We start from the raw sequence: 72089 nt of genomic DNA, 5'->3' as shown, positions 1-72089 counted from the left end.
CAACATTCTGATAAGCCCCCGATGTATCCTAAAAGATGAGAAAAAGAGGTTAGATTATACTCACCCAGGGGCGTTCCCGCTGGCGGCGGCGGTGAGTGCAGAGGTGCAGAGGGGTGGGACAAGCACAATCGGTGCCATCTCCCCTCCACTCACAGCACCTAGCTGCAAGTCTGAAAAACACATATTGGGCTGTGGGCAAAGTGGTTTACAGCTCCTTAAGCCTCCACTCATTGTCTGAATTAACCCCTGGGTCCCAGAGATAGTATATAAGGCCTGGGAGAGAGACAGGCTAATACACTCCCTGCTGCATAATTAACCCCCGCATGGCCCTTACATCTCAGGAAAAATCAATCTGCTTTGGAGGCTGATTTAACCCTTGGGAAGCAGTATACAACATAAGGTCTGGGAGACAGGCTAAATCACTCTCTGCTATATAATTAACCCTCTCATAGTCCCCCCCATCACAGGATAAACTAATCTGCTTCAGAGGACATCGTGAAGCCTGGAAGAAAGGCTAAAGGTACCTTCACACTAAATGACTTTGCAGCGATAACAATAGCGATCCGTGACGTTGCAGCGTCCTGGATAGCGATATCGTTGTGTTTGACACGCAGCAGCGATCTGGATCCTGCTGTGATATCGCTGGTCATTGCTGAAAGTCCAGAACTTTATTTGGTCGTCAGATCGGCGTGTATCTTCGTGTTTGACAGCAAAAGCAACGATGCCAGCAATGTTTTACAATGGTAACCAGGGTAAATATCGGGTTACTAAGCGCAGGGCCGCGCATAGTAACCCGATATTTACCCTGGTTACCATTGTAAATGTAAAAAAAAAACAGTACATACTCACCTTCTGATGTCCGTCAGGTCCCTGGCCGTCTGCTTCCCACACTGACTGTCAGTGCCGGCCGTAAAGCACAGCACAGCGGTGACGTCACCGCTGTGCTCTGCTTTTACTTTACGGCCGGCCAGCGCTCACAGTCAGTGCGGGAAGCAGACGGCCAGGGACCTGACGGACATCAGAAGGTGAGTATGTACTGTTTTTTTTTTACATTTACAATGGTAACCAGGGTAAACATTGGGTTACTAAGCGCGGCCCTGCACTTAGTAACCCAATGTTTACCCTGGTTACCCGGGGACCGGCATCGTTGGTCGCTGGAGAGCTGTCTGTGTGACAGCTCTCCAGCGACCACACAGCGACGCTGCAGTGATCGGCATCGTTGTCGATATCGCTGCAGCGTCGCTTAATGTGACGGTACCTTTACTCACTTTTTGCTATATAATTAACCCCCTGTGGTCCGATTGTCATAGGACATCATAGGGATCTGCTTTAAAGGACACAAGCAACTGTAAATACTACTCTGGGCCTGTATAATTCTTCTCCTAAAGATCAAAGTTGCTTCTGAAGTCTGTTTAACTCCTGTGAGTCGGAGTCAGCAGTGAATGCTTGCTACTCCACCTGCTCTTTATGTGAGCTACTTACTATATCGCAGTTTCTGATGTAAACGGTACTGAAATACGACATCACCACCTTTTTGTTACATTATTAGGCTGGAGTCACACTCAGCGTAAGACAATACGGTCTGTTTTTTTACGGCTGTAATACGGAGAAATGTTCCCAAAATAGTGATCCGTATGTCCTCCGTAGTCAGGGTGTGTCAGCGTATTTTGCGCATGGCATCCTCCGTATGTAATCCGTATGGCATCCGTACTGCGATATTTTCTCGCAGGCTTGCAAAACCGACATCTAATGGATTTATGTGCTCAAATGTCCGTTAAAACATATATACAGTATATATATATATATATATATATATATATATATATATATATATGTCATTGAGACACATATATATATATTCTGTATATATATTTAATTCAGCTCGATATATGTGAAAAGCCGGTAATTCAATTGCCGGCTTCTCATTTCTCCTTCCCAAACCCGACAGGATATGAGACATGGTTTACATACAGTAAACCATCTCATATCCCCCTTTTTTTTGCATATTACATACTACTAATGTTAGTAGTGTGTATGTGCAAAATTTGGTTGCTGTAGCTGCTAAAATAAAGGGTTAAATGGCTGAAAAAATTAGCGTGGGCTCCCGCGCAATTTTCTCCGCCAGAATGGTAAAGCCAGTAACTGAGCGCAGATATTAATAGCCTAGAGAGGGTCCATGGTTATTGGCCCCCCCTGGCTACAAACATCTGCCCCCAGCCACCCCAGAAAAGGCACATCTGGAAGATGCGCCTATTCTGGCACTTGGCCACTCTCTTCCCACTCCCGTGTAGCGGTGGGATATGGGGTAATGAAGGGTTAATGCCACCTTGCTATTGTAAGGTGACATTAAGCCAGGTTAATAATGGAGAGGCGTCAATTATGACACCTATCCATTATTAATCCAATTGTATGAAAGGGTTAAAAAACACACACACATTATTAAAAATTATTTTAATGAAATAAACACACAGGTTGCTTTAGTATTTTATTGCTCTCTCAATCCACCTGAAGACCCTCACTTGGCAAAATAATAAACCCACAAAATACATACCATCCGAGGATCTGTCAGGTCCCACGATGTAAATCCTTCTGAAGGGGTTAAATCAATTTACAGGCAGGAGCTGTGCTAAAGCACTCGCTCGTGCCTGTAATCCCCGGGTGCTGAAAGGAAAGCTGGGTGATCTGTATTTACCTTGAGTTGCAGTGAGGCGCCATCTGGTGGATGTTCTCATGAACTGGAGCCTTGGAAAAGTTCCCACGCTTGAGTTCATATGAGTTCATCCACCAGAGGGCGCCTCACCGCAACTCAATGTAAGTACAGATCACCCAGCTTCATTACCCCATATCCCACTGCTACACGGGAGTGGGAAGAGAGTGGCCAAGTGCCAGAATAGGCGCATCTTCCAGATGTGCCTTTTCTGGGGTGGCTGGGGGCAGATGTTTGTAGCCAGGGGGGGCCAATAACCATGGACCCTCTCCTGGCTATTAATATCTGCCCTCAGTCACTGGCTTTACCATTCTGGCGGAGAAAATTGCGCGGGAGCCCACGCCAATTTTTTCCGCCATTTAACCCTTTATTTTAGCAGCAACAGCAACCAAATTTTGCAAATACACACTACTAACATTAGTAGTGTGGAATATGCAAAAAAAATGGGGATATGAGATGGTTTACTGTATGTAAACCATGTCTCATATCATGTCGGGTTTGGGAAGGAGAAATGAAAAGCCGGCAATTGAATTACCGACTTTTCACTAACACCGCTGCGTATTTCTCGCAAGTCACACTGCTGGTCCGTGTGGAATCCATATTTTTCTCGCCCCCATAGACTTTCATTGGCGTATTATTTGTGCAAAACGCTGACAAACGCAGCACGCTGCGATTTTCTACGGCCGTACAAGACCGTATGTTACGGATGCGTAATATACGGCTGATAGGAGCAGCCCCATTGAGAATAATTGTGCCGTTTGTTTGGCGAGTTTTACGGACGTATTTTCTGCGCTCTTACGTCCATAAAACTCGCTAGTGTGACTCCAGCCTTAATGTCACTGGTCAAATTCGTGGACAAGCAAACTAAAGGAGGCCGAACCTCATCTCGAAACCAACAGGGTTCCTCTTCACCTAAATCTGTCTCTGATACTGGTAGCGAGACCTCACGTTCAATAGCTGAAGCCATAATGGAGCACCTCATGCCTGAAATAGACTCCAAATTTGCTATCTTTCAGACCTCAATAGACTCTATAATGTCACAAATAAACAATCAGGGCACCCGCCTGGCTGAGGCTGAGCAACGTATTTCAGATCTGGAGGATGCCAGCAAGGAGATGGGGGATCTTCTAGAGGAAAGGGAGAGGGTGATCTAAGAGCTCCAAACCAAAGTGGATAATTTGGCAAATCGATCTAGACTCAACAATCTGAAATTGGTGGGGCTGCCGGAATGGATTCACCCCTCTGAGCTGCTAAAGTTGACATCTGAGTGGCTGCCTGGGGACATCCACTCTTCATTGGGATCGATTGCTGTTGAAAGGGCACACAGAATAGGCCCACCGAGAGGAGGGGAAAACGATAAACCTCGATCGGTCTTATTTAAGATCCTCGACTATCAGGACAAAATTTGTCTACTTACTGCCTACAGGAAGAAATTACAACTCTCCTATGAGGGCCACAAGGCTCTGATGTTCTAGGACTATTCGCCCTTGGTAGTGGCCAAATGCCGGGCCTTCAACCCGGTGTGTAAGAGTTTGGCAGATAAGAACATTAGATTTGGCCTAAAATACCCTGCGGTGCTGCGCTTCAACATATTGGGGAAAAGCTGCGTCTTTGATGACAAAGTTAAGGCCCTGAAATTTGTCCAAGAGGCCACTCAACCGCCGTGAGCTGTATCTGGTGTGGCTTACCTAGTGACACTATTATAATCCGCATAAGGTGATGTCGACTGACAATAGTTCTTTATGTTGTTGATATTTGTTGCTTTCCAAATTCTGTATCATATATTGCGATGCAGGTTAAAGGGAGAGCCCAAGTTATGTTTGCAGTTAAAAATGTTATGGCAGAAAGTAGAAAAAATGTGATGTTCCAGCTCCTTAAAATTAGTGATTCTTTATTTATCCTTTTAAAAATTTCTTCATCTTAATGAATCCTTGCACAAACAGGAATGCATGCTAGTGGAAAAGAAATGTTAATGTGACGCATTTCGATCTGGTACGATCTTAGTCATTGCATAGCTCTGTGTTAGCCAAGATTGCTCTTTTCTAATCTTCACTGGCCACTCACAAGAGCTGTAATGGTCACCTGACTCTCCCGAAAGGTCCTGATCGGGATTTCTCCCTAAGGGTACCGTCACACAGTGCCATCATTTTCATCGCTACAACGGCACGATCCGTGACGTCGCAGCGTCGTATGATTATCGCTCCAGCGTCGTAGACTGCGGTCACACTTTGCAATCACGGCGCTGGAGCGATGCCGAAGTCCCCGGGTAACCAGGGTAAACATCGGGTTACTAAGCGCAGGGCCGCGCTTAGTAACCCGATGTTTACCCTGGTTACCAGCGTAAACGTAAAAAAAACAAACAGTGCATACTCACCCTTAAGTGGGAATACTGTCCTACATGCAAAAAGTAGTCACTCCAAGCATACGAATAAATCTATACCGGTAGGGGAATATACAAGTTTAAAGAGAAATTGCAGTAGGGAGGCAGAAAGAAATGAAGAATTTGGGGATCTAAATAAAAAATTAAAAAAAACGTGATTATCCAAATTGGACTCTAAAAAGAGCACAGAAAATAGTGGATAATAAACTAAGAGAGAAACTTTTGGTGTCAGACACAGTAAACAAACGGGAAAAAGAAAAGAGAAAGAAAAAGTCATACATATGCTTTCAATTTAGTTCCCAGTTTAAAGATATAAAAAACATAATTCAAAAGAGATTGCCCATATTATATGAGGATGATGCGCTTTCAAAAATATTAAAAGATGGTTTAAATGTGGTGGCTAGGAGAGCGTCAACCATTGGGAGTATGATATCCCCAGGTTTATTTGCAACCAAGTCTATATCAAAAACGTGGCTGGAATGTAAGGGAAACATTTTTTAAATGTGGAGTTTCTGCTTGTAGCACTTGTTGATCTCATAAGAGTCGCAAAATCTTTAAAAATGCAGAGTTTATCAATTGCCATACTAAAAATGTAGTGTATAAGATTGATTGTACAGCATGCCATGTCTCATATATAGGATGCACAACAAGAAAATTAAAAACTAGAGTATCGGAACATTTAAGAGACATAGGCATTAGTAATGCAACTAGGCGCAATGTCTCGGCGGTAGCCACACACTTTTCAACATATCATGAATAGTGTTGAGCATTCCGATACCGCAAGTATCGGGTATCGGCCGATACTTGCGGGTATCGGAATTCCGATACCGAGATCCCATACTTTTGTGGTATCGGGAATCGGTATCGGGATTAATATCAATGTGTAAAATAAAGAATTAAAATAAAAAATAGGGATATACTCACCTCTCCGGCGGCTCCTGGACTTTACCGCCGTAACCGGGAGCCGTTGTACCTAAGAATGCGCGCTTGAAGGGCCTTAGATGAGGTCACTGCGCTCTGATTGGTCCGTAGCGGTCGCGTGACCGCTACGCGACGAATCACAAAGCAGTGACGTCACCTAAGGTCTTTCAAGCGCTTGAAATACCTTAGAAGACGTCACTGCTTTGTGATTGGTCGCGTAGCGGTCACGCGACCGCTACGGACCAATCAGAGCTCAGTGACCTCATCTAAGGCCCTTCAAGCGCGCATTCTTAGGTACAACGGCTCCTGGTTACGGCGGTAAAGTCCAGGCTGCGTCGGAGGGTGAGTATATCCCTATTTTTTATTTTAATTCTTTCTTTTACACATTGATATGGATCCCAGGGCCTGAAGGAGAGTTTCCTCTCCTTCAGACCCTGGGAACCATACAGGATACCGTCCGATACTTGGTGTCCCATTGACTTGTATTGGTATTGGGATCGGATTAGATCCTACTTTGCCGGTATCGGCCGATACTTTCCGATACCGATACTTTCAAGTATCGGACGGTATCGCTCAACACTAATCATGAAGGTAATATCTCCTCGATGTCAATTCAAGGCATAGAGCAGGTAAAAACTCCTCAGCGGGGAGGAGATATACAAAGACACCTCCTTACCAGAGAAGCTTTCTGGATTTATAATCTATAAACCAGACATCCATGTGGCCTCAATAAGAAGAACAAAATAATGTATCATTATTGCTAATTCATCATTATTGTTAAAGTTCTCTTGTTTTTGTTCTGTTCTTTTTTAATAGTGTTGTTAATATGTTTATCACTGTGTGTTTTTATAATTATATTATATGTCACCTGAGTAATCTTAGGGAGAAATCCCGATCAGGACCTTTCGGGAGAGTCAGGTGACCATTACAGCTCTTGTGAGTGGCCAGTGAAGATTAGAAAAGAGCAATTTTGGCTAACACAGAGCTATGCAATGACTAAGATCGTACCAGATCGAAACGCGTCACATTAACACTTCTTTTCCACTAGCATGCATTCCTGTTTGTGCAAGGATTTATTAAGATGAAGAAATTTTTAAATGGATAAATAAAGAATCACTAATTTTAAGGAGCTGTAACGTCACATTTTTTCTACTTTCTGCTATTACTCGTCTTGGTCATAGACGGAGTTCCGTGCACCTGCGGTGATCGGTGAGCTGGCTGTGGCTCTAGTAGCCATGTACTTATTTCATTGCATTTAAAAATGTTATGGTTACGGAGGGTATTAGGGGGGAGGGTCTCCGGATTCAACCTCAGGTAATTAACAACTCAGAGATTCTCGGGCCTACTTGCTGGGATAGCCAGGGATCCCAATTTCATGTTTTGGTTAAAATCAATATAATTTCACATACTGGAGTGGGTTAATGGCAGATATCACTGAGCAAGAGAAGTCCGCTGTGACGTCTCTTTTGTGGTGTTCATGGAACGTTAATGGTCTTAATTCCTCAGTAAATTATTTGCATCATGAGAATTTCCATATTGTTCTCCAGGAAATCCATTGGGTGAAGGGTAACCATCCGATTTTTTTCTAGTAAAAAATTTACGTTATGTGCAAAGGCTTCCTTCACGAGGAAAGAGAGAGGTGTCACCATCTTGGTTACTAGAACATTGGACATGAAGTAATTGATGTGATTGAATATCCCTCAGGGAGATTTACAGTGTAAGTAACATTTATACACCAAACTCGCCAGAGCCACATTTCCAAGCTAAAGTATTGAAACAGGTTGTGGGCTGGGACACATCCCACATGATTATGGGCAGAGATTTTAATGAGGTACATTACATTGATATGGATAAATCCAATCCTCGGTCTCCACACATATCCACACAGGGGAAACTTATACAATCTCTCTTGGATCACTTGCAGCTGCTAGATGTTTGGAGAGTACAGCATCCTATTGAGAAAGATTTTTCTCACATGCGCACGATTCTCATGCTAGAATTGACTACTGGTTGTTGGGTTCTTCACTTATGGCACAGATCTTGCAAACTATTATCTAGCACCGATAACTTTTAAACTCAGATTAACTAGTCCAATTCATTTTCATAGGAAATTGAGGTTTCCTTCATATCTATACCACTTAGAAGATTTCAGAAAATTCCTACAATTTTCATGGGAAACCTACAAATTAGATAACCAAATACATAGCGAAACACCACATCTTTTCTGGGACACCTCTAAAGCAGTGTTGAGAGGGCAGATAATCTCATATGTGAGCCACAAAAATAAAAAGTTACTAGAGCGGACCCTTGGAGGAGCAGAAATCTCTGACATTAGCATATAAAACTTTTAAATCAAATAATACACCCCTTACTAAAAAACAATACCTTGACGAAAAAGAGTTAGCAGCTGCCTTAGCTCACGAACGGGCCACTTACAATATCAAAAGCAAAAATTTGTTAAATGGGGCAACAAACCAGGTAAGTTACTCACATCTCTTGCTAGACGATATAGAAAGGCAACAAGGGTCCACAAAATTCAGGGTGGGAATGGCGTAGTCTTGACTGGAAATGAGGAAAGCATAGAGAAGTTTAGGTCCTTTTTTGGCTCCCTTTACAAAGCAGAGACAAGGGAAGGGGATGATGTTTCAAGTTTTTTACAATTGGATGTAGCACTTCTACTGACAGATGAGCATGGGGAAATTCTTACCACCCCTATAACTCCTTCGGTGGTCATCCAAACCTTTAGCACCTTGAAGTTCTCTAAGTCTCCAGTCCCCGATGGGCATTGTAATGAGTATTACAGAATTTTGGGGGGGATTGGTGGGTCCACATCTTTGTGAAGTTTTCAATAAACTGGTTCAAACTGGGTAACTCCTGGATCGCTTCAATGAAGCAGATATAATAGAACTCCCCAAGCCAGGCAAAGACTCTTCACGGGTGGAAGGTTATAGGTCAATTTCACTCTTGAACTCAGACTTTCAAATTTTCACTAAGATACTTGCAAATAGAGTTCAACAAATAATTCCCAAGCTGATACTACCTCAGCAGATTTGCTTTATTCACGGTAAATCTACAACATAAAATATACGGACGGCTCTGGGTGCTATTTCTAATAGAGAAACTCATGGGCGCCTGGGATCTATTGTGGTTAGTCTTGACGCCGACAAAGCATTTGATAGGGTGGCCTGGGACTATCTTTTTGATGTCCTGGCATTCAGGAAATTCGGCTTATGGTTTTGTGAGGTGATCAAAACGATACATAAAAACCCGGTGTCCAGGCTGGCCATAAATGGCATACTCTCCCACATTCGACATCCAAAAGTGCACCCGTCAGGGTTGCCCTTTATCAACCCTACTTTTTTACATAGCCCTGAAACCACTGCTTAGAACATTTCAAAATTTACCAATGTATAGAGGCATACAGATTGGGCCCACCCCACTTAAAATTACAGCATTTGCCGATGAGATCTTGTAATTTATTTCAAATCCAACTACGGCCATACAAGTTATCATGAGTGTCCTAAGCTATTTTGGCAATTGTTTGGGCTTTAAAATAAATTATAATAAATCTGAAGCTCTGGCACTATTTAAACAAGGGAAATGAACAATCCTAGACTCCCTTTCCAATGGAGCACATCTTCCATCAAATATTTAGGTATTCACCTTCCGTCAGATTTGTCATCACTATACCACATTAATATTAAACCCTTGATTACTTCAATGCTTAACCTTTTAAACTTGTAGGAGTCAGGGGCCAGGGCAACAGCCATAGCCGACAGCAATCCCTGTATCGCTCCCGGGACCCCTTCCCGCATAGGATCACGACTCTTTGTAGCAGTACCTTGTAGCTGGCTCTCTGCGCCATCTGGACTTGCCCGATACGGGGATGTATTCCTCACACACAGTTCCACAATGAAGGAGACACACTTCGGCTTAACTTCAATGTTAACTCTTTTACTCAGCACAGCTTGTTCAAATACAGGCACTTCAAGTATCACAGTTGATTTCTTCCTTTCTGTCCCTTCTCTGTCCTTTCCTTCACTATGCTCAGCCCCAGGTCGCACCGAATCTTCTGGTCCCTCAGAGTCTACTCCCTCCAGAATTCTTGCCTCACATGGGAGAGTCCCACAACGCTTCACCCCGGTTTTAAGAATTGCTGCCCAGGCAAAGATCTGCCACATCTTGCTTGTGCTGCCTGACTGAATAATCTTCTTTCTCTCTCTATGGGGACAGATTCCTTTAGCTGCGTCCGCAGTGCTGTCATTCTTCTTTCCTACTGGAGGAATTCTTCGTGCTATGTATGCTATGCTGGGCCCCTTTCTTTAATGGTGTGGGGGCACTGTGACTCCTGCCCAAGCAGCCCAGTGAGCTGCACGAGCGCCCTGACCCCGACTGACTAAAACCAGGAAGCTTACCTATTCTTACTCCACTGTGTCCCCTCCTACTCTAGCTATAAACTAGGGTTGAGCGACTTTTATTTTTATAGGATCGGGTCGGGTTTCACGAAACCCGACTTTCTCAAAAGTCGGGTCGAGTGAAATCGGCAAATCCTATAAAAAAGTCGGGGTCGGGGTCGGCCGAAACGCGAAACCCAATGCAGTGCAATGGGATACTATGGTTCCCAGGGTCTGAAGGAGAGGAAACTCTCCTTCAGGCCCTGGGATCCATATTTAAGTGTAAAATAAAGAATTAAAATAAAAAATATTGATATACTCACCCTCTGACGCGCCCTGGTAGTAATTGGCATCTTCCGTTCCTAAGAATGGCGCTTGAAAGACCTTTCGATGACGTCACGGCTTGTGATTGGTCGCCGCGGCCCATGTGACCGCTGAGCGACCAATCACAACAAGCCGTGACGTAATTCTCAGGTCCTAAATTCCTCATTCTAGGAATTTAGGCCATGAGAATTACGTCACGGCTTGTGATTGGTCGCTGAGCGGTCACGTGGGCCGCCGCGACCAATCACAAGCCGTGACGTCATCGAAAGGTTCTTCACGCGCTCATTCTTAAGAAGGAAGGCTGCCGGAAAGAAGCCGAGGGTGAGTATATTCCTATTAGGTATATACTCACCCTCGGACGCACCCTGCTTCTTTCCGGCAGCCTTCCTTCTTAAGAATCAGCGCGTGAAGGACCTTTCGATGACGTCACGGCTTGTGATTGGTCGCGGCGGCCCACGTGACCGCTCAGCGACCAATCACAAGCCGTGACGTAATTCTCATGGCCTAAGTTCCTAGAATGAGGAATTTAGGACCTGAGAATTACGTCACGGCTTGTTGTGATTGGTCGCTCAGCGGTCACGTGGGCCGCCGCGACCAATCACAAGCCGTGACGTCATCGAAAGGTCTTTCAAGCGCCATTCTTAGGAACGGAAGATGCCGGTTACCAGCGGCGATGTCCAGGCTGCGTCGGAGAGGTGAGTATATCAATATTTTTTATTTTAATTCTTTATTTTACACTTAAATGTGGATTCCGATACCGAGTTCCGATATCGCAAACATATCGGAACTCGGTATCGGAATTCCGATACCAGATTCAGAAGGTCGCCGACTTCATGGCCGACCCCACACAGGGGTCGGGTCGGGTTTCATGAAACCCGACTTTGCCAAAAGTTGGCGACTTCTGAAAATGGCCGACCCGTTTCGCTCAACCCTACTATAAACTATAGCGTCCCCTCTAATGGCCAACTATGGACACTACACCCCTAATCCTATTCCTATCCACAGTGTGCAAATTGTGCCAAACATGTAGAACATATATATATATATATATATATATATATATATATATATATATATATATATATATATATATAATCAGAGCAGGACCGGACTGGGACTAAAATTCAGCCCTGGCATTTGAAGTTACACAGGCCCACTTGTCACATGGTGACTGTATAATATCTTTGTACAATTGTAGGATACAAAAAGTGAGGGGAGTGTAACACAACTATATAACATATAATCACAGCTGTATCCAGTAGGGTTGAGCGAAACGGGTCGATCATTTTCAAAAGTCGCCGACTTTTGGCTAAGTCGGCGTCTCATGAAACCCGATCCGACCCCTGTGCTTGTCGGCCATGCGGTACGCGACTTTCGCGCCAAAGTCGCGTTTCAATGACGCGAAAAGCGCCATTTCTCAGCCAATGAAGGTGAACGCAGAGTGTGGGCAGCGTGATGACATAGATCCTGGTCCCCACCATCTTAGAGAAGGGCATTGCAGTGATTGGCTTGCTGTCTGCGGCGTCACAGGGGCTATAAAGGGGCGTTCCCGCCGACCGCCATCTTACTGCTGCTGATCTGAGCTTAGGGACAGGTTGCTGCCGCTTCATCAGAAGCAGGGAGAGCGTTAGGCAGGGTCCACTAACCACCAAACCGCTTGTGCTGCAGCGATTTCCACTGTCCAACACCACCTTCGGTGTGCAGGAACAGTGGAAGCTATTTTTTTTTTTTTTTCCCCTCAGCGCTGTAGCTCATTGGGCTGCCCTAGAAGGCTCCGTGATAGCTGTATTGCTGTGTGTACGCCACTGTGGAAACCAACTGCTTTTTTCAAAGCACATATCCTCTTGTTCCTTCCTTTCTGCACAGCTATCTTTTTTGTTTGTCCACACTTTTTATTTAATTTGTGCATCAGTCCACTCCTATTGCTGCCTGCCATACCTGGCTTACATTACTGCAGGGAGATAGTAATTGTAGGACAGTTTTTTTTTTTTTTTTGTTTTTTTTTTGTGGGAGATTAAGATTGGCATTTCTGCTACAGTGCCATCCCTGTGTGTGCCATCTCTCACTGAGTGGGCCATAGAAAGCCTATTTATTTTTTCCGTGATTTGTGTTCTAAAATCTACCTCAACACAGAAACACTACATCAATCAGTGGGAGAAAAATATTGGCCTCAGTCAGGGCTTGTGTGCCACTGCTGTGTGTGCGCTATCTCTCATTCAGTGGGCTATAGCAAGCCTATATTTTTTTTTTTTTTTTTTTTTAATATTATTTGGTTTCAAAAGTCTCCCTGAAAAAAAAAAAAAACCTAAAAAAACAGTGGGAGAGTAATATTGCCCTTTCAGCTTGTGTGCCAGTCTTGACTCCTGGGTGTGCCACCTCTCTCCCTCTCATTCAGTGGGCCATAGAAAGCCTATTTATTTTTTTTTTTAAATATTATTGGGTTTCTAAAGTCTCCCTGAAAAAAACAAAAAATACATAAAAAAACAGTGGGAGAGTAATATTGCCCTTTCAGCTTGTGTGCCAGTCTTGACTCCTGGGTGTGCCACCTCTCTCCCTCTCATTCAGTGGGCCATAGAAAGCCTTTTTTTTTTTTGCTTTTTTTAATATTATTTGGTTTCTAAAGTCTCCCTGAAAAAAACAAAAAAAACATAAAAAACAGTGGGAGAGTAATATTGCCCTTTCAGCTTGTGCGCCAGTCTTGACTCCTGGTTGTGCCACCTCTCTCTCTCTAATTGTGGGCCATAGAAAGCCTTTTTTTTTTTTTAAAATATTATTGGGTTTCTAAAGTCTCCCTGAAAAAACAAAAAATACATAAAAAAACAGTGGGAGAGTAATATTGCCCTTTCAGCTTGTGTGCCAGTCTTGACTCCTGGGTGTGCCACCTCTCTCCCTTTCATTCAGTGGGCCATAGAAAGCCTATTTATTTTTTCCGTGATTTGTGTTCTAAATTCTACCTCAACACAAAAACACTACATCAATCAGTGGGAGAAAAATATTGGCCTCAGTCAGGGCTTGTGTGCCACTGCTGTGTGTGCTATCTCTCATTCAGTGGGCTATAGCAAGCCTATTTTTTTTTTTTTTTTTTTTTTTTTAATATTATTTGGTTTCTAAAGTCTCCCTGAAAAAAAAAAAAAACCTAAAAAAACAGTGGGAGAGTAATATTGCCCTTTCAGCTTGTGTGCCAGTCTTGACTCCTGGGTGTGCCACCTCTCTCCCTCTCATTCAGTGGGCCATAGAAAGCCTATTTATTTTTTTTTTTAAATATTATTGGGTTTCTAAAGTCTCCCTGAAAAAACAAAAAATACATAAAAAAACAGTGGGAGAGTAATATTGCCCTTTCAGCTTGTGTGCCAGTCTTGACTCCTGGGTGTGCCACCTCTCTCCCTTTCATTCAGTGGGCCATAGAAAGCCTATTTTTTTTTTTTTTAATATTATTTGGTTTCTAATTCTCCCTGAAAAAAAAAAAAAAAAACCTAAAAAAACAGTGGGAGAGTAATATTGCCCTTTCAGCTTGTGTGCCAGTCTTGACTCCTGGGTGTGCCACCTCTCTCCCTCTCATTCAGTGGGCCATAGAAAGCCTATTTATTTTTTTTTTTAAATATTATTGGGTTTCTAAAGTCTCCCTGAAAAAACAAAAAAAACCTAAAAAAACAGTGGGAGAGTAATATTGCCCTTTCAGCTTGTGTGCCAGTCTTGACTCCTGGGTGTGCCACCTCTCTCCCTCTCATTCAGTGGGCCATAGAAAGCCTATTTATTTTTTTTTTTAAATATTATTGGGTTTCTAAAGTCTCCCTGAAAAAAACAAAAAATACATAAAAAAACAGTGGGAGAGTAATATTGCCCTTTCAGCTTGTGTGCCAGTCTTGACTCCTGGGTGTGCCACCTCTCTCCCTCTCATTCAGTGGGCCATAGAAAGCCTTTTTTTTTTTTGGTTTTTTTAATATTATTTGGTTTCTAAAGTCTCCCTGAAAAAAACAAAAAAAACATAAAAAACAGTGGGAGAGTAATATTGCCCTTTCAGCTTGTGCGCCAGTCTTGACTCCTGGTTGTGCCACCTCTCTCTCTCTAATTGTGGGCCATAGAAAGCCTTTTTTTTTTTTTTAAATATTATTGGGTTTCTAAAGTCTCCCTGAAAAAACAAAAAATACATAAAAAAACAGTGGGAGAGTAATATTGCCCTTTCAGCTTGTGTGCCAGTCTTGACTCCTGGGTGTGCCACCTCTCTCCCTCTCATTCAGTGGGCCATAGAAAGCCTTTTTTTTTTTTGGTTTTTTTAATATTATTTGGTTTCTAAAGTCTCCCTGAAAAAAACAAAAAAAACATAAAAAACAGTGGGAGAGTAATATTGCCCTTTCAGCTTGTGCGCCAGTCTTGACTCCTGGTTGTGCCACCTCTCTCTCTCTAATTGTGGGCCATAGAAAGCCTTTTTTTTTTTTTTTTTTAATATTATTTGGTTTCTAAAGTCTCCCTGAGAAAAAAAAATAAATAAATTAGGTGGGAGATTAATATTGACATTAGTGCTTGAGTGACAGTCCTGCGTGTGTGTCATCTCTGTGATTTTGTGCCACAGAAAACAGAGTGTGTAACATTGTGCCTGATTTTCCTTGTGGTCTCACCAACCTGTTAAGGGATATTGAAATCATACTGAAGTTATAGCTCACCGTGTAAGTTGTTTGATAGCAACAAATAAAGTTACTTTGGTTAAGATTTTAAAACAATGAGGAAGTCTGGTGCAAGAGGTCGTCGTGGGCGTTCATTGTCAGCTGGTAATGATGGTAGTGGTAGTGGAGCATCAGGTGGTCGTGGGGATAAAAATATTCCACCTAAGTCTGGAGCTGTGGAGCCAGTTTCGTCGTCAGGCTACACAAGGCCTCGAACGCTCTCTTTTCTGGGAGTAGGAAAACCGCTTTTAAAGGCGGAGCAGCAACAGCAAGTTTTGGCTTACATTGCAGACTCAGCCTCTAGCTCTTTTGCCTCCTCTTCCGAAACTGGTAAATGTAAAAGCAGCGCGTCGCTTGTGGATGTTCACGGTCAGGGACAAGTCGCTTCCTTGTCCTCCTCAGCAAAAACTACAACAAGAGAGAAGGATGCAGCAGGCGACACAACGGGTCACTCCATGGAGCTCTTTACACATACCGTCCCTGGCTTAGAAAGTGAAACATTTAACAGGCCATGCCCATTACAAGTATATTCTGACATGGAGTGCACTGATGCACAGCCACAGCCAGAGTACTATGCTGCTCCTTTGACTCAGACCACCACATTGCCCTCTCAGGGTACAGATCCACAATCAGACCCTGATGAGACTATGTTGCCCCGCCACGAACGCTATACCACCGACCGACACAGTGACACAGACGAAGTTGCACACGAGCTCGAAGAGGAGGTAATAGATGACCCAGTTATTGACCCCGATTGGCAGCCATTGGGGGAACAGGGTGCAGGCGGCAGTAGTTCAGAAGCGGAGGTGGAGGAGGGGCCGCAGCAGGCATCAACATCGCAACAGGTTCCATCTGCCGGGCCCGTATCTGGACCAAAACGCGTGTCAAAGCCAAAACCTGTTGGAGCACAGCGTTGCCATCCGGTTAAAGCTCAGTCTGCAATCCCTGAAAAGGGATCAGAGTCTAGGAAGAGTGCAGTCTGGCATTTTTTTAAACAACATCCAACTGATCAGCGCAAAGTCATCTGTCAAAAATGTTCAACTAGCTTAAGCAGAGGTCAGAATCTGAAAAGTCTAAATACTAGTTGCATGCATAGACACTTAACCACCATGCATTCTCAAGCCTGGACTAACTACCAAACGTCCCTCAAGGTTGTAGCACCCTCGGCCAATGAAGCTAGTCAGCAACGCAACATCCCTTCCGTCACTGTAAGGCCACCATTTTCCGCACCACCGGCAGTATCTGTGCAGGTTTCTTTGCCAGCCAAAAGCAGTCAGGGTCAGGGAATCACCAGTTTTGTAGGAGGAAATATTGCATGTAGGGCACCGGCGGAAACAATACCGTCTCCAACCGTCTCTCAGTCTGCCATGTCCACCGGCACACCCGAAAGTTCCACGATCTACAGCTCTCCAGTCCAGCTCACCCTACATGAGACTCTGGTTAGAAAAAGGAAGTACTTATCCTCGCATCCGCGTACACAGGGTTTTAACGCCCACATAGCTAGACTAATCTCGTTAGAGATGATGCCCTACCGGTTAGTTGAAAGCGAAGCTTTCAAAGCCCTGATGGAGTACGCTGAACCACGATACGAGCTACCCAGTCGACACTTTTTTTCCAGAAAAGCCATCCCAGCCCTGCACCAGCATGTTAAACAGCGCATCGTCCATGCACTCAGGCAATCTGTGAGTACAAAGGTGCACCTGACTACAGATGCATGGACCAGTAGGCATGGCCAGGGACGTTATGTGTCCATCACGGCACACTGGGTGAATGTGGTGGATGCAGGGTCCACAGGCGACATCAATTTAGGGACAGTTGTGCCTAGCCCACGGTCTAGGAAACAGTTGGCTGTAGGCGTTCGCACCCCCTCCTCCTCCTCCTCGTCCTCCTGCAGAAGCTACAGCTCTTCCACAGAACGCAGTCGGCCAACCACTCCATCGGCAGATGACACTGTTGCACACCAGTTGTCCCATTATGGGCCAGCTACTGCCAAGCGTCAGCAGGCTGTATTGGCTATGAAGTGTTTGGGCGACAACAGACACACCGCGGAAGTTCTGTCCGAGTTCTTGCAACAAGAAACGCAGTCGTGGCTGGGCACAGTAGATCTTGAGGCAGGCAAGGTAGTGAGTGATAACGGAAGGAATTTCATGGCTGCCATCTCCCTTTCCCAACTGAAACACATTCCTTGCCTGGCTCACACCTTAAACCTGGTGGTGCAGTGCTTATTGAAAACTTATCCTGGGTTCTCCGACCTGCTCCTCAAAGTGCGTGCACTTTGCTCACATATCCGACGTTCGCCTGTACACGCCAGCCGTATGCAGACCTATCAGCGGTCTTTGAACCTTCCCCAGCATCGCCTAATCATAGACGTTGCAACAAGGTGGAACTCAACACTGCACATGCTTCAGAGACTGTGCGAACAGAGGCGTGCTGTTATTTATTTGTGGGAGGATACACGGGCAGGCAGTAGGATGGCAGACATGGAGTTGTCAGGTGTGCAGTGGTCGAAGATACAAGACATGTGTCAAGTCCTTCAGTGTTTTGAGGAATGCACACGGCTGGTTAGTGCAGACAACGCCGTAATAAGCATGAGCATCCCCCTAATGCGTCTGCTGATGCAAAGTTTGACGCACATAAAGGAGCAGGCGTCTGCACCAGAGGAAGAGGGAAGCCTTGATGACAGTCAGCCATTGTCTGGTCAGGGCAGTGTACAGGACGAGGTAGCGGGCGAAGAGGAGGTGGAGGACGAGGAGGATGATGGGGATGAGTATATTTTTAATGCGGAAACTTTCACGGGGGCACAGGAAATTGGTTGCGTGTCACGGCCGGGTTCTGGTTTTTTGAGGGACACAAGTGACGTAGATTTGCCTGCAACTGCCCCTCAACCAATCACAACCGGAGATTTGACAAGTGGAACTTTGGCCCACATGGCGGATTATGCCTTACGTATCCTACAAAGGGACACACGCATTACGAAAATGATGAACGATGACGATTACTGGTTGGCCTGCCTCCTTGATCCACGCTATAAAGGCAAATTGCAAAATATTATGCCACATGAGAACTTGGAACTAATATTAGCAACCAAACAATCAACTCTTGTTGACCGTTTGCTTCAGGCATTCCCAGCACACAGCGCACGTGATCGTTCTCACACGAGCTCCAGGGGGCAGCAGACTAGGAGTGTTAGGGGTGCACACATCAGAAGTGGCGTTGGACAGAGGGGTTTTCTGACCAGGTTGTGGAGTGATTTTGCTATGACCGCAGACAGGACAGGTACTGCTGCATCAATTGAAAGTGACAGGAGACAACATTTGTCCAGTATGGTTACTAACTATTTTTCATCCCTTATCGATGTTCTCCCTCAACCGTCATTCCCATTTGATTACTGGGCCTCCAAATTAGACACCTGGCCAGAATTGGCAGAATATGCATTGCAGGAGCTTGCTTGCCCGGCAGCAAGTGTCCTATCAGAAAGAGTATTCAGTGCTGCAGGGTCAATATTAACCGAAAAAAGGACTCGTCTGGCTACCCAAAATGTTGACGATCTAACATTCATTAAAATGAACCACAACTGGATTTCAAAATCTTTTGCCCCACCTTGCCCGGCCGACACCTAGCTTTCCTATGAAAAGCTCTTGCCTGTGAATTACTTTTCTAATGTCTAATTTGCTGCTGCAGATTGTACAGCATACGACATGTTTACACCTCCCTAAATGGCCAAACTCCCCACACGGGGCCGTGGTATCGCGACTTGGCGCAAGCACCCGTGAGACTGCTGTTTGTCTGAAGAGGTGGGTGTGCTCGCTTTTGGTTGACGGCATTGCTACTGGGTCCCTCATAGTACAATGTAGTGTCTCTGGCGGTGGTGGTGCGCACCCAACGTCAGACACACCGTTGTAACATGAGTGGCCCTGGGGCGGTCCCGCCGGCCTCAAGAGAGTTCCCCCCTACCCCAGCTCAAACTGGGCTCTACTACGTGCAAAATTATGTCGCACAGCTCCACCAATCTTTAGTCTATTCGCTGACATCATTCAATGTCTGGCACTGACAATACAAATTTGTAGACATCTATGATGCAACTTAAAGTAGTCTGTGTCTGTGTCCTATATTGGCACCATTAAATAGTTACTGCCAAATTACTATGTCAGAAACACAGCAGATGAGCCCACCCCTGTACCTAAGTATGCCATCTTTTTTTTTGTTTTGGTTGTTTTGCGAGACATTAACATCTATTTATATTTTGGGAGTACTGGGACAGACACTCCTTGCACTACTCCTCCACTCAGCACCAAGCTGCCTGCCCGTGTATCCATGTAACCGCTGTAAAACTGCCATGAGCCTATTGTTTGTTATTTTAGGCCTTTGATAGCCTGTCTGCGGTCCCTACTCCTCCACTGACCACCAAGCTGCCTGCCCGTGTATCCATGTAACCGCTGTAAAACTGCCATGAGCCTATTGTTTGTTATTTTAGGCCTTTGAAGCCTTTCTGCGCTCCCTCCTTCCACTAGTCCTCCACTGACCAGACCACTGCTGCCCGTGTACCCCTGGAACCAATTTTAAAGTGCCTACAGCCAGCCCATTTTATTGTGTTAGGCCTTCGAAGCCTGTCTGCGGTCCCTCCTTCCACTAGGCCTCCACTGACCAGACCACTGCTGCCCGTGTACCCCTGGAACCAATTTTAAAGTGCCTACAGCCAGCCCATTTTATTGTGTTAGGCCTTCGAAGCCTGTCTGCGGTCCATACTTCCACTAGTCCTCCACTGACCAGACCACTGCTGCCCGTGTACCCCTGGAACCAATTTTAAAGTGCCTACAGCCAGCCCATTTTATTGTGTTAGGCCTTCGAAGCCTGTCTGCGGTCCATACTTCCACTAGGCCTCCACTGACCAGACCACTGCTGCCCGTGTACCCCTGGAACCAATTTTAAAGTGCCTACAGCCAGCCCATTTTATTGTGTTAGGCCTTCGAAGCCTGTCTGCGGTCCATACTTCCACTAGGCCTCCACTGACCAGACCACTGCTGCCCGTGTACCCCTGGAACCAATTTTAAAGTGCCTACAGCCAGCCCATTTTATTGTGTTAGGCCTTCGAAGCCTGTCTGCGGTCCATACTTTAAATACTCCTCCACTCAGCACCAAGCTGCCTGCCCGTGTATCCATGTAACCGCTGTAAAACTGCCATGAGCCTATTGTTTGTTATGTTAGGCCTTTGATAGCCTGTCTGCGGTCCCTACTTTAAATACTCCTCCACTCACCACCACCAAGCTGCCTGCCCGTGTATCCATGTAACCGCTGTGAAACTGCCATGAGCCTATTGTTTTTTTATGTTAGGCCTTTGATAGCCTGTCTGCGGTCCCTACTTTAAATACTCCTCCACTCACCACCACCAAGCTGCCTGCCCGTGTATCCATGTAACCGCTGTAAAACTGCCATGAGCCTATTGTTTGTTATGTTAGGCCTTTGAAGCCTTTCTGCGCTCCCTCCTTCCACTAGTCCTCCACTGACCAGACCACTGCTGCCCGTGTACCCCTGGAACCAATTTTAAAGTGCCTACAGCCAGCCCATTTTATTGTGTTAGGCCTTCGAAGCCTGTCTGCGGTCCATACTTCCACTAGTCCTCCACTGACCAGACCACTGCTGCCCGTGTACCCCTGGAACCAATTTTAAAGTGCCTACAGTCAGCCCATTTTATTGTGTTAGGCCTTCGAAGCCTGTCTGCGGTCCATACTTCCACTAGGCCTCCACTGACCAGACCACTGCTGCCCGTGTACCCCTGGAACCAATTTTAAAGTGCCTACAGCCAGCCCATTTTATTGTGTTAGGCCTTCGAAGCCTGTCTGCGGTCCATACTTCCACTAGTCCTCCACTGACCAGACCACTGCTGCCCGTGTACCCCTGGAACCAATTTTAAAGTGCCTACAGTCAGCCCATTTTATTGTGTTAGGCCTTCGAAGCCTGTCTGCGGTCCATACTTCCACTAGGCCTCCACTGACCAGACCACTGCTGCCCGTGTACCCCTGGAACCAATTTTAAAGTGCCTACAGCCAGCCCATTTTATTGTGTTAGGCCTTCGAAGCCTGTCTGCGGTCCATACTTCCACTAGTCCTCCACTGACCAGACCACTGCTGCCCGTGTACCCCTGGAACCAATTTTAAAGTGCCTACAGCCAGCCCATTTTATTGTGTTAGGCCTTCGAAGCCTGTCTGCGGTCCATACTTCCACTAGGCCTCCACTGACCAGACCACTGCTGCCCGTGTACCCCTGGAACCAATTTTAAAGTGCCTACAGCCAGCCCATTTTATTGTGTTAGGCCTTCGAAGCCTGTCTGCGGTCCATACTTCCACTAGGCCTCCACTGACCAGACCACTGCTGCCCGTGTACCCCTGGAACCAATTTTAAAGTGCCTACAGCCAGCCCATTTTATTGTGTTAGGCCTTCGAAGCCTGTCTGCGGTCCATACTTTAAATACTCCTCCACTCAGCACCAAGCTGCCTGCCCGTGTATCCATGTAACCGCTGTAAAACTGCCATGAGCCTATTGTTTGTTATGTTAGGCCTTTGATAGCCTGTCTGCGGTCCCTACTTTAAATACTCCTCCACTCACCACCACCAAGCTGCCTGCCCGTGTATCCATGTAACCGCTGTGAAACTGCCATGAGCCTATTGTTTTTTTATGTTAGGCCTTTGATAGCCTGTCTGCGGTCCCTACTTTAAATACTCCTCCACTCACCACCACCAAGCTGCCTGCCCGTGTATCCATGTAACCGCTGTAAAACTGCCATGAGCCTATTGTTTGTTATGTTAGGCCTTTGAAGCCTTTCTGCGCTCCCTCCTTCCACTAGTCCTCCACTGACCAGACCACTGCTGCCCGTGTACCCCTGGAACCAATTTTAAAGTGCCTACAGCCAGCCCATTTTATTGTGTTAGGCCTTCGAAGCCTGTCTGCGGTCCATACTTCCACTAGTCCTCCACTGACCAGACCACTGCTGCCCGTGTACCCCTGGAACCAATTTTAAAGTGCCTACAGTCAGCCCATTTTATTGTGTTAGGCCTTCGAAGCCTGTCTGCGGTCCATACTTCCACTAGGCCTCCACTGACCAGACCACTGCTGCCCGTGTACCCCTGGAACCAATTTTAAAGTGCCTACAGCCAGCCCATTTTATTGTGTTAGGCCTTCGAAGCCTGTCTGCGGTCCATACTTCCACTAGTCCTCCACTGACCAGACCACTGCTGCCCGTGTACCCCTGGAACCAATTTTAAAGTGCCTACAGTCAGCCCATTTTATTGTGTTAGGCCTTCGAAGCCTGTCTGCGGTCCATACTTCCACTAGGCCTCCACTGACCAGACCACTGCTGCCCGTGTACCCCTGGAACCAATTTTAAAGTGCCTACAGCCAGCCCATTTTATTGTGTTAGGCCTTCGAAGCCTGTCTGCGGTCCATACTTCCACTAGTCCTCCACTGACCAGACCACTGCTGCCCGTGTACCCCTGGAACCAATTTTAAAGTGCCTACAGCCAGCCCATTTTATTGTGTTAGGCCTTCGAAGCCTGTCTGCGGTCCATACTTCCACTAGGCCTCCACTGACCAGACCACTGCTGCCCGTGTACCCCTGGAACCAATTTTAAAGTGCCTACAGCCAGCCCATTTTATTGTGTTAGGCCTTCGAAGCCTGTCTGCGGTCCATACTTCCACTAGGCCTCCACTGACCAGACCACTGCTGCCCGTGTACCCCTGGAACCAATTTTAAAGTGCCTACAGCCAGCCCATTTTATTGTGTTAGGCCTTCGAAGCCTGTCTGCGGTCCATACTTTAAATACTCCTCCACTCACCACCAAGCTGCCTGCCCGTGTATCCATGTAACCGCTGTAAAACTGCCATGAGCCTATTGTTTGTTATGTTAGGCCTTTGATAGCCTGTCTGCGGTCCTTACTTTAAATACTCCTCCACTCACCACCTAGCTGCCTGTGTATCCATGTAACCGATGTAAAACTGCCATGACTGCCTACTGTTTGTTATTTTAGGCCTTTGATAGCCTGTCTGCGGCCCCTACTTGCAATACTCCTCCACTGACCACAATGCTGCCTGGAGTGCCTGCCTGTGTATCCATGTAACCGATGTAAAACTGCCATGACTGCCTACTGTTTGTTATTTTAGGCCTTTGATAGCCTGTCTGCGGCCCCTACTTGCAATACTCCTCCACTGAGCACAATGCTGCCTGGAGTGCCTGCCTGTGTATCCATGTAACCGATGTAAAACTGCCATGACTGCCTACTGTTTGTTATTTTAGGCCTTTGATAGCCTGTCTGCAGCCCCTACTTGCAATACTCCTCCACTGACCACACCAATGCTGCCCGTGTACCCCTGGAACCTATTTAAAAGTTCATAGAGCCTAGTTATATATTTTATTTACTATTAATAAGGCCATGATGGACTACGCTGTACCACGCTACAAGCTAACCAGTCGACACTTCTTTTGCGAGAAAAGCCATCCCAACCCTCCACCAGCATGTAGAAGACCGCATTGTCCATGCACTCTGGCAATCTGTGAGTACAAAGGTGCACCTGACAACAGACGCATGGACCTGTAGGCATGGCCACGGAAGATTACGTGTCCATTACGGCGCAATGGGTTAATGTGGTGGATGCATGGTCCACAGGGGACAGCCTACTAAGTCTGTCTGCAGTCCCTAATTCAAATTGTCCTCCACTGTCTAAATCGGAACTTCCACCTTCTGGCTTTCGGCCTATAGTATCAGAAATTAAACTGCATTTGGCCTTCAACTTTGGTTAGGGCCTACTAACGGCTTCTGCCCCTCCCTGGTGTTGCCCTCAACTAAATAAAGCTGAGCTTCAACCTTCCGGCTCTCATTATGTGGTTTTAAAAAAAAAAATGGTGGTTAGGGCCTACTAACGGCTTCTGCCCCTCCCTGGTGTTGTCCTCAACTAAATAAAGCTGAGCTTCAACCTTCCGGCTCTCATTATATGGTTTAAAAAAAAAAAATGGTGGTTAGGGCCTACTAACGGCTTCTGCCCCTCCCTGGTGTTGTCCTCAACTAAATAAAGCTGAGCTTCAACCTTCCGGCTCTCATTAAGTGGTTTTAAAAAAAAAATGGTGGTTAGGGCCTACTAACGGCTTCTGCCCCTCCCTGGTGTTGTCCTCAACTAAATAAAGCTGAGCTTCAACCTTCCGGCTCTCATTAAGTGGTTTTAAAAAAAAAATGGTGGTTAGGGCCTACTAACGGCTTCTGCCCCTCCCTGGTGTTGTCCTCAACTAAATAAAGCTGAGCTTCAACCTTCCGGCTCTCATTAAGTGGTTTTAAAAAAAAAATGGTGGTTAGGGCCTACTAACGGCTTCTGCCCCTCCCTGGTGTTGTCCTCAACTAAATAAAGCTGAGCTTCAACCTTCCGGCTCTCATTAAGTGGTTTTAAAAAAAAAAAAAATGGTGGTTTGGGCCTACTAACGGCTTCTGCCCCTCCCTGGTGTTGTCCTCAACTAAATAAAGCTGAGCTTCAACCTTCCGGCTCTCATTAAGTGGTTTTAAAAAAAAAAAAATGGTGGTTTGGGCCTACTAACGGCTTCTGCCCCTCCCTGGTGTTGTCCTCAACTAAATAAAGCTGAGCTTCAACCTTCCGGCTCTCATTAAGTGGTTTTAAAAAAAAAATGGTGGTTAGGGCCTACTAACGGCTTCTGCCCCTCCCTGGTGTTGTCCTCAACTAAATAAAGCTGAGCTTCAACCTTCCGGCTCTCATTAAGTGGTTTTAAAAAAAAAATGGTGGTTAGGGCCTACTAACGGCTTCTGCCCCTCCCTGGTGTTGTCCTCAACTAAATAAAGCTGAGCTTCAACCTTCCGGCTCTCATTAAGTGGTTTTAAAAAAAAAATGGTGGTTAGGGCCTACTAACGGCTTCTGCCCCTCCCTGGTGTTGCCCTCAACTAAATAAAGCTGAGCTTCAACCTTCTGCTCCAAATTACCATTTTAAAAAATGCAATAGGCTTTTCCGGCCTACTAAAGGTGTCTGCCCCTCCCTGGTGTTGTCCTCAACTGAACAAAGCTGAGCTTCCACATTCTGGCTTTCGCCCTATACTATCAGATATTAAACTGCATTTGGCCTACTAGTGTGGTTAGGCCCTTGAAACAGTGTCTGCTGCTCTTGGGTTTGCTACTCCACTGAACAAAGCAATGCCGCCTGTTTAGTCCTGTTACCAATTTTGAACTGCATGTAGCCTACTTTATTCTTTGGCCCTATATCTGTTTCCTCCTCATCCTGCCCATTGCCCAGCCACTGCTAAATGAGTCTGCTGGTACATTGACCTAGACCACTACATTCCCCTTGTACTCTACACAGCCAGAATCTGTCCCTGCTGAAAGTAAGGTTCCCCTTCCCGCATGTTATACCACCTTACACAGGGACAAAGAGGAAGGTGCAGATGAAAGTGCAGGTTCCTTCATCAGGTGGGGGGGCATACTCGTTGGCGACGTCACTGGCACAGGGCCCCTCAGAGTACGCAAAAGTGTCGCTGCTGGTGGGAGGCGCCCCCGCCATGCAAACACACCGCCGTACTTTGAGGGGCCCTGTGCCAGTGGCAATGCGAACGAGTGGGCCCCCCCTGCTTGCTCAGGATCACAGCACTTGCAACTTTTAAATACTTACCTTTCCCTGCAACACCGCCGTGACGTAGTCCGCATTTCCTGGGCCCACGAAAAACTTGAGCCAGCCCTACTCCCCCCACAACTTTCCCCCAATTCCCTATGCCCAACTATTATTATACAGTTAATTAAGATTGGCAAGCTTCAGAAACAAGAATGGATGTTTTTGGCATTAAAATGGGCACTGTAGGTGTTTTCCTGGCCTCCACTCACTGCCGACTATGCTTCCCCATTGACTTGCATTGGGTTTCGTGTTTCGGTCGATCCCCGACTTTTAGCGATAATCGGCCGACTGCACTCGACTCGACTCTGGACAAAATCGGGTTTCCCAAAACCCTACTCGATCTTAAAAAAATGAAAGTCGCTCAACCCTAGTATCCAGCATTACAGCTCAGTCCTATTTATTGCTTTTAGTTGCAGTACCAAGAAAAGCCGCTACTTTACCTACTGGATCTCGTAGATAATGAAGGAATGAGACGACCAAAGGCTATGGAACCTCATTCTGATGCTCCATAAACTTTTCCTACAGCCACTTTTGGTTCCTCTGTGCAGCATGAGACCCGGTGACTCTGAAGAGCGGTGACATCAGTAACGTCACCGGTCTTCGGATATTCCGGGTCTTGCGCAGAGCTCGGCGACTGTGAAGAGCGGTATTGTTACTTCCGTCACTGCTCTTCAGAGTCGCTGGGTCTCGCCAGGTCTGGGTTAATCAGAGCAATATACAGTAAGCATTGCAATGCTCTTGTACACAGTGGTAATACACTTTATGTGTAGCAGTACCACTGTGTACAAACACATTAATTACAAACACTTAAAGGGGTTGGGGAGAAAAGGGAACACTAAACATTTTACATCCCCTACAAACTCTTGGAAGCATTTTGCCTTATCCTTTTTGGGACAATGCCATCTAATTAAAATGGTAATATTCCCAAAACTTATGTATGTTTTTCAAACACTACTCCTTTTGTTGTCACAAGCAGATGTTAAAATCCTGAATACAGCTTTTAGGAATTTTATATGGGGAAAAGAAAGACGAACACATATCGGTTTAATTAAACTACAAGCCCCAAAGGAGGAGGGCGGCATAAACTTCCCAGATATAGGGAGGTACAATAAGTCGCCCTGCCAGGGCTGTGGGGTACTCGGTACCGGGTCCGGCGTTCACAGGGGGATGTCACGGTGGCGACCCGGTCTGTGGCCCTGGGCGCCCATGTAAAAGGGAAAGGTCTTCAAAGGGAATGAAGTTATGTTCGTGACGCCACCTGTGGTATTCGGTCAGTGGGGACCGACGCTGCTTTAAGGGGTCCGCTGGGGTGATGTTATGGCAGCTAGATGGTATAACTTCCCACAGGTGAAGTAGGTCCCCAGGGCTCCTGGTGTGTAAATGGAAGATGGTGAAAGGTGCAGTAAAGAATGAGGACACAGGTTTGCAGTTTCTTTATTTACTGTCGACTTCAGGCAGCCACAGTCCAGAGCACCAGATCACAGGGCAGGCAGGGTCCGGCAGGCTTGGAGGCAAGTTAGGAGTCCCCTTATCCAGGTGGAAATCAAAGCCTTCCTCTAGCGCCGTGGTGTTGTAGTCCCTTACTGCCTATGGCTTCAAATAAGGTCCTCACAGGTGTTTTCTCGCTCTCTCTGTCCCCCATATAGGATAGGACACGACCCGTAGGACTGGTGACTTGAGGCGGTTTATAGGGACTCTAGCACGCCCCAGCCTCTAAGGGTGTCACCGTGCCTCCTGGGTACTAAGGCGGACAGGTAACGTGGAGTTCAACTGTCCTGCCGGTCTCTGATGTAAGTCGTGGAGGGCCTTACGATCCTTGGTGTTCTGGCTACCGTTTTCTGTGCCTCAGAAGGAGGCAGCCTGCTCGGGGCTGGTCTCCGCCTGGTATCCTCTCCTGTGCTTTGCTCTCCTGCACGTTCACTGCAATGTGTTCGGCTTTCTGAATGTCTCTTTCCAGGAACTGCTGCACTGTGACTACACAGCTCCATAAACCCTCTTCTGCCTCAGACTGATCCAGTCTGTTTCCTGACAAGAACTGTTCTGACCTTTCCCTCATAAACTACCATATATATGGGGAGTCACCTAGTAAATAGGATCAAAAGCTCCCCTTGGTGACCTGGAGTGTGAATGTGTTGCATGCTTGTGTTACCTGGTTACAGTTATCCCTTCTTGCCTTCAAGCGTAACATCACTCTGCCCATGAGGAAAGCAATGCTACTGTGACGAACAGGACCCTGGGGCGCCACATACAACCTAGCAGCAAATTTAAGATACGTTATTGATTGGATAAGAGGAAATTCACATTTTGCAAATGTTCTTTTAGACCAACAATTAAGTCCCCATATCTCGCTACCAGCATTACTACATTTAGCCAATGACGACCTTCCGACAGATATACAAGATCACCCCACGTTGTGGCACACTATACAAGTTTGGAGGAAATACAGGAGACTCTGTCATCTTAAACCTGATTTCTCTCCCTTTCTACCCATCCTGGGTAACCCTAGCTTTATAAGAGGCAACCCACCCTTGTCTTATACATTACTCGCTAGGCAGGCTGAATTTTGGCAGCTGACCTGCTAGATAACAGATTCTCTATGCTTACATTTGATGTTGCGGCACAACTTTTCCCGACATTCATAAACGAACCCTTTCTTTTTCTTCAGGCAAGGAGCCTAGCCCTAAAAAGCATAGCAGATAAAGGAGAATGGATAGGGAGGAACACTATAGATGGCTTCCTCGGGACTGCCAGGACGCAAATAACCTCAGCAAGCAGCATTTATACAATTTTGAGCAGGAAATACCGTGTTTCCCCGAAAGTAGGACCCCCCCGAAAGTAAGACAGGGTGGGGGTTACGGGGGGGTCCTTCAATGTAAGGCCTCCCCCGAATGTAAGGCAGGGTTGGGGGGCCGCTGTGAAATATAAGGCCCTTACCTTTGGGCCGCCGCTGTCCCCCAAATCCTCTGCCAGGGGATTGAAAATTGCAGCGATGTCCGTTATTCCTTCGGTGGTCGGTGGGCGCGGCCATCTTGCTTTGGCCGCGCGTGCGCAGAAGCGGCGCTCTGCTGGCCGCGGCGCTCTGCTGGCCGCGGCTTCAGGAAAATGGCCGCGGGATGCCGCGCGTGCGCAGATGAATATCGCGGCGGCCATTTTCCTGAAGCCGCGGCCAGCAGAGCGCCGCGGCCAGCAGAGCGCCGCTTCTGCGCACGCGCGGCCAAAGCAAGATGGCCGCGCCCACCGACCACCGAAGGAATAACGGACATCGCTGCAATTTTCAATCCCCTGGCAGAGGATTTGGAACCTTGGACATGCGCACACCACTACGCCACCAACGGAAAACTACGCAAGATCTGGGGGAGGACACCACACGTTGGTAACGTATTTCGGCAGCTAATGTAAGGCCTCCCCCGAAAGTAAGACCGGGTGGGACTTTTTGGGGTAAAATTAATGTAAGACAGGGTCTTACTTTCGGGGAAACACGGTAGTTGTGGGAAGGCAAGAATACAGGACCTACAAGGTGGGTTAATGACATACAGGACATTATGGTCAGGGACATACTAGATGCCACTGTACTACAACGGAAGATTATCCCTTCTAGTAGTTATACAGACATGACCTTGTTACTCCTTCATAGAGCTTATAGTACTCCATACATCAAGTCAGAAAATGTCTCCTTCAGGTACTTTTGTTTGCACTAAGTGTGGTATGGGAAATACTGATATATATCACCATAATAATAATCTTTATTTTTATATAGCGCTAACATATTCCACAGCACTTTACAGTTTGCACACATTACCATCACTGTTCCCTTTGGGGCTCACAATCTACATTCCCTATCAGTATGTTTTTGGAATGTGGGAGGAAACACACGGAGAACATACAAACTCCTTGCAGATGTTGTCCTTGGTGGGATTTGAACCCAGGGCCCCAGCGCTGCAAGGCTGCAGTGCTATCCACTGAGCCACCGTGCACCATATGTGGGATTGTACCAAAGTTAAAAAATTGTGGAAGTCTATTCATGCTGAACTTCAGAATCTCTGTGGGATTATATTTCCACTCACACCACAGTGGGCTATCTTTAATATTTTAGATATTACTCAATATAAATTCTCAAAACACATTACGGCTATGTTGGTAATATGTGCCTCAGCTACCAGAAAAAGTATCCTGCAACATTGGCTGAATCCACTACCACCACCAAAATCACTCATACAATCCAAAATAATATTTCTTTTTTGGATGATTGGCTTGACACCCTAACCAGCAAGCAAAAATTAACTGGGAAATTTTTACGTACATGGTCACTGTTCATACCATCGCTCCCTCAAGACACCAGAGACAAACTCAGGACACAATTCGGTAACAGTCAGTGGTACCTTCTTCAGACAATCACCGGATCCACTCCTATGAAGAGAAGGAATATAAACCAGCTCACCCGTGATGCATAAGCTGAGTTTCGGGAGCATGGACACGCTGTGTCCATGCGTGTAGAATCCAAGAGAAGAAAATGTCCAGCTTCACCGAATCCGTGAAAAAAAGTTTTCTTTTTTCAGAAACTTAAACATGGAGGATACAAACTTCAGCACAAACCATATGGGTAAGAATCTCAACGCGTTTCTGGAGACTAAGTTCCTTTAACCCCTTAATCCCATATGACGTACTATCCCGTCAAGGTGACCTGGGACTTAATTCCCAGTGACGGGATAGTACATCATATGCGATCGGCCGCGCTCCCCCCGATTATCGCAGCTGACATCCGGCACCATGATTGCAGTGTTCCGGCGGTATAAGGAAGCATCGCGCAGGGGGGGGCTCCCTGCGGGCTTCCCTGAGACCCTCGGAGAAACGCGATGTGATCATGTTGCTCCGAGCGTCTCTTACCTCCTCCCCCTGCAGGCCCCGGATCCAAAATGGCCGCGGGGCTGCATCTGGGTCCTGCAGGGAGGTGGCTTACCAAGCGCCTGCTCAGAGCAGGCGCTGGTAAGCCTGCAGCGCTGTAAGTGCTGTGCAAACTGTCAGATCAGCGATCTGTGATGTCCCCCCAATAGGACAAAGTAAAAAAAGAAAATTTTCACATGTGTAAAAAAAAAAAAAATCCCTAAATAAAAAATATATATTATTCCCATAAATACATTTCTTTATCTAAATAAAAAAAACAATAAAAGTACACATATTTAGTATCGCTATTCAGTGAACACCGTACAAAAAAAAAAAAGAGGCAAAAACCGACGCTTATTATCATACTGCCGAACAAAAAGTGGAATAAGATGCGATCAAAAAGACAGATATAAATAACGATGGTACCGTACCTCTGAAAACGTCATCTTGTCTTGCAAAAAACGAGCCGCCACACAGTATCATCAGCGAAAAAATGAAAAAGTTATAGTCCTCAGAATATAGCGATGCCAAAATAATTATTTTTTCTATAAAATAGTTTTTATCGTATAAAAGCACCAAAACATAAAAAAATGATAAAAATGAGGTATCACTGTAATCGTACTGACCCAAAGAATAAAACTGCTTTATCAATTTTACCAAACGTGGAACGGTATAAACGCCCCCCCCAAAAGAAATTCATGAATAGTTGGTTTTTGTTCATTCTGCCTCACAAAAATCGGAATAAAAAGCGATCAAAAAATGTCACGTGCCCGAAAATGTTACCAATAAAAATGTCAACTCGTCCCGCAAAAAACAAGACCTCACATGACTCTGTGGACCAAAATATGGAAAAATTATAGGTCTCAAAATGTGGAGACGCAAAAACTTTTTTGCTATAAAAAGCGTCTTTTAGTGTGTGACAGCTGCCAATCATAAAAATCCACTATAAAAAACGCTATAAAAGTAAATCAAACCCCCTTCATCACCCCCTTAGTTAGGGAAAAATAATAAAATTAAAAAAATGTATTTATTTCCATTTTCCCGTTAGGGCTAGGGCTAGGGTTAGGGCTAGGGTTAGAGCTAGGGTTAGGGTTAGGACTAGGGTTAGGGTTAGAGCTAGGGTTAGGGCTAGGGTTAGGGTTGGGGCTAAAGTTAGGGTTAGGGTTGGGCTAAAGTTAGGGTTAGGGCTAAAGTTAGGGTTGGGGCTAAAGTTGGGGTTAGGGTTGGGGTTAAAGATATGGCTAGGGTTTGGGTTACATTTACGGTTGGGATTTGGGTTGGGATTAGAGTTAGGGGTGTGTCAGGGTTAGGGGTGTGGTTAGGGTTACCTTTGGGATTAGGGATAGGGGAGTGTATGGATTAGGGTTTCAGTTACAATTGGGGGTTTCCACTGTTTAGGCACATCAGGGGCTCTCCAAACGCGACATGGCGTCCGATCTCAATTCCAGCCAATTCTGCCTTGAAAAAGTAAAACAGTGCTCCTTCTCTTCCGAGCTCTCCCGTGCACCCAAACAGGGGTTTACACCAAGATATGGGGTATCAGCATACTCGGGACAAATTGGACAACAACTTTTGGGGTCCAAGTTCTCTTGTTACCCTTGGGAAAATAAAAATTTTGGGGGCTAAAAATCATTTTTGTGGGAAAAAAAAAGATTTTTTATTTTCACGGCTCTGCATTGTAAACTGTAATGAAACACTTGGGGGTTCAAAGTTCTCACAACACATTTAGATAAGTTCCTTGGGAGGTCTAGTTTCCAATATGGGGTAACTTATGGGGGTTTCTACTGTTTGGGTGCATCAGGGGCTCTGCAAATGCCACGTGACACCTGCAAACCAATCCATCTAAGTCTGCATTCCAAATGGCGCTCCTTCCCTTCTGTGCTCTGCCATGCACCCAAACAGTGGTTCCCCCCACATATCGGGTATCAGCGTACTCAGGGCAAATTGGACAACAAATTTTTGGGGTCCAATTTATCCTGTTACCCTTGTGAAAATACAAAACTGGGGGCTAAAAAATCATTTTTGTGAAAAAAAAGAATTTTTATTTTCACGGCTCTGCATTATAAACTGTAGTGAAACACTTGGGGGTTCAAAGCTCTCAAAACACATCTAGATAAGTTCCTTAGGGGAAACTGCTATACAGAAAAGAAATCCTAGCAAAAAAATTTTTAAACCAATATATATATATGTAAATCCAATGAATATCACCAAAATATATAACCCTTAAAAATTATTCAAAAGACCATCATTCATATTAACCCCTTTCTGACCTCGGACGGGATAGTACGTCCGAGGTCAGAAGCCCCGCTTTGATGCGGGCACCGGCGGTGAGCCCGCATCAAAGCCGGGACATGTCAGCTGTTTTGAACAGCTGACATGTGCCCGTAATAGGCGCGGGCAGAATCACGATCTGCCTGCAACTATTAACTAGTTAAATGCCGCTGTCAAACGCAGACAGTGGCATTTAACTACCGCATCCGGCCGGGCGGCTGGAAATGATGGCATCGCCGACCTCCGTCACATGATCGGAGGTCGGCGATGCTTCAGAAGAGTAACCATAGAAGTCCTTGAGACCTCTATGGTTACTGATCCCCAGCAGCTGTGAGCACCACCCTGTGGTCGGCGCTCACAGCACACCTGATTTTCTGCTACATAGCAGCGAACAGCAGATCACTGCTATGTAGCAGAGCCGATCGTGCTGTGCCTGCTTCTAGCCTCCCATGGAGGCTATTGAAGCATGGCAAAAGTAAAAAAAAAAGTTTAAAAAAATGTGAAAAAAATAAAAAATATATAAATGTTTAAATCACCCCCCTTTCGCCCCAATCAAAATAAATCAATAAAAAAAAAAAATCAAACCTACACATATTTGGTATTGCCGCGTTCAGAATCACCCAATCTATCAATAAAAAAAGCATTAACCTGATCGCTAAATGGCGTAGCAAGAAAAAAAATTCAAAACGCCAGAATTACGTTTTTTTGGTCGCCGCGACATTGAATTAAAATGCAATAACGGGCGATCAAAAGAAAGCATATTGGTGCAGATACAATCATTAAAAACGTCAGCTCGGCACGCAAAAAATAAGCCCTCAACCGACCCCAGATCATGAAAAATGGAGACGCTACGAGTATCGGAAAATGGCGCAATTTTTTTTTTTTTTTTTTTTTTTTAGCAAAGTTTGGAATTTTTTTTCACCACTTAGGTAAAAAATAACCTAGTCATGTTAGGTGTCCATGAACTCGTACTGACCTGGAGAATCAAAATGGCAGGTCAGTTTTAGCATTTAGTGAACCTAGCAAAAAAGCCAAACAAAAAACAAGTGTGAGACTGCAGTTTTTTTGCAATTTCACTACACTTGGATTTTTTTTCCCGTTTTCTAGTACATGACATGCTAAAACCAATGATGTCGTTCAAAAGTACAACTCGTCCCGCAAAAAATAAGCCCTCACGTGGCCAAATTGACGGAAAAATAAAAAAGTTATGGCTCTGGGAAAGAGGGGAGTGAAAAACGAACACGGAAAAACAGAAAATCCCAAGGTCATGAAGGGGTTAAACAATATTTTATTTGCACATAATAATCACACAATTCATCACCATGTAAAAACAATTTTTTATGTAAAATTCATATAATGTTAAAACTTTATTGATGTAGAAAAGCCGCGGAGACACCATCACGTGTTTCTCAACGCAAGCAATGAATAGCCTGGTCTTGGCTATTCATTGCTTGCGTTGAGAAACACGTGATGGTGTCTCCGCGGCTTTTCTACATGCATTTGCCTATTTCCCATAAGGGATGGGGGCAGTGTTCTGGATCACTGCGTTGAGAAACACGTGATGGTGTCTCCGCGGTGTTGGATGTTTTGATCTCCCCGAGGTCATTCATCCTCATGTTTATAAAAACTTTATTGAAGCTGATAATATTAAAACAATTTATTCCTATAAAAAATGTACAAAAATCCAGAGATCAATAATTTGATTTAGAAACTATGTATGCGCAGGGCAGGGCATACTGAAACTGATTGGCACAAAATAAAATTAAAATTCTAAATAATCTGTGCACCCAAACATTATATTATATATATATATATATATATATATATATATATATATATATATATATATATATATATATATATATGTAATATATATAAAAATAAGTGCAAAAAAACGATTTATCCGATGAAATAATCAAAATGGCCAAAACTGAAAGTGCACAGTGCTAAATAAATATAGACATTCAACTATTTCAAAATCAATTAATCATTGTGCATAGCAAATATATATACCAAAATACATAGTGATAGCAAAATCATTACACCGTAATTAATAAAAATCAGGTGCAGAAAAAGTAAATATAATAAAATGCCCAAGTGCCAACCAGTGTCAGGATGCCACTGCCCCCGCACACACCACTCCAACGCACGTTTCGCTTTCCGCTTCGTCAGGGAGTGATGTGGGCAGGGTGCAGAGGCATTAAATAGCAAAACCACAGCTGTCATAGATCAAAATTAAGGAGACGCCATAAGTATATGGCGCCGCGATCACCGCGCAACCGCCGCCTTCACTATGACAGAGATCCGGAAGTACGTCACTGAGTGCGTCCATAGGACACAGTCGGCGGCGCATCCCCCAGAATCCCCAGCACAGGATGGGGCGGTACATGCGTGTCACGGCGCTCGACATCACCGCAGCCATGTTAATTGAGGGAACGCCATAGGTATGCAGCGCCGCAGTCTCCATGCAACCGCCACCACCAAAAAGATAGGGACCCGGAGAGTACGCCACCAAGTGCCCCAGAAAGACACAATCAGCGGTACACCCCCCAGAAGCCCGACCAAAAAAGCGACGACAGTGCATGCGTGACACAGCGCTACAATACCACAGCCATATTACTTAAAGGAAAAGATGCAAACAAGAGAGCAAAATTAATACAGAATATAAGAATATATGTAAAATGAATAAATAAATAAATGCAAATTTATTTATTCATTTTACATATATTCTTATAAGATTTATAGATATAATTATGTTGTTAGATTTATATTTTTTTTGCATTGATATTATTCTATTACAGTATGTATTAATTTTGCTCTCTTGTTTGACACTGGTTGGTACTTGGGCATTTTATTATATTTACTTTTTCTGCACCTGATTTTTATTAATTTACGGTGTAATGATTTTGCTATCACTATGTATTTTGGTATATATATTTGCTATGCACTATGATTAACTGATTTTGAAATAGTTGAATGTCTATATTTATTTAGCACTGTGCACTTTCAGTTTTGACCATTTTGATTATTTCATCGGATAAATAGTATTTTTTCACTATATATATATATATATATATATATATATATATATATACAGTGCCTACAAGTAGTATTCAACCCCCTGCAGATTTAGCAGGGTTACACATTTGGAATTAACTTGGCATTGTGACATTTGGACTGTAGATCAGCCTGGAAGTGTGAAATGCACTGCAGCAAAAAAGAATGTTATTTCTTTGTTTATTTTTTTTTTTAATTGTGAAAAGTTTTTTCAGAGGGTCATTTATTATTCAACCCCTCAACCCACCAGAATTCTGTTTGGTTCCCCTAAAGTATTAAGAAGTAGTTCAAGCACAAAGAACAATGATCTTCACATGTTTGGATTAATTATCTCTTTTTCCAGCCTTTTCTGACTATTTAAGACCCTCCCCAAACTTGTGAACAGCACTCGTACATGGTCAACATGGGAAAGACAAAGGAGCATTCCAAGGCCATCAGAGACAAGATCGTGGAGGGTCACAAGGCTGGCAAGGGGTACAAAACCCTTTCCAAGGAGTTGGGCCTACCTGTCTCCACTGTTGGGAGCATCATCCGGAAGTGGAAGGCTTATGGAACTACTGTTAGCCTTCCACAGCCTGGACAGCCTTTGAAAGTTTCCTCCCATGCCGAGGCCAGGCTTGTCCGAAGAGTCAAGGCTAACCCAAGGACAACAAGGAAGGAGCTCCGGGAAGATCTCATGGCAGTGGGGACATTGGTTTCAGTCAATACCATAAGTAACGTACTCCACCGCAATGGTCTCCGTTCCAGACGAGCCCGTAAGGTACCTTTACTTTCAAAGCGTCATGTCAAGGCTCGTCTACAGTTTGCTCATGATCACTTGGAGGACTCTGAGACTGACTGGTTCAAGGTTCTCTGGTCTGATGAGACCAAGATCGAGATCTTTGGTGCCAACCACACACGTGACGTTTGGAGACTGGATGGCACTGCATACGACCCCAAGAATACCATCCCTACAGTCAAGCATGGTGGTGGCAGCATCATGCTGTGGGGCTGTTTCTCAGCCAAGGGGCCTGGCCATCTGCTCCGCATCCATGGGAAGATGGATAGCACGGCCTACCTGGAGATTTTGGCCAAGAACCTCCGCTCCTCCTACAAGGATCTTAAGATGGGTCGTCATTTCATCTTCCAACAAGACAACGACCCAAAGCACACAGCCAAGAAAACCAAGGCCTGGTTCAAGAGGCAAAAAATCAAGGTGTTGCAGTGGCCTAGTCAGTCTCCTGACCTTAACCCAATTGAAAACTTGTGGAAGGAGCTCATGAATAAAGTCCACATGAGACACCCAAAGAACCTAGATAACTTGGAGGAGAAGATCTGCATGGAGGAGTGGGCCAAGATAACTCCAGAGACCTATGCCGGCCTGATCAGGTCTTATAAAAGATGATTATTAGCTGTAATTGCAAACAAAGGTTATTCCACAAAATATTAAACCTAGTGGTTGAAGAATAATTGACCCACACTTTTATGTTTAAAATTTATAAAAATTTAACTGAGCAACAAAACTTTTTGGTTTGTAAGATTTATGCATCTGTTAATAAATCCTGCTCTTGTTTGAAGTTTGAAGGCTCTAACTTATTTGCATCTTATTAAACCTGCTAAATCTGCAGGGGGTTGAATACTACTTGCAGGCACTGTATATATATATATATATATATATATATATATATATATATATATATATATATATAATGTTATATATATATATAATGTTTGGGTGCACAGATTATTTAGAATTTAATTTTATTTTGTGTCAATCAGTTTCAGTATGCCCTGCCCTGCGCATACATAGTTTCTAAATCAAATTATTGATCTCTGGATTTTTGTACATTTTTTTTTATAGGAATAAATTGTTTTAATATTATCAGCTTCAAAAAAGTTTTAACATTATATGAATTTTACACAAAAAATTTTTTTTACATGGTGATGAATTGTGTGATTATTATGTGCAAATAAAATATTGTTTAATATGAATGAAGTTCCTTAGGGGGTCTACTTTCCAAAATGGTGTCACTTGTGGGGGGTTTTAATGTTTAGGCACATCAGGGGCTCTCCAAACGCGACATGGTGTCCCATCTCAATTCCAGTCAATTTTGCATTGAAAAGTCAAACGGCGCGCCTTCCCTTCCGAGCTCTGCCATGCACCCAGTCATTTACCCCCACATATCAGGTATCAGCGTACTCAGGACAAATTGCACAACAACTTTTGGGGTCCAATTTCTTCTCTTACCCTTGGGAAAGTAAAAAATTGGGGGGCGAAAAGATCATTTTTGTGAAGGAATATGATTTTTTATTTTTACGGCTCTGCATTATAAACCTCTGTGAAGCACTTGGCGGCTCAAAGTGCTCACCACACATCTAGATAAGGTTCTTAGGGGGTCTACTTTCCAAAATGGTGTCACTTGTGGGGGGTTTCATTGTTTAGGCACATCAAGGGTTCTCCAAACGCAACATGGCGTCCCATCTCAATTCCAGTCAATTTTGCTTTGAAAAGTCAAACGGCGCTCCTTCCCTTCCGAGCTCTGCCATGCGCCCAAACAGTGGTTTACCCCCACATATTGGGTATCGGCGTACTCAGGACAAATTGCACAACAACTTTTGGGGTCCAATTTCTTCTCTTACCCTTGGGAAAATAAAAAATTGGGGGTGAAAATATCATTTTTGTGAAAAAATGATTTTTTATTTTTATGGCTCTGCATTGTAAACTTCTGTGAAGCACTTGTTGGGACAAAGTGCTCACCACACATCTAGATAAGTTCCTTAAGGGGTCTACTTTCCAAAATGGTGTCACTTGTGGGGGGTTTCAATGTTTAGGCACATCAGGGGCTCTCCAAACGCAACATGGTGTCCCAACTCAATTCCAGTCAATTTTGCATTGAAAAGTCAAATGGCACTCCTTCCCTTACGAGCTCTGCCATGCGCCCAAACAGTGGTTTACCCCCACATATGGGGTATCGGGGTACTCAGGACAAATTATACAACAAGTTTTGGGGTCCATTTTCTCCTCTTACCCTTGGTAAAATAAAACAAATTGGAGCTGAAATAAATTTTGTGTGAAGAAAAGTTAAATGTTCATTTTTATTTAAACATTCCAAAAATTCCTGTGAAACACCTGAAGGGTTAATAAACTTCTTGAATGTGGTTTTGAGCACCTTGAGGGGTGCAGTTTTTAGAATGGTGTCACACTTGGGTATTTTCTATCATATAGACCACTCAAAATGACTTCAAATGAGATGTGGTCCCTAAAAAAAATGGTGTTGTAAAAATGAGAAATTGCTGGTCAATTTTTAACCCTGATAACTCCCTAATAAAAAAAAATTTTGGTTCCAAAATTGTGCTGATGTAAAGTAGACATGTGGGAAATGTTACTTATTAAGTATTTTGTGTGACATATCTCTGTGATTTAAGGGCATAAAAATTCAAAGTTGGAAAATTGCGAAATTTTCAAAATTTTCGCCAAATTTCCATTTTTTTTTCACAAATAAACGCAAGTTATATCGAATAAATTTTACCACTATCATGAAGTACAATATGTCACGAGAAAACAATGTCAGAATCGCCAAGCGATTCCAGAGTTATAACCTTATAAAGGGACAGTGGTCAGAATTGTAAAAATTGGCCCGGTCATTAACGTGCAAACCACCCTCGGGGCTTAAGGAGTTAATCATGGATCCACTCCTATACCTTGAAACCTTGACTTAATATATGAATGCGGAGAAGTTAGGGAAGAGGGTAAAGTTGGGGGAGGTTGGGAAGGTAGTGGGAGGGGGGTATATTTAAACTGCTCCTTCAAAGAAATGTAGAACCTTACCTTTTATTATGCTCTTAAACTCTGTTTCTTTAAGAGTATGTACAACTTTCCTTTCTTTATGCTTTTAAACTCAATAAAAAGAAGTTAAAAAAAAAGAATGGCTGCCCTTTGCAAGCTGCATATTAAGGCATCATACTATTCTATGACATCTCTTCTGCAACCATCACTAAGATCTTCCATTCCATGCAGTTGGATGTTCCCTTGTAAGCTGTTGATTTCCGTTAATGGAAGAATCTAGCCAGTTAACATTGTAACAGAAGTGACATCCATTTTGTGAATCCATATCACAAGAAACACTGGAGTACATGTCCATATTCATTAAAAAGTTACAAATTTTATTTATCATAATTCACAAAAAATTAATATGTACAAATTGAGATAAAAAAAAAAAATTAGCAAACTAATTCAGCAAGGGAAACTAAGCTAACGAAGCCGACGCGAAACGCGCGTTGGGGCTACGGTGTGGATCCTTTTTTATGCCATGCTATGGGTAACAACTCGGGGTGGGAATGATTGGTACATTCTAAAATTTTATGAACCTCTGAGTAGGGCCAAGTGAGTTTTTATATGATTTACTCTGCCCCTATGTGTGTCTGCCCAAATATGCACTATGCACATTATTGTTACTTGGTTACGGCATCATGAGAAGTTCACACCGCTTGGTCTGTGCTACTTTAGTTTCCCTTGCTGAATTAGTTTGCTAATTTTTTTTTTTGCAGCATGCTTGATTTGCATGTGATATTGAATCAAGTCGACCATGCAAGTCAGTATCCATAGGAAAAACTGAACTTGGAGTGCAGTTAAGATTTTCAAAGACTGACTGGAGAAAATGGAGAAGTTTTACATTTTTCATCTTCTCATGCAAAAAAATAGGATCACACTGTGGTCAAACTCGGAAAAGAATTTCAACAGAGTGTGATTAGTATAATAGGCCTGATTCTCTTGGACTAATTGAAAAATAAGCTGAAATCTTTTGGGGTAGAAGAAGAAAAATAAAGAACTATAATATTGGGGTTGCATAAATATGTACACGCTTAAACTAATACTTTGTTGAAGTACCCTTTAAGTTTATGACAGCATTCAGTCTTTTTGGGTAGGAGTCTATCAGCATGACACATCTAGACCTGGCAATCTTTGACCACTCTTCCTTGTATATAGACTCAAAATTTATACCAAATGCAACATGTTTGTTGCTGGTATAAAAATAGAAGTGACCAAGTATAATAGTAAAAAATAAATTTTTATTTCAATATTTCAAATAATTAAAAACAGTAGTAGGTAATGAAAAAAATACGGAGGCAAAATAACTCACATGATTAACATTTTAGCAGCATTTGTTCAATCAATATCATTCCTTAGCTCTTCGAAAAAATTAATATAAAAAATATTTTTAATGTGAAAAAATTACATACTATTCTAATCAAAATGAATATAATAACTGGATTTGAAGAAGATCTAATCATATTTTGTCCACATCCACATTGAAAAGAGATGCTGATACTTCACATAGCCACTAGATGACAATATCACCTAAATATAAAGTGCTTGAGCTTACAAGGAACATCATTGGGCATGTATACAAGATAAGTAGGTGGTTAAAGTTTTTCTTTGCTACAATAGCTTATTTGTCCATGGCTGTCAAAAGTTTCAAGTGCAAAAGTAAGAGCTAAATGCAAAAGTGAATTAATAGTGATGATATACCTATAAAGTCCAGCCACTGTATAGAGGTGCTCAGCTTCTTCGGGGGGGGGGGGGGGGGGGGTGCACTCTTCCTTGCAGTAGTAATCTAAATCTGTCACCTTGTGAGTGCATCTCCTGTATATAGGTCACCCCACAGATATTTAATTGAATTTAGGTCTTGGTTTAGGCTGTGCAATTGCAAAACTTTAATCTTTCTCTATCAAAGCCATTCATTTGTTGATTTGGTGGTATGATTATAGTTGTTGTGATGCTGAAAAGTGAAATTCCTTTTCATCTTCAGATTTTTAGCAAAGGCCTTACGGTTTTGTCGCAAAATTAACTGGTATTTGAAACGGTTCACAATTTCCTCCACTTTCACTAAGTCACCAGGTTTTTCACATCTTTCATTGATTTTCTTTTTCTTTTCACATCATTGTTTTTTCTATGATTTACAGCTCTCTCAGTCATCACGGTATACTATATCTTCTTTCCTTTTACCTTCTTAATAGAGCCTGTCATTCTTCGCGGTTGTTTGTGCTACTTACGCATGTGTAACACCCACTAAGGCTGTGGGGTACTTAGAACCGGGCTGGACGGTTCTTAAAGGGGTGGTCACAGCAGCAGTGACCCGGTCTGTGGCCCTGGGCGTGCAATTAAAAGGGATGAGGGAATGTTTGTAGGGGATTGTTAGTGATGCCACCTGTGGTATTTGGCTAGAGATGGCCAACGCTGCTTAAAGGGACCACTGGGGATGATGGTGATGCAGCTAGGATGGTCCTGCTCCCCATAGGTGTAGCGGGGCCCCAGGGCTACCAGAACAGTCTATGAGGGTTTGTGGAAGTTGGGGTGCAGGAATGTTTGGAGGACACAGGTACTATAGACTCTTTACCTTCAATTGTAGGTGCAGTCCGGAGCACAGGTACAGGTGGTATTGGAAATCTCGGCAGCCTGGAAGCAGTTCAGAATCCCCCTAGCCAGGTGGGGTTGAAAGCCTCCCTACTGCGCTGTTCTTTAGGATCTTGATGCCTTAAGCTCTCTTTAAGTCCCTCTCTGTCTGTCCTTTTGGTGGAACACTACCTGCATGGCAGGCAGCTTGAGCCTTTTCCTGATGTCACTCCCTTGTGGTGACTCCGGGCTCTCTAGTTTGCTGCTATGCCTTCTGGTGTCAGATGTGGCCAGGAGACCTGTAATCTCCTGTTCTCCGGATTCAGTTGCTGGGCATGCAGTTTCCACACAACCACGGACTCCAGTGTCCGGTCTGTTGCTTTCAGTCCTGGGGTGAGCTAAGTCACAGCTCCTATCCCCAGCTTTTCCTCACTTGCTTCCTCTTCCTTCACTATCTCTGACTAACTGACTAACCCCACCTCCAGGCCAGAACTTATCAAGGAAGTTCCCCTGAAACTGGGTTTAGAGCTCCCCCTTCTGGTCTGGAGTCAGGAAAATCTTGCATGCTAGTGTTACCTGTTAAGGGGATCCCTTCTTGCTTTCAGGCATGGTATTACCCCCATGTGAGGGAGGCATTGCCACTGTGGCATCTGGACTCCTGGGGTGCCACATTTCCCCCAGTGAAATTCAGTACTCCCGGACTGAGAAAACATAAAACAATCATATTAACAAATGAACAATTATAGCTATTACAAGATTTCAAAAATAAAAAATTACAAAAACCTTAAAAATGGTAAACACTTAAAACTGGCAACACTGGCCAGTTGGGTTACCCTAAGGACTTTTGAGTTTCCTCGGTGGGAACCACCCCAACCCACCTTTGGCTCATTCCCGGGCGTGGCTTCAGGACTCTAGACCTGACTCTCTCTGGCTCTTCGGTTATGCCGATGGTTTATACAGTATTTAGGTCGGTGAACTATATACAATGAAGGTCCTGGCCACACATAGTCCTGTGGCCCAATTGTCTGTCAGCAAGTAAAATAGGGTGCTTCAAAAGTTCTTACAGAGTCTCTGTAGGTTCATACGCTTAACGGTTGCAATTATAACTTATACATTTCAACATATTTACATTACTAATACAGTGGCATTTTAGTCCCTATACCTGGCTGGGATCCGACCTTTGGTACTACGTGTGGATCTACGCAGTAGAGGTACCTCTGATGACCTAGCCTGATCTGATGAATCTGCTGCTGTTGTAGACCCACTAGTGCCGACACGCGTTGTGAAAATGCCCGACGTGGGCAGCGGAAGCATTGCAAGAGATGAGGGGGCGGAGTTTCGCTCGCATGCACGGTCGAAAATGGCAGACACGATTCACAAAAAAAGTTACATGTAACATTTTTTGTGCCGACGGTACGCCAAAACACGACGCAACCGTCGCACGACGGTTGCGACGTGTGGCCATACGTCGCAATGCGTCGCTAATGTAAGTCTATGGGGAAAAACGCATCCTGCAGACAACTTTGCATGATGCGTTTTTTCTCCTAAACGACGCATTGCGACGTACAGCCAACAACGCTAGTGTGAAAGTAGCCTTAGACTCACCATGGGTCTGACAGATTCACCATTAGCAGGGGGTATATTTTCTTGCTATGCTGCTGGTGTGGCATCTGCTGCTTGAGTCGACGGATCTAGAGTTTCTGCTGCTTCAGGTGCAGTAGGTTGGCGAAAGCAGGGCTGTTTTTAGACAAAGTGGGGCCCTAGGCAAAAATTTTAAGTGGGGGCCCCAAATGATGACATTGCACTGTGGCCCCCATATTTAGGGGCCTTATATAGGCCAACGGGTCTGCCACTATTAGCTGTACGCAGGGGCGTTGCTAGGGTCAGAAAAGATTGGGGGCCCAAGACAAATAATTGCCCCCAACCCCCTCTTAATTTTTTTTTTAACTCTGCAGATAAAACAGTGCTAAGTAGTGTTGAGCGATACCGTCCGATACTTGAAAGTATCGGTATCGGAAAGTATCGGCCGATACCGGCAAAGTATCGGATCTAATCCGATACCGATACCAATACAAGTCAATGGGACTCATGTATCGGACGGTATTCCTGATGGTTCCCAGGGTCTGAAGGAGAGGAAACTCTCCTTCAGGCCCTGGGAACCATATTAATGAGTAAAATAAAGAATTAAAATAAAAAATATTGCTATACTCACCTCTCCGACGCAGCCTGGACTTCAGCGAGGGAATCGGCAGCGTTGTTTGCTTAAAATTCGCGCTTTAACTTCCTTACTTGAAGTCCCGGCTTGTGATTGGTCGCGCGCCGCCCATGTGGCCGCGACGCGACCAATCACAGCAAGCCGTGATGTAATTTCAGGTCCTTCAGGATTTTAAAATTACGTTCCGGCTTTGTGATTGGTCGCGTCGCGGTCACATGGGCGACGCGACCAATCACAAGCCGTGACGTCACGGGAGGCTGGACACGCGCGCATTTTAAAATGCGCGCGTGTCCTGCCTCCCGTGACGTCACGGCTTGTGATTGGTCGCGTCGCCCATGTGACCGCGACGCGACCAATCACAAAGCCGGAATGTAATTTTAAAATCCTGAAGGACCTGAAATTACGTCACGGCTTGCTGTGATTGGTCGCGTCGCGGCCACATGGGCGGCGCGCGACCAATCACAAGCCGGGACTTCACGTAAGGAAGTTAAAGCGCGAATTTTAAGCAAACAACACTGCCGGTTCCCTCGCTGAAGTCCAGGCTGCGTCGGAGAGGTGAGTATAGCAATATTTTTTATTTTAATTCTTTATTTTACACATTAATGTTGTTTCGATACCGATACCCGATACCACAAAAGTATCGGATCTCGGTATCGGAATTCCGATACAGCAAATATCGGCCGATACCCGATACTTGCGGTATCGGAATGCTCAACACTAGTGCTAAGTCTCTTAGAACAGATACTGTAGTAGATGTCACCTGCAGTCCTATGTAACACCAGATATAGCAGTGATAACTCTCTGAGTACATATAATATAATTTAGTATATATCACATGCAGTCCTATGTAACACCACAGATAGACATAGCGTTTCAGAGTAAGACTATGTTCACACGCAGCATTTTTTTTCAGTAGCCAAAACCTTTTCTATTAGCAGTAAAAATGTTGCGTTCAAAACCCCTGTTTTTCAGCTTGTTTTGTGGTGTTCTTCACACTTTTTTCAGCTTTATTTTGGAGTGAGGATGTTTGTTTTGTCTACAGTATGTTTAAGGCCACGTTCACACGTTGAGTATTTGGTCAGTATTTCACATTAGTATGTGTAAGCCAAAACCAGGAGGGTGAGAAATACAGAAGTAGTGACGTGTTTCTCAGGCTATGTGAACATGTTGCGGATTTTGCTGTGGATCTGCAGCAGTTTTCCATGCGTTGTACAGTACTATGTAAACGTATGGAAAACAAAATCCGCAGTGCACATGCTGCAGAAAATACCACGCAGAAACTCTGCGTTGTATTTTCTGCAGCATGTCAATTCTTTGTGCTGATTCCGCAGCATTTTACACCTGCTCCATAATAGGAATCTGCAGGTGTAAAACCGCAGGTGGAATCCACACAAAAACCTGCGGTAAATCTGCAGGTAATACGCAGGGCGTTTTACCTGCAGATTTTTAGGAATCTGCGTGGAAAAATCCGCAGCAGATTCCGCAACATGTGTAACCTCATTGTTCCACTGCTGTTTCTGCATTACAAATACTGAACATGTGAACGAGACCTAATAGTTTAATTCACCAAAACCACTTAAAAAAATGCAGTGAAAAATGCCATTGCAATACCTGCAGCTTTTTTATTCTTTCATTGCTTTCTACAGGTGAAAACACACTGAAAGAAGTGACGCTACAGATTTAAAAAGCGCTACAGTTCTGAAATCCAGTTAGAAAAAAAACAAGGGCATGCAGGAGACTTCGGAAATCTCCTATGTTTTGCTGGCACTTTGAAAAGCAGCTTTTGGCCATGTTCATATGCAGAATTTTTGCAGCTCTTTCTTCTGCAAATAAGAAGTTTACAGCATTTTACAGCACAAGCAAAAACTGAGATTTTCAGAAATCTCCTGCACACCCTTTTATTTTCCCTTAACTGAATTTCACAACTGTAGCATTTTTTAAATCTGCAGCGTGTCAAATCTTTCAGCAATTTTTTTCACCCGTAGAAAGCAATGAAAAAGTTTAAAAAATGCTGCAAGTGTTGCAACGTTGTTTTTCGCTGCGTTTTTTGTGAATAACACTAACTTTATTAAACATGTACTGTAGACAAAATGCATACTGTAAAAAACAAACAGCAAAGCTCTAAGGGTGTGTGTCCACAATCAGAAAACCCCGCAGGTCGGCTGCTGTGTACTTGTACAGCGTCCAATCCGCAGCGGCCAGATGTTACAGTATAGTGGACGGGATTTCACCTGCACCTCACCCGCAGAGATGGACATGCGGCGCGTCTGTCCAGGCTGCAGCATGTCAATTTATATGGCGTAGACGCGAGTCTCCACAAGAGAAATCTCACCCGTGCAATGTATAGGACGCAGGGATTCCGCACAGATCAATGAAAACATGCGGAATCACCTGTGTTCAAAAGATGGCAGCACTTTGGATGCAGCACATGTCCACTGCATCCAAAGGGCTGCCATTTCCGGATCCTCTGCACATACCCTAAAAAATGGGTGCTTTGAAAGCAGTGTTTTTACTGCCAAGAGAGCAGGCTTTGGCTGCAAAAAAATTTCACCAAAAATGCTGATTCCTATGCACACCTGTACTATATGTGTATAGTTTACCCTTATTGTTTCATGTGGGAATTCATTTATCTCTATATAATAAATACCCTGATTCAGCAGACAATATTCCTGTCTTGTGTCATCCAGACAGTAGTGACAGGAGGTCGCCCTGTCAGATTACTAGCAGTGATTTAGTGACTGATCAGAGCCTATGCTGATCCCTGCTGTATGTGACTGTGAAACCTGATCCTACAGCAAAAAACACAGAGCTCCGGGACCACATGAGTTAATCATAGCACTGAGGGGTCTTAAGGGGGGTTTGGGAGAGGCATTCCAGAACAACAGAGCAATGCACAGCATTATTCACTGCTGTACACCCTCTGGTCACTTCATACAGGGGCTGCAGAGGTCGGGGGCCCCCTTTCTAGGTGGGGGCCACAGGCGTCTGCCTGGTCTGCCTGTGCCAAACGCCGGCCCTGGGGGAAAGATCAGGACAGGTACTACAATGGTTTACCTGTGTCCATGACTGGGGAAAGTCTCCAAGAATGGTATGGATTTTCTCTTCCTCCTCTTCTATAGGTTGAGGGGCATCTTGGTCTTCCTCTTTGTTTCTTAATTGGTCAGGGCATATCTTCAGATGAACTCTTGATACTGCTGCTGAGGTTTCTCCTCCATCTTTACTGACAATGCACACCTTGATGTTATCAAAGTTTGAAGGCATAACGGTGTATGGTTCAGCCTCCCACTGATGATCTAGTTTGTGCATCCTCCTTTTTCTTTTCTGGACTTGTTCTCCTGGTGCTAAAGGAGTAGTCGGAACTTGTCGGTTGTAGCTCTTTCCGCTCTCTGTCTTGCCTGGGACAAACTTTTCTCCACACATTCTTGTATTGGTGCTGCCGCTCTGTATCCCAGTCTTTATCTGTTGATGTGATTTCAGGCGTTAGGACTCCCATGTCCAAGTCAATAGGTAACTTGCCAGGCCTCGCTCTCATTAGATAGGCGGGTGTACAGTTGGTGGAGTTCACTGGGATGTGGATGTACAGATCTACCAAATCTGGCAACTTCTCTGGACACTGGTGCGGCGCCCCAGGGTCCTGGTGGACGCAGTGGTATTGCTTTCCTCTCGGGGAGAGTGATGCTACGTTTGGAGGCAAAGAAGGATAACTGCATCCAGGTACCACAAACATGCAACACATTTCACACTCCAGGCCACCAGGGGGAGCTTCTGCTCCTATTTATTAGGTCACTCTCCATATATATAACTGGTAGTCTGTAGGGAAAGTTGGAGAGTTCCAGACAGTAGTCTGAGGAGGATGGAAGGTTAAAGGAGCTGTGCATGCCCTCAGAGCTGCAGCTCCCAGAAAGAGACATTGAAAGCAGAATTGTATTGCAGCGAGCGTGAAAGGAGAGGAAGCAAAGGAGAGGATACCAGAAGGGGACCAGCCCTGCACAGGCTGCCTCCTTCTGAGGTGCAGGATCCCAGTAGCCGGAACACCGAGGGAGTAAGGACCTTTATGCTTTACTTCAGAGACCGGCAGGACAGCTAATTTCATGTTACCTGTCTGCCCCTAGACCCAGGAGGCACGGTGGCACCCCTTAGAGGCTGGGGCATGATAGAGTCCCTATAAACCGCCTCAAGCCTCCAGTCATACGGTTTGTCCTATCCTATCTGGGGGACAGAGAGAGAAATAACATCTACGACAGTTGTGAGGACTTTATGAGAAGCTTAGCAGTAAGGGACTACAACACCACAGCGCTAGAGGAAGGCTTCTATTTACCACATGGATAAGGGGACTCTGGACTTGCCTCCAAACCGGTCAGACTCTGCCTGCCCTGTTATCTGGTGCTCTGGACTGTGGATGCTGAAGTCTTCAGTAAAGGTAAATAGACTGCAACCTTGTGTCCTCATTCTTCTCTGCGCCTCTCACCATATCACCATCTACACTCCGGGAAGCACTGGGGATATACTTCACCTGTGGGAAGGTATACCATCTAGCTGCCATAACATCACCCCAGTGGACCCCTTAAAGCAGCCTCGGTCACCCTGACCGAATACCACAGGTGGCGTCACGAACACAAACTTTACCCCTTTCAAGACCTTTCCCTTTTACATGGACGTCCCAGAGCCACGGACCCAGTCAGCCACCGTGACATCCCCCTGTGAACAGCAGGACCCGGTACCGAGTACCCATGGCCCCATGGGGGCGATCCACTGTTTTCTCTCTTCCAGGGGCAAAGTCTTCAACAGGTCAATTAACACCTGGTTCACTTTCTCACACATGCCATTTGTCTGTGCATTGTCCTGATTTTCTTGCATCCGTACAGGTTACAGAACTCCTGAAACACTTCTGCTTCAAAGGCTGGGCCATGGTCGGTGAGCACCTTTTCAGGGTAACCGTGAAGTCGACAAAAGTGTTCTTGGAGCGCTTTGGCTGCTGTCTTCGCTGCTTGGTCCTTGACAGGCACGACTATCAGGAACCTTGAGTAATGGTCCACTATGGTCAGAGTGTAGGTGTCATCAGTCCTGCTCGGAATCAACTTCACGTGATCCAAAGCTACCAGTTCAAGCTGTTTGGTGATGATTGGCTATAATGGGGCTTGCTGACTGTTGCGGTCTTTACTGCGCAGGTTGCAGGAGCCGCATTCTCGGCACCACTTCTCAATGGCTGTCCTCATGCCAATCCAGTAGAATCTCTCATGAAGTAGGACCTCCAACTTCTTTCATCTGAAGTGTTCTGCTCCATCATGGTACATCTCTAAGACCATTGGCGCATCCCGCTTCAGGACTACCAACTGCCAGACCAGTTCATGAGTGCGTGGGTTGATGTTCCCTCGACACAGCTTACTCTTATAGATGAACAGCTTGCCCTTCTCCTTCCACAACTGCTGTGCTTCCTGTGCAGCATCTGGATCAGGGTGTGAGTCAGCTTGTGTCAGTAGCTCTTTTACTAGGCGGACTGCTGGTTCGCTATCCTGCATCCCTACCCACTCATGGTGGAGCAATGGGTTTCACGTGGCCTGGTAAATTGGGTCTTCTGGACAGCGCATCAGCATTAGCATTCCTATGTCCCGCTCGGTGCTTGATGGTAAATTCGTAGTTGGACAGCCAGGCCATACATCGCTGATCCAGTGCATCTAGCTTTGCGTTTTCAACGTGGGTTAGCAGATTATTGTCCGCATAAATAGTAAACTTTGCTGAAACCAGGTAGTGCTTGAAGCACTTCTTTACCGCCCAGACTATGGTGAGGAACTCCAGTTTAAAGGAACTGTAGTTGTCGGAGTTCCTTTCAGTGGGACGAAGCTTCCTGCTGGCTTAGGCAATCACTCTCTCTCTCTGCCTTTCTGCACTTGTAACAGCACAACTCCTAATCCAACGTTGCTGGTGTCAGTGTAAAGTATGAATGGTTTTCATAGTCAGGATAGGCCAGGACTTCATCTCCCGTGAGAGCCAGCTTCATCCGAGTGAAGGATTCTTCTAACTTGTTGTTCCACTCAAACGGAGGACTCTTGCTCTTAGCCTTCTTGGATTGGCCCACTAGCAAGTCTTGCAGAGGTGCGGCTATCTTGAATAATTCCCTGATGAATTTCCGGTAGTAGCCTACCAACTTGAGGAACTGCCGTACTTCATGAATGTTGTTGTTTTTTGGCCAATCCCTGATAACAGTGACTTTGTCAGGGTGTGGTGCCACACCTTCAGTGGTTACCACATGACCTAGGTGCTGCACCTTGGGCTTCAGCAGGGGGCATTTGGACTGCTTCACTTTCAGGCCAAAGTTGGACAGGGCTTCGAACACCTCGGCCAGGTGCTTCAAGTGGTCTTCATAGGTCTTGGAGAAGATGATGACATCATCTAGGTACAACAGAACGGCTTCAAAGTTCTTGTGTTCGAGGCAACACTCCATCATCCTTTGGAATGTCCCCGTTGCTTTGCAAAGCCCGAATGTCATGTAGTTGAACTCGCTTAAGCCCATGGGTGTCATGAAGGTGGTCTTCTCTTTATATGCCTCTGCCATGGTAACCTGCCAGTACCGACTGGTGAGAATCCAAGGTGGAGAAATAGCGGATCTCAGTGCAGCTAGTGATTCCTCAATTCTAGGTAATGGGTAGGCTGTTGTGAACTATACCTTTTGGCTCCCTCTTGTGGTCACTAGTGATTTGGCACTTGGATTGTCTTTTACCAGGTTGGTACTCACCTGCTTCGTTAGACCATGGGTGTTGCTATTTAAACTTCCTGGATTCTCAGTCCAGTGCCTGGCATCGTTGTAATCAGTTCACTTCTGTTTGCTCCTGTCTTCAGGTCCTGGTTCTTTGCAAGATAAGCTAAGTCCTGCTTTCGTACTTTTGATCATTTGCATTGTTCTTATTTTTTTGTCCAGCTTGTACAAAATGTGATTCCTGATATCGCTGGAAGCTCTAGGGGGCTGATATTCTCCCCCCACACCGTCAGTCGGTTTGGGGGTTCTTGGATATTCAGCGTGGATATTTTGCAGGGTTTTTTGCTGACCATATAAGTCTTCTTACTATATTCTGCTATTAGTCAGTGGGCCTCTCTTTGCTAAATCTAGTTCATTCTTACGTTTGTCTTTTCTTCTTACCTCACCGTTATTATTTGTTGGGGGCTTGTATTACTTTGGGGTCTTTTCTCTGGAGGCAAGAGAGGTCTTATTTTCCCTGATAGGGTTAGTTAGTTCTCCGGCTGGCGCGAGACGTCTAGGATCAACGTAGGCACGTTCCCCGGCTGCTGTTAGTGTTTGCGCTAGGATCAGGTATATGGTCAGCCTAGTTACCACTTCCCTATGAGCGAGTATTTATGTTTTGCAGACTTTGCGGTAATCTCTGAGGTCCCCTGCCATTGGGACCATAACAGTAGGCGTCCTTGCGTGTAATGCTGTTAATTCGCCTGTAGTCAACACACATTCTCATGGTACCATCTTCTCTTTTAACGAGGACTGACGAAGCTGCCCAGGGGCTACAACTATCTCAGATTACCCCAGCCTCCTTCATCTCCCGTAACATACAGTATCTTTGGCACACTGATAGTGAGCAGGGGGTATAGGCTGGTACGTTTCTTTAATGGGCGGATGATCTCCAGTGGGGATATGATGTTGAACCCCTTTTACCTGCCCAAAGTCTAGTGGGTGTTTGCTGAATACCCGCTCATATTCCGGGAGCACTCGGAAAGCCCCATGCTTTTGGTGCAAAGGAGTCAGTGCCTACACGTAGCTGTTGACACCAATCCTCCAGCTGCCCCCTCAGAGCCATTGTCCTCCACCTGGTCGGATGGAAGCAAGGGTTCTGCTGTCTCTATTGCATTGTTACTTACAGTGAACAGCTTAGCAAGGATGGCATATCAGGGTAAATGGACCTCTTTCTCCCCACAATTCAGGATGCGTAATGGTACTCTCCCCTTGCGGACATCGACTACCCCCCTGGCTGTCAGGACAGTGGGCCTACTATCAGAGTACACTGGTTCTACCAGGGCCTGGTAATCTTGACCCCTGAGGCCTATGGCTGCATGTCACCAAATTAATTGTTGCAACAAAACAATAATTTCTGCAAGACAATATACTATTACATTGGTACCTAAAGTGATCATTGGGTTATTTTCTCGTCGATCAATTATCAGACTTTGGGCTTTCAATTCTACTCGCCCCACCTTAATGGTCACCTCTTTTTATACCCCACTTGTGGCAAAAGCTGACCACTGCTGGCGACTACTGTCAGATCATTATCTGGGCTGCAGGCAATATCAGAGTCAGCCCAGTATCGTTTGTAAAGAATATATGGCATAGTCGTCACCTGAGAGCCGGTGTCCAGTAAAGCGTTCATCAGGATGCCGTTAATCACAACTAGGAGGACCGGTCGTCTTCTGACACACTTGGCTCGCCAGCTTTGTGGGCCTGGTCATCCTACTCCTGGGGGTTGGCCCTCTGCCCTAGGGGTTGCCCATTTAAATTGCAGAATCTTGTGATGTGTCCCACCTTGCTGCAGCGGCGACAAATGGGTCGTCCGTTCTGGTCGTAGCGGTCATTGTCACTTCCTCTGGTCGGTGGGTTCCTCTTCTGCCGTCGCCATGGAACATCATCTGGACTGGAAGCCAGCTGGATCTTTTCCTTTGGGGACACTTGCATGGACTGCACGGTTTTGGCTAGTGAAGCTACACTTTTGGTCAGCTCCTGGACCTGGAGATGTAGTCCTGTAGAGGAGTCATTATCTAGGATCTGTGCGTCGGCTTCCATGGGGGTCTGTGGAAAGGATGCAAGTTCCTGGTGATATGTAATTGCTGGTCGCCTAGGGGTCGCTCTGCGGCTAGAATTTGGTTCATGCAGCACCCGAATGGCCCTATCTTTAAAGTGTGCAAAGTACAGATCAGGGCTTTGCAGAGCCAGGATGCGCACCTGTGTCCTGTGGGTGCTGGACAGGAGTCCCTCAATAAATTGCTCCTTTAATAATCTGTCCCCATCTTGCACGCTGTCAGGATCAACCTGCTTAATGGCCAGCAGCGGCTCCTGGAGGTTAAAGGGAGTCTGTCACCCCAAAAATTGTATCTGAGCTAAACCCACCGGCATCAGGGGCTTATCTACAGCATTCTGTAATGCTGTAGATAAGCCCCCGATGTAACCTGAAAGATGAGAAATAAAGGTTAGATTATACTCACCCAGGGGCGGTACAGTCCGATGGATGTCGCGGTCTGGGTCCGGTGCCTCCTATCTTCATTCGATGACATCCTCTTCTTGTCTTCTTGCAGTGGCTCCGGCGCAGGTGTACTTTATCTTCCCTGTTGAGGGCAGAGCAAAGTACTATGAGTCGCCCACGTCCAGGGCAAGAGGTACTCGGTACCGAGTCCGGTTGGCTCAAAGGGGAATGTCACAGTGGCGACCCGGTCAGTGGCCCTTGGGCGTCCATGTAAAAGGGGGGAAAGGTCTTTAAAGGGGAAAAGCTTATGTTCATGACGCCACCTGAGGTATTCAGTCAGTGGGGACCGACGCTGCTTTAAGGGGTCTACCGGGGTGATGTTATGGCAGCTAGATGGTATAAATTCCCACAGGTGAAGTATATCCCCAGGGCTTCTTGGTATGTAGATGGTGGGATGGTGAGAGGTGCAGAGAAGAACGAGGACACAGGATTGCAGTCTCTTTACCTTGTTTACTGTTGGTTTCAGCAGCCACAGTCCAGGGCACCAGATCACAGGGCAGGCAGGGTCCGGCCGGTTTGGAGGCAAGTCCAGAGTCCCCTTGTCCAGGTGGAAATATAAGCCTTCCTTTGCGCTGTGGTGGTGTAGTCCCTTACTGCTAAGCTTCACATAAGTTCCTCACAGATGTTATATCTCTCTCTGTCACCCGGTTAGGATAGGACAAAACCTGTATGACTGGTGACTTGAGCCTGTTTATAGGATCTCTAAGATGACCCGGCTCTGTGGGGTGTCACCGTGCCTCCTGGGTGTGGGTGCAGAGTACGCCTGCGCCGGAGCCATGGCAAGAAGACAAGAAGAGGATGTCATTGTTCGAAGATAGGAAGCGCTGGACCGGACCGCGATGCCCACCGGACCTAGACCACAGCGGGACCGCCCCTTGGTGAGCATAATCTAACCTTTATTTCTCATCTTTCAGGTTACATCGGGGGCTTATCTACAGCATTACAGAATGCTGTAGATAAGCCCCTGATACAGGTGGGCTTAGCTCAGATACAATTTTTGGGATGACAGATTCCCTTTAAGGGCATAGTCCCGTATACTGTCTTGCACCCTCTATTTACACCCAAAGACTCTCATCTTTATCTCTGCTGCGGTGCGGGTGTCAAAGGTGTCCTTCAGCCTGGCCAAGATTTGCTTAAAGGGAACCTGTCACCCCCCCAGGCGTTTTTAACTAAAAGAGCCACCTTGTGCAGCAGTAAGGCCATGTGCACACGTTCAGTATTTTTCGCGTTTTTTTTGCGTTTTTTCGCTATAAAAACGGGATAAAAACGCGAAAAAAATGCTAACATATGCCTCCTATTATTTACAGTGTATTCCGCATTTCTTGTGCAAATGTTGCATTTTTTTCTGCGAAAAAATCGCATCGTGGAAAAAAAAGCAACATGTTCATTAAAAATGCGGAATTGCGGGGATTCCGCACACCTAGGAGTGCATTGATCTGTATACTTTCCGCACGGGGCTGTGCACACCATGCGGGAAGTAAGCAGATTATGTGCGGTTGGTACCCAGGGTGGAGGAGAGGAGACTCTCCTCCACGGACTGGGCACCATATAATTGGTCAAAGAAAAAGAATTAAAATAAAAAATAGTGATATACTCACCTTCGATGTCTTCCCACCTCTCAGGTGCATGCTGCCGCTTCGGTTCCTATAGCTGGTGTGCGGTGAAGGACCTGCGATGATGTCGCAGTCCTGTGATTGGTCGCCAGACCGGTCATGTGACCGCTCACGTGACCGCGACGTCATGGAAGGTCCTGCGCACACACACCAGCTATAGGAACGGACGCCGCTGAGGAGATCAGCTGTCTGCAGGTGAGTATAAGCATTTTTTAATTTTTTTAATTATTTTTAAACATTCTATCTTTTACTATAGATGCTGCATAAGCAGCATCTATAGTAAAAAGTTGGTCACACTTGTCAAACAGTATGTTTGACAAGTGTGACCAACTTGTCAGTCAGTTTTCCAAGCAATGCTACAGATCGCTTGGAAAACTTTAGCATTCTGCAAGCTAATTGCGCTTGCAGAATGCTAAAAAAAAAAACGCGAAAAAAACGGAAAGAAAACGCAAAAAAAAAAATGCGGATTTCTTGCAGAAAATTTCCGTTTTTCTTCAGGAAATTTCTGCAAGAAATCCGGACATGTGCACATACCCTAATGCTGCATTCTGACAAGGTGGCTCTTTTAGTTCTGGGTGCTGTAATTGCCAAAATAATCAGTTTTGTTATTTGTCCAAAATACCTTGTCTTCAGTCAAGGAGGCAGGCCTTTCCCCCCTGCTTCAGACGCCGCACAGCTGTCAGTCATGTCTTCTTGGCGCCGCCTCCTCACCGCTGTTTTGAAATTTGCCAGCGCCTGTGCTCTTTTCTCCTGCTTTGGGCAGGCGCAGTGAGCGCTGCCCGTCTTTCCTCATATGCAGTCTCGGTGACTGCGCCTGTGCGGCCACCCTGCTTGTGAATCCCAGCCCCGCAGTGACTTATGATTTATTCACACTGCGGGGCTGGGATTCACAAGCAGGGAGGCCGCACAGGTGCAGTCACCGAGACTGCATATGAGGAAAGACGGGCAGCGCTCACTGCGCCTGCCCAAAGCAGAAGAAAAGAGCGCAGGCGCCGGCAGATTTCAAAACAGCGGTGAGGAGGCGGCGCCAAGAAGATATGACTGATGGCTGTGCGGCGTCTGAAGCAGGGGGAAAAGGCCTGCCTCCTTGACTGAAGACAAGGTATTTTGGACAAATAACAAAACTGATTATTTTGGCAATTACAGCACCCAGAACTAAAAGAGCCACCTTGTCAGAATGCAGCATTACTGCTGCACAAGGTGGCTTTTTAGTTAAAAACGCCTGGGGGGTGACAGGTTCCCTTTAACAGTCCTTTTATCAGTGTCCGGCCAGGACTTTACTTCTCTCTGGGCTGCACCAGTTAACTGACCAATGAGGATGTTGACTTTTTGCTCCTCAGACAGGGCGTACACTTTGAACAACTATATAGTCTCTCCTTGAAATCGCTCAGGGTGTGTAAATCCCCTGAGTACTGCGGTAACCAGGCCACTATCGGTATGTTTGGGATTAATAGCGACATTATGGGGACTGCGGCGACGGTTGCCAGATCTTGCTGCACTCTGGAGGCTGCGGCTACGTCTGCCGCCAGATTCTGCCACTGAATCTTGCTGCACTATGGGGGCTGCGGCTGGGTCCGCCACTAGATCTCCACCTGAGTTGGACATGTCCTTCCCCCCCAGTGAACCTCAGCCAGGTTCTGGGTAGAGTTACCGTAATCAGCGGTTGCTCCGCCGGCGGGCTGGATGAATTCCTTCCGCTCTCCAAGTCGGGGCGTTCTGCTTTTTTGCCCGCTGACTGCAGAGCATAGAGCGTGGTTTCCTTCACGCGCTTTCTCTGGCTCTGCCCATGAAGACACTGCTCCTCTGCTCCTTGCATGGCGCAACAATGGCGGTGATCAAACAGTTTAATAAACTCTATGGTGCACAGTACCCAGTTTGCTGGGTCGGTCCATCCTGATCGTGACGCCAGAAATGCAACACCCGCTAGGGCCGTGGGGTACTCGGAACCGGGCCGAACAGTTCTTAAAGGGGTGGTCATGGCAGCTGTGACCTGGTCCGTGGCCCTGGGCGCACAATTAAAAGGGATAAGGAAATGTTTGTAGGGGATTGTTCATGATGCCACCTGTGGTATTTGGCTATAGATAGCCGACGCTGCTTAAAGGGACCTCTGGGGCCAATGGTGATGCAGCTATGATGGTTCTGCTTCCCACAGGTGGAGCGGGGCCCCAGGGCTACCAGAACAGTCTATGAGGGGTTGTGGAAGTTGAGGTGCAGGAATGATTGGAGGACACAGGGACTGTAGTTTCTTTACCTTTAATCAGAAGTGCAGTCCTGAGCATAGGTACAGGTGGTATTGGAAATCCGGGCAGCCTGGAAGCAGTTCAGAACCTCCCTATCCAGTTGGGGTTGGAAGACTCTCTACTGCACTGTTCATTAGATTCTTAATGCCTTAAGCACTCTTCAAGTCCCTCTCTGTCTGTCCTTTTGGTGGAAGACTACCCGCATGGCAGGCATTTTGAGCCTTTTCCTGATGTCACTCCCTCGTGGTGACTCCGGGCTCTCTAGTTTGCTGCTATGCCTTCTGGCGTCAGATGTGGCCAGGAGACCTGCAATATCCTGTTCTCCGGATTCAGTTGCGGGGCATACAGTTCCCACACAACCACGGACTCCCATGTCCGGTCTGTTGCACTCAGTCCTTGGGTGAGCTTAGTCGCAGCTCCTATCCCCACCTTCTCCTCACTTGCTTCGTCTTTCTTCACTGTCTCTGACTAACTGACTAACCCTGCCTCCAAAGCAGAACTTATCAGGGAAGTTCCCCTGAATCTGGGTTTAGAGCTCCCCCTTCTGGTCTGGAGTCAGGAAAGTGTTGCATGCTAGTGTTACCTGTTAAAGGGATCCCTTCTTGCTTCCAGGCATGGCATTACCCCCTGTGAGGGAGGTATTGCCACGGTGGCATCTGGACTCCTGGGGTGCCACATATGTGTACTGCTGTACTACAATAATCTATATTCTCCTTGGCTACGCAGGAACTTTGGGCATTACCCATCAGACTGAAGCTCTTCATCACATTATATCTCCTCCAATCACATCCTGCACCCAGAAGCGACAGCAGAGTCAGGTAGATAGAAAAAGGACCACAACTTCTCTCTCTACACATGTCACCGCTCAGGATAGCAAAGGACGCCTTATATGCCAACGTACCCCCTGACAGGTACTTCTCTTTTGCTTTATTCTTCTGCCATTATGTGTTCCTTTTAATTATTCATTTTCTTCATGTGCTCATTAAGAGAATTCCTAAGATGTTTACATAAATTTTATCATATACATCTAAATACCTTTCACCTCTACCCCTGACCTCTCTCCTCCTTTTGGGATAGGAGGGAAATGTGATGTAAATGTAATGTATTCTTATTTGTAAGCCCTTAGCTAAGGAGTTTGTTACTACCTTGATAATTCAATAACTGGCATTTTTCCTTTCCCTCTTGATGTAATGTGTCCTCTGTGAAGGTTATTCACGCCAGCATTGTGTTAAGAATATCAAACCAATTGATTCATGATTATTATGATTACTCTAGATACCTTTATTATTGAATGGTGTAATTGTAATGGTGTATACTATTTCTTTCTTTTTTTTTTCTTACTTTACTGGTCTATATATACAGATATCCTTGAAAAAGGCTCAAATGCTGAAATGTTGCAATGAAGTTTCTGTTTTTCTATATGTCAGATGTAAATTAAAATTTTCACTTTATTCAACCATACATGAAGTGTCATGTATGTCCAATGATGAAAAGAATTTGGTATTTCCTAGCACAGACAAGGATTCTTCAATTCTGGGTAAGGGAAAGGCACCTGGCACGGTGCAGACATTGAGTTTACCATAGTCTACACAGAAACGCAGAGTGCTATCCTTCTTCTGCACTAACACAATAAGGGCAGCCCACGGACTTTGACTCTCCCTTATGACACCCTTCTGCAGCATCTGGGTTAGCATACCTTTCACCTCTTGATATAGTTGTGGCGGAATTTGTCAATTCCGCTCTCTTATTGGTGCAGCATTCTCAGTCGGGATCTCGTGTGTGAATGCCACAGTGCAGCCAAAATCATCTTCATGGTGGGCGAATTGGTCCTTATATCGCCCCACCAGAGCTTCCACCTGCTGGATCTGTAGTGCAGTAAGGTCTGTCAGCTCAGCCCACATCTGTTTCAATATACGACACCCTTCTCAGATATGCTGGGGTTCGTTGTCTGGTGGATACTGGCTCGCAGGTGACTACCATAACTGAAACGTACCTTAGGTGACATTTTCCTGAAGCAATGCTGCCTGAGTGGGTGGGGCCCAGTGATAAAATTAACAGCTTCCAATCACCTGCCCTACCCTGTCGAAGGGGTGGTCTGGCTGAAAATAACCATCTGTGGCAAAGATCTGGGTTGGAAGTGAGTAGGGTTGACCATTGGAGAAGCAGGAAACGGCATGCCGTCACCCTGGGAATGAACGTGCTGAAAGAGTTTGGGAGTCTCCTCATCAATGAGCCCACAGATGTAACTTTGAAACTCCCCAAAGAAGAGTATTCCAACAGTTAATGGCCCAGCGTGGCCCAGCTCAGGAATTCTCCAGTGGTGGAGGAGCATTGGGAAAAGCGATTGTCCCAGCCTTTGCTAAACTCGTTCGGCCAGCAGGACAGACCGTGCTTACCCTGCCGGTCCGGGCTTGTGCCCCTCTAGAAGGGGTTGAGATCCAGATCTTGTCTGCCTTAGGATATGCCAAATTCTTTTCATTGTGGGATCTAGTCAGCGGCTACTGACAGGTACTGATGTCAGAGCAGGACCGACCAAAGACGGCCTTTATACTTCCTATGGGATTGTATGAATTCAACCAGATGCCTTTCGGCTTGGCCAACACCCCTGGAACGTTTCAACGGTTGATGGAGAGGTGTTTAGGTGATTTAAACTTTGAAGCCACGCTCATCTATTTAGACAACATTATAATCTATGCCTCTACATTTGAGGACTATCTACAAAGACTGGAACAGGTGTTGAGTTGCCTTCAAAGGCACGGTCTAAAAGTGAAGTCTCAAAAATGTCATCTGTTTCACACCCAAATAGAGTACCTGGGCCATGTCATTTCTGCCGAAGGGGTGAAGCCATCCTGGGAGAAAATTGCTGCAGTACAGGATTGGTCTACCCCGACGACGGTGAAAGATGTCCGAGCATTCTTGGGGCTGACCGGGTATTATCGGCGCTTCGTGAAGAATTTTACCCGCATATTGAACCCTCTGCTAGAACTTTTAGGCTGGTTTCACACTTGCATTGGGCATCACTGCAGGGGGCTGCGTAGTTCCTCCATTAAGCCCCTCCCACTGCTGCACCTCTTCCATTCATCTCCGCATATGTCGGCATGCGTCCTGCATACCTATCTTTAACATTGGGCATGCAGGCCATGCGAATGTATGCGGATGCCTCCGCATGCGTCTTTTTGATGCTGCGCCGACTACAACAAAATGCAACATGTTGCGTTTGACGCAGTTCGTCCAAATGATGCATGCGGAGGCATCCGCATACATTCGCATGGCTTGCATACCCAATGTTAAAGATAGGTACACAGGACGCATGTCAACATAGGCGGAGCTGAATGGAAGAGGTACGATGGAAGATGAGGAGGTTCCCAGGTTCCAAGATGCTGCCAGGATGGTGGTAGTGAGTCGCCCGCCAGGGCCTAGGTGTACTCGGTACCAGGTCCGGTACTTAAAGGGGACGTCACAGTGGCCGCAACCCAGTCCGTGGCCCTGGGCGCCCAAGCAAAAGGGAATGTCTTTAAAGGGGTTTTGAATAAAGTTTTTGTGTTTGTGACTAGTGTTGAGCATTCCGATACCGCAAGTATTGGCTATTCGCCGATATTTGCGGTATCGGAATTCCGATACCGAGTTCCGATACTTACCGCATATCGGATACCGGAATCGGAAGTTCCCAGAATTCAAACTGCACGAATTCAGCCAATGAGGAATGATTACAAGTGTGGGCACATCCTGTTCAGCATGGTGGGCATGTAACTACTGGCAAGGCTGTGATTGGCTGCTGAAATGATGTCATGATGCACTATAAAAAACGCTGCCGCCCTTTCTGTCTCACTCTGCTGTGAATTCAGTTAGGCATAGGACGCTGTGTTCTGACTGAGGGACAGTTGAGATAGCGATTTCCTTCATTGTGCTTTTCCCAGGCTAATTTAGCAACCGCTGTGTGTTCACCTTGCTTTTGCCTTGCAGCGCTGTTTTCACAGCGATCTGCAAGGTCTCCGTGTGTGTGTGTGTGTGTGAGTGCAGCCCACTCTGTAGTCTGTGTGCAGCCACAGCCGGTTGTATTCAGCTCAGGGTGGTTCACTGCCTCATACTTTTCTATCCATTGTCCTTTTTTGCAAATAGTGCAGCCTGCTGCACATTTTTTCAAATAATTCCTATTAGTGGCTTTCCACCCGTATCCAGCTAAATTGTGGAAAAACACTACATAGGATAACGTAGAGGAGTTTTTTCGGGCCTTGCAGCGCCGTTTACGGCTGTCTGCACGGTCTCCGTGTGTTGTGAACTCTATTTTTAGGCTCCCTCTAGTGGTCACAAGCGGTACTGTGTAGTGTTGTCTTCTGCAGGTTGGCTGCATCAGCTGGTTCGTTATCCTTGGTTCGTTTCCTATTTAACTCACCTGGATACTCAGTTCCTTGCCTGCTATCAATGTATTCAGTGCTCTTCAGATTCCTTGTGATTACCTTGCTCCCAGCCTCTCCAAGACAAGCTAAGTTTTTGTCCGTTCATTTTTTGATTATCAGCATTCATCATGTTTCTTGTCCAGCTTGCTAAGATGTGATCTCCTCGCTTGCTGGTTGCTCTAGGGGACTGAGTTTCTCCCCCCACACCGTTAGTTGGTGCGGGGGTTCTTGAAATCTCAGTGTGGATATTTTGTTAGGGTTTTTTACTGACCGCACAGACCCCTTACTATTTTCTGCTATCTAGTATTAGTGGGCCTCATTTGCTGCAGTCTGTTTAGTTTCTTTCATCCCCTTGAACTCTGGGTGGTTTTGAGCTCAGCTGCAGACATGAATATTCAGACTCTGACTTCTAGTGTGGATCATCTTACTGCACGGGTGCAAAGTATTCAGGATTTTGTTATTCATAGCCCTATGTCAGAACCAAAGATACCCATTCCTGAGTTGTTTTCTGGAGATAGATCTAGGTTTCAGAATTTTAAAAATAATTAAGTTATTTCTGTCTCTGAGACCTCGTTCCTCTGGTGATTCCGCTCAGCAAGTTAAAATTGTTATCTCCTTGTTGCGCGGCGACCCTCAAGATTGGGCCTTCTCTCTGGCGCCAGGAGATCCTGCATTGCTTAATGTAGATGCATTTTTTCTGGCTCTTGGACTGCTTTATGAGGAGCCTAATCTTGAGAATCAGGCAGAAAAAGCGTTGCTGGCTATCTCTCAGGGTCAGGATGAAGCAGAGGTGTATTGTCAAAAATTTCGGAAATGGTCGGTGCTTACTCAATGGAATGAGTGTGCCCTGGCTGCAAATTTCAGAGAAGGTCTTTCCGAGGCCGTTAAGAATGTTATGGTGGGGTTTCCCACCCCTACAAGTCTGAGTGATTCTATGGCTTTAGCCATTCAGGTTGATCGCGTTTGCGGGAGCGCAAATCTGTTCATCCTTTGGCGGTATTTTCTGAACAGAGACCTGGTTCTATGCAATGTGACCGAACTCTGACCAGAATTGAGCGACAAAGTCATAGACGTCAAAATGGGTTGTGCTTTTACTGTGGTGATTCTACTCATGTTATCTCAGCATGCTCTAAATGTTTAAAAAAAAATCGCTAAACCTGTCACCATTGGTACGATACAGCCTAAATTTATTTTGTCTGTTACTTTGATTTGTTCTTTGTCGTCCTACCCGGTTATGGCTTTTGTGGATTCGGGTGCTGCCCTGAATCTGATGGATTTGTCGTTTGCCAGGTGCTGTGGTTTTGTCCTGGAACCTTTGGAATTTCCTATTCCTCTGAGGGGAATTGATGCTATGCCATTGGCTGAGAATAAGCCTCAGTATTGGACGCAAATGACCATGTGCATGACTCCCGTACATCAGGAGGTGATTCGTTTTCTCGTTCTGCATAATTTGCATGATGTTGTCGTTTTGGGTCTGCCATGGCTGCAGGCTCATAATCCAGTTTTAGATTGGAAAGCTATGTCTGTGTCAAGTTGGGGTTGTCAGGGAATTCATGGCGATACTCCGTTGGTGTCTATTGCTTCTTCCACTCCTTCTGAGGTCCCTGAGTTTTTGTCTGACTACCAGGATGTATTTAATGAGCCCAGGTCTAGTGCCCTGCCCCCTCAAAGGGATTGTGACTGTGCTATAAATTTAATTCCTGGTAGTAAATTCCCTAAGGGACGACTTTTTAATTTGTCTATACCAGAGCATGCCGCGATGCGGTGTTATATAAAGGAGTCTTTGGAGAAGGGACATATTCGCCCATCCTCTTCCCCTCTTGGTGCAGGATTTTTTTTTGTGGCCAAGAAGGACGGTTCTTTGAGACCTTGTATAGATTATTGTCTTCTGAATAAAATCACAGTCAAATTTCAGTATCCTTTGCCACTATTGTCTGATTTGTTTGCTCGGATTAAGGGTGCCAGTTGGTTCACCAAGATAGATCTCCGTGGTGCGTATAACCTTGTGCGCATTAAGCAGGGAGATGAATGGAAAACAGCATTTAATACGCCCGAAGGCCATTTTGAGTACTTAGTGATGCCTTTTGGACTCTCTAATGCTCCTTCTGTGTTTCAGTCCTTCATGCATGACATCTTCCGAGAATATCTGGATAAATTTATGATTGTTTATCTGGATGACATTTTGGTCTTTTCTGATGATTGGAAGTCCCATGTGAAGCAGGTCAGGATGGTGTTTCAGGTCCTGCGTGCTAATGCTTTATTTGTGAAGGGCTCAAAATGCCTCTTCGGAGTACAGAAGGTCTCCTTTTTGGGTTTTATTTTTTCTCCTTCTACTGTGGAGATGGACCCAGTCAAGGTCCAGGCTATTCATGACTGGACTCAGCCTACGTCTGTTAAGAGTCTTCAGAAGTTCTTGGGTTTTGCTAATTTTTACCGTCGTTTCATCGCTAATTTTTCTAGCGTGGTTAAACCTTTGACGGATTTGACCAAGTAGGGTTCTGATGTGACTAATTGGTCTCCTGCGGCCGTGGAGGCCTTTCGGGAACTGAAGCACCGGTTTTCTTCAGCTCCAGTCTTATGTCAACCAGATGTCTCTCTCCCCTTCCAGGTCGAGGTTGATGCTTCTGAGATTGGAGCAGGGGCTGTTTTGTCGCAGAGAAGCTCTGATGGCTCTGTGATGAAGCCATGTGCTTTCTTTTCAAGAAAGTTTTCGCCTGCCGAGCGGAATTATGATGTTGGTAATCGGGAGTTGTTGGCTATGAAGTGGGCATTTGAGGAGTGGCGACATTGGCTCGAAGGAGCTAAACATCGTGTGGTGGTCTTGACTGATCACAAAAACCTGATTTACCTCGAATCTGCCAAGCGCCTGAATCCTAGACAGGCTCGTTGGTCGCTGTTTTTCTCCCGTTTCAACTTTGTGGTCTCATACCTGCCTGGTTCGAAGAATGTGAAGGCTGATGCACTTTCTAGGAGTTTTGTGCCTGACTCTCCGGGAGTTTCTGAGCCGGCTGGTATTCTCAGAGAGGGAGTGATTTTGTCTGCCATTTCCCCAGATTTGCGATGAGTGCTGCAGAAATTTCAGGCGGATAGACCTGACCGTTGTCCACCAGAGTGACTGTTTGTTCCGGATAGATGGACCAGCAGAGTTATTTCCGAGGTTCATTCTTCAGTGTTGGCGGGTCATCCTGGGATTTTTGGTACCAGAGATTTGGTGGCTAGGTCCTTCTGGTGGCCTTCCTTGTCGCGGGATGTGCGTTCCTTTGTGCAGTCTTGTGGGATTTGTGCTCGGGCTAAGCCTTGCTGTTCTCGTGCCAGCGGTTTACTTTTGCCTTTGCCTGTCCCGAAGAGGCCTTGGACGCACATGTCCATGGATTTTATTTCGGATCTTCCAGTATCTCAGAAAATGGCTGTCATCTGGGTGGTGTGTGATCGTTTTTCCAAGATGGTCCATTTGGTGCCCTTGCCTAAGTTGCCTTCCTCCTCCGATTTGGTTCCTCTATTTTTTCAGAATGTGGTTCGCTTGCACGGCATTCCTGAAAATATTGTGTCTGATAGAGGATCCCAGTTTGTCCAGGTTTTGGCAGACTTTTTGTGCTAAGATGGGCATTGATTTATCTTTTTCGTTGGCCTTCCATCCTCAGACTAATGGCCAAACCGAGCGAACTAATCAGACGTTGGAAACTTATTTGAGATGTTTTGTTTCTGCTGATCAGGATGATTGGGTGACTTTTTTGCCATTGGTCGAGTTTGCCCTTAATAATTGGGCTAGTTCTGCTACTTTGGTTTCGCCTTTTTTCTGCAATTCTGGTTTCCATCCTCGTTTTTCCTCGGGTCAGGTTGAGTGTTCTGACTGTCCTGGGTTGGATTCTGTGGTGGATAGGTTGCAGCAGATTTGGAACCATTTGGTGGACAATTTGAGGTTGTCACAGGAGAAGGCTCAGCGCTTTGCCAACCGCCGCCGCGGTGTGGGTCCCCGACTTCGTGTTGGGGATTTGGTGTGGCTGTCTTCTCGGTATGTTCCTATGAAGGTCTCCTCTCCTAAATTCAAGCCTCGCTTCATCGGTCCTTATAAGATCTTGGAAATCCTTAACCCGGTGTCTTTTCGTTTGGATCTCCCAGCATCGTTTGCCATTCATAATGTGTTCCATAGGTCTTTGTTGCGGAGGTATGTGGTACCTGTGGTTCCTTCTGTTGACCCTCCTGCTCCGGTGCTGGCAGAGGGTGAATTGGAGTACGTGGTGGAGAAGATTTTGGATTCTCGTATCTCTAGACGGAGGCTTCAGTATTTGGTGAAGTGGAAGGGCTATGGTCAGGAGGATAATTCCTGGGTTGTCGCCTCTGATGTTCATGCGGCCGATTTGGTTCGTGCCTTCCACGCGGCTCATCCTGATCGCCCTGGGGGTCTTGATGAGGGTTCGGTGACCCCTCCTCAAGGGGGGGGTACTGTTGTGAACTCTATTTTTAGGCTCCCTCTAGTGGTCACAAGCGGTACTGTGTAGTGTTGTCTTCTGCAGGTTGGCTGCATCAGCTGGTTCATTATCTTTGGTTCGTTTCCTGTTTAACTCACCTGGATACTCAGTTCCTTGCCTGCTATCAATGTATTCAGTGCTCTTCAGATTCCTTGTGATTACCTTGCTCCCAGCCTCTCCAAGACAAGCTAAGTTTTTGTCCGTTCATTTTTTGATTATCAGCATTCATCATGTTTCTTGTCCAGCTTGCTAAGATGTGATCTCCTCGCTTGCTGGTTGCTCTAGGGGACTGAGTTTCTCCCCCCACACCGTTAGTTGGTGCGGGGGTTCTTGAAATCTCAGTGTGGATATTTTGTTAGGGTTTTTTACTGACCGCACAGACCCCTTACTATTTTCTGCTATCTAGTATTAGTGGGCCTCATTTGCTGAATCTGTTTTCACCCCTGTGTATGTGCCTTCCTCTTACCTCACCGTTATTATTTGTTGGGGGCTTCTATATCTTTGGGGATTATTTCTCTGGAGGCAAGAGAGGTCTTTCTTTCTCTCTAGGGGTAGTTAGTTCCTCAGGCTGGCTCGAGACGTCTAGGATTTTTTAGGCACGTTCACCGGCTACTTCTAGTGTGTTTGGATAGGTTCAGATTTGCGGTTAGTCCAGTTTGCCACCTCCCTAGAGCTTGTCCTATGTTTGTTACTTAGCTGGAGTAATTCGTGATCCTCAACCACTAAGGATCATAACACCGTGTGAGTGCAGCTCGCCCTGTAGTCTGTGTGCAGCCACAGCTGGTTGTATCCAGCTCAGGGTGCGTCACTGCCTCATACCGTAAAATACATTGTCCCTTTTGGCAAATAGTGCAGGCTGCTGCACATTTTTTCAAATAATTCCTATTAGTGGCTTTCCACCCGTATCCAGCTAAATTGTGGAAAAACACTACATAGGATAACCTAGAGGAGTTTTTTTGGGCCTTGCAGCGCCGTTTACTGCTGTCTGCATGGTCTCCGTGTGAGTGCAGCTCGCCCTGTAGTCTGTGTGCAGCCACAGCTGGTTGTATCCAGCTCAGGGTGTGTCACTGCCTCATACCGTAAAATACATTGTCCTTTTTGGCAAATAGTGCAGGCTGCTGCACATTTTTTCAAATAATTCCTATTAGTGGCTTTCCACCCGTATCCAGCTAAATTGTGGAAAAACACTACATAGGATAACCTAGAGGAGTTTTTTTGGGCCTTGCAGCGCCGTTTACGGTTGTCTGCACGGTCTCCGTGTGAGTGCAGCTCGCCCTGTAGTCAGTTCTGCCAAAAAAATAAAAATAAATAATAAAGTTCACTGTCATGATCTCCATGGCCAGAGAACTAGCATAAGCCTCAATAGGAACAAGCTCTTGGAAGATGTAACTGTACTGACCATGAACTAAACCTACCGCATCATCTAGAAGTAGCCAGGTAGCATGTCCTACTTTTTATCCCTATATGCCCAGCGCCGGCCGGAGAACTAAATAATGCTAGCAGAGGGAAATATAAGACCTGACTCACCTCTAGAGAAATGCCCAAAAAAGGAGACAGAAGCCCCCCACATATATTGGCGGTGATATGAGATGAAACAACAAACGCAGCAGGAAAATAGTTTTAGCAAATTTGAGGTCCGCTTTCTAGATAGCAGAAGACAGAAAGCATACTTTCATGGTCAGTAGAAAACCCTAACAAAACACATCCAGAAATTACTTTAGGACTCTGGCATTAACTCATAATACCAGAGTGGCAATTCCTGATCAATAAGAGCTTTCCAGACACAGTAACGAAACTGCAGCTGTGAACTGGAACCAAAATACAAAAACAAAACATGGACGAATGTCCAACTTATCTAGTAGATGTCTGGGAGCAGGAACAAGCACAGAGAGGCTTCTGATAACATTGTTGACCGGCAAGCATCTAACAGAGAAGCCAGGTTATATAGCGACACCCAGATCTAATCAGAACAGGTGAACAGGGAAGATGATGTCACAAGTTCAATTCCACCAGTAGCCACCGGGGGAGCCCAGAATCCAAATTCACAACAGTACCCCCCCCTCAAGGAGGGGGCACCGAACCCTCACCAGAACCACCAGGGCGATCAGGATGGGCCCTATGAAAGGCACGAACCAGATCAGAGGCATGAACATCAGATGCAGTGACCCAAGAATTATCCTCCTGGCCGTATCCCTTCCACTTGACCAGATACTGGAGTCTCCGTCTGGAAACACGGGAGTCTAGGATTTTTTCCACAACGTACTCCAACTCACCCTCAACCAACACCGGAGCAGGAGGCTCAACGGAAGGCACAACCGGTGCCTCATACCTGCGCAATAACGACCGATGAAAAACGTTATGAATAGAAAAGGATGCAGGGAGGTCCAAACGGAAGGAAACAGGGTTAAGAATCTCCAATATTTTATACGGACCGATGAACCGAGGCTTAAACTTAGGAGATGAGACCCTCATAGGGACAAAACGAGAAGACAACCACACCAAATCTCCAACACAAAGCCGAGGACCAACACGACGGTGACGGTTGGCAAAAAGCTGAGTCTTCTCCTGGGACAACTTTAAATTGTCCATCACCTGCCCCCAGATATGATGCAATCTCTCCACCACCGCATCCACTCCAGGACAATCCGAGGATTCCATCTGACCGGAGGAAAATCGAGGGTGGAACCCCGAATTACAGAAAAACGGGGACACCAAAGTGGCAGAGCTGGCCCGATTATTGAGGGCGAACTCCGCCAATGGCAAAAAAGCAACCCAATCATCCTGGTCAGCAGACACAAAACACCTCAGATATGTCTCCAGGGTCTGATTAGTCCGCTCGGTCTGGCCATTAGTCTGAGGGTGAAAAGCAGACGAAAAAGACAAATCTATGCCCATCCTAGCACAGAATGCCCGCCAAAATCTAGACACAAATTGGGTTCCTCTGTCAGAAACGATATTCTCAGGAATACCATGCAAACGAACAACATTTTGAAAAAACAGGGGCACCAACTCGGAAGAAGAAGGCAATTTGGGCAGGGGAACCAAATGGACCATCTTAGAAAAACGGTCACACACCACCCAGATGACAGACATCTTCTGAGAAACAGGCAGATCTGAAATAAAATCCATCGAGATGTGTGTCCAAGGCCTCTTAGGAATAGGCAAGGGCAACAATAATCCACTAGCCCGAGAACAACAAGGCTTGGCCCGAGCACAAACGTCACAAGACTGCACAAAGCCTCGCACATCTCGTGACAGGGAAGGCCACCAGAAGGATCTTGCCACCAAATCCCTGGTACCAAAAATTCCAGGATGACCTGCCAATGCAGAAGAATGTACCTCAGAGATGACTCTACTGGTCCAATCATCAGGAACAAACAACCTATCAGGCGGACAACGATCCGGTCTATCCGCCTGAAACTCCTGCAAGGCCCGCCGCAGGTCTGGAGAAACGGCTGACAAGATAACTCCCTCCTTAAGAATACCTGTGGGGTCAGAGTTGCCGGGTGAATCAGGCTCAAAACTCCTAGAAAGGGCATCCGCCTTAACATTCTTAGAACCCGGTAGGTACGATACCACAAAATTAAACCGAGAGAAAAATAATGACCAGCGCGCCTGTCTAGGATTCAGGCGCCTGGCGGTCTCAAGATAGATCAAATTTTTGTGGTCAGTCAATACCACCACCTGATGTCTGGCCCCCTCGAGCCAATGGCGCCACTCCTCAAACGCCCACTTCATGGCCAAAAGCTCCCGATTCCCAACATCATAATTCCGCTCAGCGGGCGAAAATTTACGGGAAAAGAAGGCACAAGGCCTCATCACGGCGCAGTCAGAACTTTTCTGCGACAACACTGCCCCAGCCCCGATCTCAGAAGCGTCGACCTCAACCTGAAAAGGAAGAGTCACATCAGGCTGACGCAACACAGGGGCAGAAGAAAAACGGCGCTTAAGCTCCTGAAAGGCCTCCACAGCATCAGGGGACCAATTAGCAACATCAGCACCCTGTCTAGTCAAATCGGTCAATGGCTTAACGACATCCGAAAAACCAGAAATAAATCGACGATAAAAGTTGGCAAAGCCCAAAAATTTCTGAAGACTTTTAAGAGAAGAGGGCTTCGTCCAATCACAAATAGCTTGAACCTTGACAGGATCCATCTCAATGGAAGAGGGAGAAAAAATATATCCCAAAAAGGAAATTCTCTGAACCCCAAAAACGCACTTAGAACCCTTGACACACAGAGAATTAGACCGCAAAACCTGAAAAACCCTCTTAACTTGCCGGACATGAGAGTCCCAATCATCCGAAAAAATCAGAATATCATCCAGATACACCATCATAAATTTATCCAAAAAATTGCGGAAAATATCATGCATAAAGGACTGGAAGACTGAAGGGGCATTAGAAAGACCAAAAGGCATCACCAAATACTCAAAGTGGCCCTCGGGCGTATTAAATGCGGTTTTCCACTCATCCCCCTGCCTGATCCGCACCAAATTATACGCCCCACGGAGATCAATCTTAGAGAACCACTTGGCCCCCTTTATGCGAGCAAACAAATCAGTCAGCAACGGCAATGGGTATTGATATTTAACCGTGATTTTATTCAAAAGCCGATAATCAATACATGGTCTCAAAGAGCCGTCTTTTTTTTGACACAAAGAAAAAACCGGCTCCTAAGGGAGATGACGATGGACGAATATGTCCCTTTTCCAAGGACTCCTTTATATATTCTCGCATAGCAGTATGTTCAGGCACAGACAGATTAAATAAACGACCCTTTGGGTATTTACTACCCGGAATTAAATCTATAGCACAATCGCACTCCCGGTGCGGAGGTAATGAACCCAGCTTGGGTTCTTCAAAGACGTCACGATAATCAGACAGGAACTCAGGGATTTCAGAGGGAATAGATGATGAAATGGACACCAAAGGTACGTCCCCATGAGTCCCCTTACATCCCCAGCTCAACACAGACATAGCTCTCCAGTCGAGGACTGGGTTGTGAGACTGCAGCCATGGCAATCCCAGCACCAAATCATCATGTAGATTATACAGCACCAGAAAACGAATAGTCTCCTGATGATCCGGATTAATACACATAGTCACTTGTGTCCAGTATTGTGGTTTATTATTAGCCAATGGGGTGGAGTCAATCCCCTTCAGAGGAATAAGAGTCTCCAAAGGCTCTAAATCATACCCACAACGATTGGCAAAGGACCAATCCATAAGACTCAAAGCGGCGCCAGAGTCGATATAGGCGTCCGTAGTAATAGATGACAAAGAGCAAATCAGGGTCAC

The sequence above is a fragment of the Ranitomeya variabilis genome, chromosome 3 (assembly GCF_051348905.1).
Source record: "Ranitomeya variabilis isolate aRanVar5 chromosome 3, aRanVar5.hap1, whole genome shotgun sequence".
Lineage (NCBI taxonomy): Eukaryota > Metazoa > Chordata > Amphibia > Anura > Dendrobatidae > Ranitomeya > Ranitomeya variabilis.
Note: the sequence above shows the minus strand (reverse complement) of the source record.